Below are 72,089 nucleotides of genomic sequence, written 5' to 3' on the forward strand. Positions count from 1 at the left end.
ACTTGCTCCAAATCCGCGGCGGACTCGGGGATATTGACGGTTTCAGTTTCTTGTTGTTCGTGTGTGTGGTACAGGCTTAGTCCCCCCCTAACATACACGCAATCGGAACAGATGGCTTTGGTCGGGTGGCAAGAATGGGTGTTTTAAACCGAAGAACCATCGAACCTCGTGGCGAAATGCGGGACCGAATGTGACTGACAGACACACGACTTCGAGCTATAAATTGGATTAAGGGCAGCAAACGTACGTGGTTGTTTTGGTTTCGTTGTTTACTGTCCTCAGCTGTCACACTGAGGGAGGACACCCCATTGGTACATTCTATCGTTGCAGGGGGGACTAGCTTAAAATCGAAGTCGTTACTTTCGGCATGCAAAAACGATTCATTTGGTACAATGATCTCATACTTGGCCACGGGATTGATAAGAACCAATCTTAAGCTGGATGGAAATGTTAAGATGTCAGAGTAAAATGGCCCCAACTTTCATACAATTTTATGTTGAATTAACTTAAATATTCACCGTGGTCATCAGGAAATCAAGAACTTCATCTACATTGGCCAACTTCTTGTGCCGCTTATAACAAGGTCAGCAAGGCACTTCTGACATCGGACATGTTTTCTTAAACGCATTTCCATTGAACTCCAATAAAAATCCTATAACTGTCATTACGTGGAATTTGCGGATTATGTTGAAAAATGGTAGAAAGAATATCTTTTTCCTTATATTCAAGAAGAACTGCTAATCTGAAATATAATTCCCTTTGATTTGAAGACATTTCCTTCTCTAAACAGTAAAAGGACACCTTAATCCGGGGGCACTCAGAATATCTTCTTTATAGTGCTGAGTAAAGTTTGAAGAGATCAAGTGATTAGGGCGACAATACAGGCCTTGTGGCCTTCTGAGTTTGTAACATTAAAACGAAGAAGTCTTGATAACATCTTGTCCTTGCATCCGAGATTGATTCACAATGCTCCGTTGAAAACATTAATCATCATCTCTACTTTACACTTTACATAGTGTTTTGTAAAAGTGCCTCTTGTTCAAAAGATTATTTGCGCGTACTTCTTGCGTATCTGGGTACTTTACTGTATAACAAACAAATAGCTCTTGTCCCTTGAAGTATCTTCCGGTAGGCAGACAAGATACATCCAGGGGTCCAATTGGGCCAGATAGATAAGGAATGGTGCGATAACACAGTCTCAAGTCCACTTTATTATTGGCAGAGCACATTAGTTGGCGCTATCTCCACCACCGGTAACAATATTGGTCTTTAAGTCCCAAGCAAAAAACCGGATCATATCGTGCTGTGGTTGGAATGTCGTCGCGCACCGGAAGTGGTACTCCAGTACCGTTTACCTGCAGCCCAGGGCAGCTCAAATGGAATGAAAGCCCGAGAGGTTGGAAACAAGATATGCGTTTGCACCTGACGATGATGGAAAGTTGGCGTATGCTCGCGCGATGAAAGAGATACGGCGCGGCAAAGGATATCCGTTCGTTCGGTTGGTTTTGTGGGGTGTGCTGGAAGGCAATTGAGTCTTCCGTTTCCAAACAGGGAAGCGTGCGATGCATTTGCGGACGGGTGTCTCAACGGTCCCGCATGCCTCTCGTGTATGCAACACAGAGAAGAAAAAATACTACTGCACCCCAGATAATACCGTTTGCTACAGTTTCCGGTGCGTTCTGTTGCACAAGCCAAGCCAAGCCACCTTTGCGGCTCCAGGAACATGCCTGAATGCGCACGTGGATGTGCAATGTCATGCGATAATGCGTGAACTGGTTAGTTGGTCACAAGATGACAGAAACACACAACTACCACCATCAGACAATCCCCTCCTAAGTTCACCGGTGCGTGTCCAAAAAATGCAGCGTCAAACAAGATTAAGCGCAGTACATCAAGCAAAAGCTGAAGCAAGTTGGCGCGCTTCGACACCTTCGAATGATGGATGATGTTTCGAATTGGAAATAATTATTCCCTTTTTCGTCGTTTTGATTGAACGCGTTGTTTTGAGAATTGTGGCTAAAAATGTTGCAACCTTTGGGTAAATATTGCAATATTGGTATATTCGTAATGTTAGCGTTTTTTTGAGGCAAGAACCTTAACAAAGATGAGTTGCAAAATTGTGGACCTGTTTCGCCTGTGTCGGTCGGGGCATGGTGGCGTTGTCGCTTCAAATTATCATAACAGATGTGTGTGTGTGTCTGACTGACCTCACAAGCCCTCACCGTCTTGGGGCCAACGAATTATGCAACGGACGAATAGCGATCGCTTTCATTTTATGTACACACAAGCAAACGTGTGGTCCCCTTCCTTTTCGGCGCTGGTGAAAGATGATCGCGTGAGAAAAACGATGAAGAAACCGACGTTTTGATGCGCCAACGGTGTGGTGTAGGTAGAGAGCACACTCACACAGTCCACATTACCCTTGAAGTGCGGACGGCAACATAGCAGGGCGGTAGCAGCAACGGTTCCATATGCACCAGCATTCGGTGGATGATAAACGAGCCATTAATTTGATGAGGTAATTATAATATTACCGATCGGGCGTATGCGATACTGCGTCACTGCGGATAATGAGCGACCATCGAGCAGCGATGCGGTAGAAGTTCGGTTTGCAAGATATGTTTTCTACGCAAAACTCCACTTGCGGAATTTGTCCCGCAGCTGTCGATCATGGTACAGCTTATTACGCGCCCAGGGTAAGGTCAGGTGTTCGGCCCGTGCGACCAGACACCCGCAGTCAGAACCCGGTTGACGTGAGTGACAGTGACGGAAGTGAAAGCTTACTACCATGGTCATTAACCTAGGGTCTATGTCCGAGCTGTTCGGCACGTGGAGATTTAAATGAAATGATTTAATTCCTGCTTCTGGACACTCATGTCCGTAGCCACTTTGAAACTATTAGATCTTCGCTTCGAAATCACTTTCACTTTCACGCTCAAATTGCAACTGTCACCTTGTGACAGTAATTAATTAAATTGTGTGTTTGAATGCTACAAATTCATGCCAAATACATATGGGAAGTATTTCACGGGGAGACATGGACATGGAGTACACCAAATTTGTTTATTATCGAGGGAATTAAAGTTCCAAAGTTTGGCGCCAATTTTTCGATTGCGTCCCTTGCCATAGGGCTGTAAATGAGTCGGTCACAGACAGAAGCTTTGGAGATCGGGGAGAATTGAAATATTGGAATGAATTCCAGTTGAACTTCAAGTTCCTACATCTCTATCCCGACACAATTTCCAGCTCAACTTGAAAATGGTCCAGAAATGACGTCAATTGTGGCTGTTTAAATCCAAAATCCAGTAATGCTTGCTTTTTTCACATTAGGAAAGACAAACTCTTCCTATTTGTTGAATAGTGATTAAATTTGAAATATGTCCACCAATGGCAGGCATATGTATGTTCGGAAATAAATGAACCTGCTGTTAGGAATTGGCAAGCTACTACACTACTGCCCTGGGGTCATGACAAGATGAGACAACAAAAAGAACGATTCGTCATTTGAAATTGATCTTGCTATGGTCCGCCCCGACCCGGTCCCGTGCGTCGTGCGTCGCCCGAGAAGCGGCGGAATGGTATTATTTAAGGATTCCAGAATAACGAACTACGCAGAAAAAGCTACATTCAATTTGTTTGCCTGGAATTGATTTTTGGTAACAGCACAAAAAAAAAGGTCAAATGTCGACATCAAAATGATTGATTTTCATGTCAGCTACATGGTTCCATGGTGTCCATTGACATTTTGTCCGCATCATATTCCGTCTCATGTCCGGTGTCCGCTAGTTCACCTGTAATTTGGTGGTGTTGGCGATGGTCATTCGAAAGCGAAGAAAGCGAACTCCTCGTATTCGGGTGGCGTAATATTCACCATTTGCTTTACTTTCCCTTTTGCTCAGCAAAAAGACCTCCAGACCTCACTGGTGATCCCACCAGCTTTAAGGCGAACCACTGTAAAGGGGGGAAATGCTCTCCATTACACCATTGCCAAACCGTCTGCTGATCTAAGCCTTTTCTATGGTTTTTTGTTGTTGGTTCGTTGCGTTAGCGGAACAGGTTGTACGTTTGATGGTTCATTGCGTAGACATTTATGACTCCAGCGAGGGAAGGATGTCAATTGATGTCGTTGAAGAAACGAAACGCAGAAAAAAAACGAAACCATACACCGGGCATAGTATCGAATTGCTTCAAGAGTTTCGAGTGAAGATGTCGCGGTGATATTCGCAGAAATAACTTTCCCGGGGTGTTTGACACGCGGTGTACACACATCCGTCGAAGGGGAGCAGGAAGATAAGATGATTATCGAGAAGAAAAAAACCGATTTTGAGGGTTTGAATTGGAGGTTCTTTCAGGAATGGAATATTTAGCCCACAAATTCAAGCATTCGTATCTTAACTAAATCGGCCAATGTGGTTTGTTTGATTTTAAGTTTAAACAGGTTGTCGAGACAATCGTACCGTTCGGCCACACAAAACTATCAAAGCTCTTGGCATCGCCTGGCAGCTAGATGCCGATGTGTTGTGTTTCGGTGTGGCTATTCCATGCAAAACCTCAGGACCATGTATGTTTTCCCTTGAACAACAGTTGGAGCATTTATTTTGATGGTTAGATTATAGCGAAGAGTTAATTAAGAATTCTTTTTTGAGGTGATTTCAACATAAAATGCGCTTAGAATATATTTAAAATCACGAAAAATTATCAATTTAATACGTATTCTGTTGTGTTCCTGTACTAAAAGGATTTCTTTTCTTGAAGTTTTATTTTCATCCGAGAATTGCTGGCAGTCTATGCTTGTTTCAATCAGCTACTATAACTATAACTCCCTTTTTCATGGGAAAATTCCAGTATCCAAGAAATAGTTATTATATTGCTTCTTTTTTTAAACAATGCGGCCTCAAGTTTATCTCGATTCGTCAGCAGAACTCGCTGTCATCGGCAGAACACGTCGAGTGCATCATTCAGTTCCTCCCTCCATCTGGGGAGGTTGTGCATCATGTGACGACTGTGTGCTCGATCTGCTCGTCAGAATACACTCAGCAAAAGCTTCCATTAGCGCAATGTTTCACTACGCGCAGTACAAAAAGTATAAAACTTTTATTGCATATTGTTTGCTATTGCGAAATGTGGGTTTCTAGCTATAGGAATATATCTTTGTTTTCGTTTTTCTGCGCATTTGTTTCTCTCCTCCGACCGCCGGAGTTGTGATAAAGTCGTTATTATTCATGTCACGAGTAGATTTTACCAACCGGCCCGGGAGTAGTTCGTTGTGGACTTTATCCATTTTGTGATCGGTCAGAGTTGTCCCTTGAACATCAATAGTTTTGAAAATCTCTTGGGCATCGAGGCATCTGTTGGGTGATGAAATAGGGAATGATAGTTTAATATGTTTTGCATTTTATGTCTTTTGTATGAAGTATGTCATGCTTTGCCAGCTTCAGGCATCGACGCCTGCTACGTTTCAAACACCATGTGTAAATTGATTTTCCATAAATAACTACAACAACCAACACAGACACCGTTCTCTGCATCGTTTGCATCAATATTCAGAACGACGTTACATGATGTGTGGAATGTTTTGTGAAGCCACGAAGCGCAGTTTGAGAGCGAATCCGGTTCTGTTGGGTTTCTCACTTTCAGCCGCTTCAATATGTTTGTTTGTTGTTTTTTCATCCCCCCCCCCCCCCCCCCCTTCCGTATTCGCGTGATGTCAGCGTTTGTGCAGAGGGGCTGTGTGCGTTTTTGCATAGCGAATGCAATTCCCTGACATTGAATGGAAATCCGACGGTAGGGAATGCAGCAGTCTTAACGCTAGTTCAAGTTCGCTTCGTGTATAATTGTGTTGTTGCGACATGGTTTTGGAGAGTTTGTCAGTTGATGCCCCTTTTGGTAGAAAAACAGATCATAGAGTGACCCCTAGGCACGGACTGGACGCTTATTCCTGTCGTAAATGCTGTCAAACGGATTAACCGCAGAGAGTGCAGCAGCGCGTTGTTGGTGTGTGCCCAACCCTACGGAAAGAGTGCGGAAGTAATGTGCCGCTTCTTTTACTATTCCGATTCTTTAGCATCTTCCGCACCCAAGCAGGCTTTGTTTACCAGGCGGCCATCGCCGAACCTCGCGGCACGTCCGAATTTCTCACGTTTTCCGTCGCGCAGTTCATCTCCGGATGACTCCCGGGAAGGGAGGTTGATAGTTGACTTAGAAAAAACAAACCCAACCCAGCCAGCACATAAACCGATCCGGTGAGGAAGCGGTGACGGAAATACGGTACGATGCCAAGCCCAGCGTTTTTTAAAACGGGGGCACCACAGCACCAGAGCCAAAGGGGTTGCAAGATCGTCCGTATGGAAGGGAGGTGGGAGTTTGGGTTGGCCCGTGGGAAGAGTGGCGCGGTGAAGTTTACAAACATTTCTTAAACGGTCGGTTGTATTTTTTTTTTATTTTGTCCGAGGTTTGAACTGACGCTCGGGGGGCAAACAGGCGCATCCCAAAAAATGCACTCCCGGGCCACGGACTCGGACTCGCGTGTGTGAGCGCGCTCGAATGCGTGCCGTAATGGTAGCGTGATTTATGCGCTCCCGGTGCTCTCTCGGTGCTTCTGTTTCACTGTTGCAATGCCCAATGCTTGTGCGTGAAACTTCCCTTTCGGCCACAGCAATCTCCCCAAGATAGTTGTGTGGAATAATCGCGTTGAATCGAAAGGAAATAGAGCGATGCACGGTGGTTAGTATTTAGTAAGACACAGGGCGGGTGCAGTCTTTTAGGGTGTAGTTTAGGGCCATAAAGAAGGCACGGCAATTGGACAAATGGTTTTTGCGAATGATGGTGATGGTCGCTGCACTCACAAAAGACAATTTCCCAGTTAGGTTAGGCTTTTCGCATTCCACCCTACCGTGGATGGAACAATCGTTTGTCCACGCTGAGGGAATTGCTTGCCTGCGTGCTTGGTGGTGTGTAGCATCTGCTTCGCCATCAGTGCTGCCCGGGGATGATTTACATTGGATAATAGCGTTACCCATCTGGGTGCCGGTTTTGGTTCGAAGTGCATCCAAGTGTGCAGTAGAACTGATCTTGGCTTACACGCAAAGGTTATTCAATTGGCCTGGGTTGCTCGTTTGTCTGAGTTTGTTACAAATATGACTAGAAGGTCTGTGAGCCGCTCAATACTTTTGCTTTTACCTTGTTTTTGAATATTATACGAGCTTTAATTCTACCTCATTTAATGGGAGTGTAATAGAGAATTAACAAGTATCTAGAAATATAATTTCAAACTCCGCGTTTTTTTTTTTGGTTTGATCTTCCATGATCATAAAGAGCAAAACAAGTTTTCTTGGTCACGGTTCATGGATCCGTTGTCCGCGGTGGATTCAGTGAACCGATAAGGCGGAAATGACCCGTTGTTGAACAAAACCAAACAAGACCAAACGGCGCAAAAAATGGCTATGAGTAAGTTTTACATGAGCCCAAGAACTGTAATGTTAGGTTGATAAATGTGTTTGGCCTGAAATTGGTACGTTGCTGCACGATATCTTAATATTATTTAGCAACAAATATTTGCGCTCCAAACCACGTACCCCGGAACCACGTTTCATGGCAGCAGCACCGCACCGGTGGTCTAGACGGGTCGCGTCGCAGGCGACCAGGCGAAGATCGTGTTGCGTTCCTACCTGCAAGAGAGACGAAATTAAATTGGCACCAGGCGGATCGGACGTTCGGTCCTACAAGACGGGTAGCGCTGGCAACGACTCAAATGACTAGGTAGCATCTAATGAGATGTCTCATCATCACTGACGGAATCCATCAGACGAGACGCTTCGAAAAGGGAAAAAAACAGCTCATGAGTGTCTATGCAAACGTTCGCAGTAACAGTAACATCGATGCGTTCATTGAAGAAAAAGGATCCATTTGTAACTGGATAGGAAGCTAATTATGTCCTATAGCTTTCTTTCCCATCATCCTGGATCATATGTAGGCGGTGTTGGCAATTTGTTTGTTGCTCTCGCATAAGGTCAAGATGCAGTATGGGTGAACGAAGTCACGGCGACAAATATCCTGTTGCGCCTGTTATTGTATCTTGTACAGCAGAAGCTCAAAGGCCTGCCATGGGTTTTTGTAGTATTCCACCCCAAAATTAGCCCGCCTGGTCATTCATGCTTGGGGTTGGAAAACAAAGCATTATCATGACTGAGAAGAGGAAGTATTGTTTAACGACACACTGACCTAATTCTAAACAATAATCGCGAAATAATATCCCCCGAACACAAACGCAACAGAGAGTACCACGAAAGTATCAGATGATATCATAATTGAAGCACATAATAATGCAAACTGAACTGTAAGAAGTGTGTACTTGAATTAATTATTGTTTATTTTAAAATAAATGTCGGCGTTTACACGATTTGGTATGAAAAACATTTGCTTTACAATTCCAATTAATATTGACAGTGAAACATTTTTTACAAAATTTTGATGATATTTGGCCTCTATACAAACATGAATCAGAGAGTTGTTTGTTTGCATGGATTTGCTTGTTAATTTGTGCAGAAACCGCGCTTACTTTCCACCAGGGCATGCCATAACGATTGATGCTACATTTTGTCGCCCAGACCGCGAAACGTATTTGGAACCGACGTTATTGCATTTGATACAACTAGTTAATTAGCATAACATTGCTTCTCTCGCCACTTGTTGGAAATGCAGTGACTATTCCATTGCGCACAAGGACCCCTTGCGTGAAGCACAATCATCAATTTGATCTTTCGCCTTGACAAATCATTCTACCGTCGGACGCTGCGAATGAATCATTCGGTGGAATACATTTTGCTATCAATCTCTGCTCCTGGTGACCATGGCAATCACCGGAGTCTGACCTAACCATTGTAGCTCCGATGGTCTTGGGTGGGAGCGGGACGGATTAAACGCGAATTCCCGGCAGTCTTTCTCGAGCTAGGGCGCGCGGGCAGTAGTCGAGGTCAATTAAATTCTTCGCCCAACTAAGCCCTGATTGCAATGATTGCATTTGAGTGAACAAAAACCCTAGCGGAAGGAGTCAATCTCCTGGTGGCAAAGAAGTCTGTTTTTCTATTTACGATTGAAGGGAATGTCTAGATTACCGCTTTCAGCTGAACTACTGATACTGAGTAATAAAGCTTATCGCAGTGCTTAAAGGCGTGAGCTGTCCAGTAGTAATGGCAAACTTTTTCTGATTTGTTTTTATCGTTTTATGGTAAAAGAAAATTACAAAAGGTAAATATAAACATAATCAATTGTTGGTGAACTCGATGTACTATTTAATTAATGAATGTTCCTCCGATAATGACCTACAATGTAGAATACATCCTCTGTGCGGTGAAATATTGTTGGCCACCTACATCGCTGTTGATTTCATTCTGTTACTCCCTGCAATATGCACGAGCGTAATAAACTTTACCAGTTACGTTGGTTGTTGATCCAGCACTATTTGAGCAAAGTTGAATATGAATTTTCAGAATAAGTGTACAAGTTTGAAAACCAAATGTCAAAGTGCACGGTGCAGTGTGCATCGCTATGCAGCTTTGTTTTTGTCTGTGGGCAGCTGTGTCCACCAGGTAAATATTTTAGGAATCGCGACAATGCGCAATGTCCCTTTAGTAAATAAATCCGTAGCTCTATAAAATATAGTCCCGATGAACCCGCCGCAACTTAAAGCGGAAAATGCAGAATCTTTCACAATTAGAGTGAAGCGACCATTTTCGCACAAACCACCCTTCTTTAAAGCACCGAAAGTAACAACCGAAGCCACAAAAAAAAGAAAGAAGCAACAACCACCATGTGGAAAACCGAGTCCATAAACAACTCTGGGAAATCGCACGCCTGAATGACCGCGAACGAGTACGCCGAGTGTTGTCTGAATGAACACCACCATGCACGCTTTCCCGAAGGGTTCTTCAAATGTTTGCGAGTCCACGCCGTCGTCGTCACCCGCCCGGTTATCTTCCGCCGCCGACCGCATGTACCCATTGAATGTGTAGTCCCCCCGGGGACTCGCGAGGCGGAAATGGTGGGAAGTGGGACCATTTTTGGGCCCCCTCCGCGCTGCTGTGCCCGCGGTTTTTCAAAGCTTGACGATGGTTTTGTTCCGGGTGCAGTGAAGCCTAACATTCCCACACTTATAGCTCGCGCTCACATTCTGGGTTTAACCCCTCTGGAGCCTTTTTATTTGGAAGGTATGCACTTGAATTCGCAGGATAAGAGACTGTTTCGAATGTGTCCAAACAAACCATTTTAAATGTGGTTGCGTGGAGGGTAAAGTAACCATCAGATGAACATTCAGAACTTTGGAGTAAATCACTCGGTGACGATAGAACTGTGCTGCGTATGGTGAATGCGTATTGAGAACATATATTAATGCGTGAAACATGAGTCACGAGACAATAGCACATTAGCAGCGCGGGGACCTGCCTAGCAATTCGTAGGCTATTTACTGGTATGCTATTTCTTTTTTCCTCACACAGCCTGACAAACGAAAACTACACGTTCCCGACCGTTCCGACAGTCAATATTGCGACTTCGGGCTGGGATGTTTATTTCCCCGAGTGTACGTGCAACTATGTGGCCGAAAGGCGGCTCTGTGTGGCGGCCGTTATCGATCAAATTCTTTCTTTTCCGTGCGGGCGGTATCATCCACTGTACTGCGGCCACCAACTCCAACGCCAGCTCGGGAATGGTTGGAATTTCTGTGGTTATGTTATCCGACCCGAAACGGTTTTCCATTCGGTTCTGGCATTAATAGTGAGCAGTTGTCAGCTATATATATATTGGCTTGAAGCGAAGATAATAAATTATCGTCGGTACATGTTTATTTTGGACAAACCAAGGAAACAAACAAAAGTGGCCGCCCGAAAGAATGAACAATGAATATCGATTTAATATTCCAAATCACTTTGTTTACGGAGGGAGTGATTGTGTGATGTAGTAGGTGGATTTTGTACATGCACGGGATGATTTCGATGATGAATTAATGATACTCTGGTAAAAGTTGCTTATAAGATAATGGTAAAATACATCCTGGAATAGTTCGAAATTTTATTCATGACCGTCTTGAAGTGACAGCGAAATTGTTTACGATGCAAATCGTTAATTGGATTAATTAGGTAATGGAATTCGATCGAAGCAGCTGCTTTATTTTTATTCGCTAAGTAATCTGGCCCCCACCCTCCATTTGTGCCTTTCCTTACTACCACCGTGTCTGGATGTGAATTTTCCCTGCATGTATGTATAGGCGTTAATCTCGAAAAAGCTCGTTTTTCCTCCTAATATTTTGGATCAAGGAAATCGTGTACGCACGAATAATGCCGGGCGTGAAAGGAAGATCTCGATAATTGGATTCTACATTCCAGTATGAATCATTTAAATTCAGCGTACGGCAAAAGCCTACACAGACACACGGGTGGAGATTGGGGCCCCGGGAGGGTCCGGGTAGGGTTGGAACTGGATTGGAGCTACCACCCCGAAGCAGTATGGCCATTAGCAAAACTCGCCCCAGCTGCGTCGAGAAATTCCTCCACGTTGAGCCACGCGCTCGCCCTCCTTCGCGGCTTGTTAAGTTCGTCAATTGTTGTCATGTTGGCATGGGCAAACGATGGCGCACCTTCTGGCACACACCTGCAACCCGAGGCGCGTCCAAAGACTGTCATTGTTGCGAGCATAAACTATGCCTAGAATCGTTAAGCATTCTGTGACAGCGAACATCCATTGTTTTCCGCTTTGCTTGGAGCATGTAACTATGGCAACCGTAAATTAACGATCCTTTCCGTAAAATTTCTCCAGCCCCGGCTTAGTGAGGTAAGAGTTATTGCAGAAGCATGCAGTAATAAATGTAGGTTATACAGGGTGGCCGCATTGCTTGCTTGGTCGGCTGAGATCTGGTCCACGCACGTAATGATGCGTAGAGCTGTGCTGTTGCTCTTTGCCGTAAAGCATCGCCGACTTGGATGGGGAGCGTGCTCAGTCGGAATGATGCGTCTTAAAGTTAAATGGTGTACAGATGATAATTCGTCATGAGCGCCACTTTCAACGGGTTGCATATTAGACAGTGCAGATACCAAATGTACCGTGTTTAGTTAGGTTGAATGCCAGCGGTTTAATTGTGCATTGTAATTAAACATTAGAACGAAATGACTGATGCACACCTGAGTGACGCAATGGACAATAATTTTACGATCACTTTAAAGCACACAGGTCGCGCATGAAGCTGCAACAATGATATTTTTATGAATAAACTTCAAAAATAAATTGTTCGCATGCGATTGCACGAGTGGGTCACGACAGTAGACGACATTTTTACGTTTCGATGCCTCGTAGTAGCAACACGGTTTTTAATGGCATTCATTCATTCGACGGTACGATATGAATTACGCGCGTAATGTATTCATTAACCAAACAAACTTTTTTCTCCATTTGTCCTCCGCCGAGGCAAATATGAACCGCGAACGAGAGAAGGAAACGCAAATGCGTTGGTTTTCTTCGAAAATTCATTTCATCGTTCCGGGACGACAGCCAAGTCAATCAACAGTGGTGTTTTTTGAGGCCTGCTCGCCCCCCACACACATTTGAATGTTCCATACATCCCCAAAATTTCACTGTCAGGATTGCAAATGGAACTGCGCTCTGGTCTGTTGGCGGCTCCGCAGAAAGTTTGGTCTCGGAATTGGTTTTCAACCGCGAAAATGCCACGATTTGTTTTTCCTCCTTCCATTTACGAACGAACCCCTTGGGGGGGTGAGGTCCCTTGGGGGTAGTATGGAAAAAGTTCTGGTGGGGCTGTCGTGATGGCAAAAAAACATGAGGAAAAACATTAATACAGCATGTTTCGCAAGAGTTTCTAGCGAATGCGCCGTTTGCGGGACGATAATCGGCAGAGAAGCGTAAACATTCATCTGTTTCTTTGTCGGAGAATGGTAATTTCATCGTGCTTGAGGGTAGACGGTTTGAATGCGAAACGAAAGCTGAACTCCAACTGAACGTATTGCCTTTTGTAAAACGCACTGATATAATTGCATCAGTTGACTTTATGTGAATTTTTCATTCCTAATCGGGTAACAGTGTGGACAGAAAAAACAACCTGGAGATTGATTTTTTTATGGAGATTTATGTAGCTACAATCATCTCGTATAGATCACGCTTAGCGACATAATACAGTGCGAGCCATAACTGTATGATCTTTAGAATTTTTGAAAACAAAAAGCACAGCTTGAAAACTATCGAACATTTTAAATCTACACCGATAAAACGTGTGAAAAGTGTTATTGTTCTTAGCATATTTTAACAGCAAAATGTTAAAAAATTTTTTAGATGAAAGTACGATCTCATATGAAATATCAATTTTATTTTTCGATACAAATAATCTATTAAGAATTCAGTATCTTTACTTAGAGAATTTTTGGCCATCTCGATTAACGTAAATATCTTCTTGAAAAGTACTTTGATCAACAACCAGAGTCTACATGCAACTTTAACGTCACGTTACTTGTATTACACTTTCAAAACTCGGTATATATATTATTGACAAACACAACGTACTGAAATATAACAAATATAATGTTATATCTCCTCATATAATTCTTTTCTTCTCAAAACACTTATTGCCTTATACATACGTTACGCACTGTATTTCTACCTGTTGTCATCGTTGGTACCCGTCTGTAAATATCGTCACTGAGCTTAACACCTTTCACGTCCCTGGCCGTCTAATTGATCATAATAAAAGTAATTACCTCTGGTTGGATGTTCATAACTTGCCTTTAATCGGTATTCGTTCCCGCGCTACAGCTGTACAGTCAGAAATTTGCTCCATTTTAACACTTTGCTTTCCGCTTTCTTTCCTTCGCAGACATTCCCGGTGAAGCAACAAGGGCACGGTGCCGTGTGTGTACATCGCTAGAACGATCTCTGCGTACCATCACGAGGAAGGATCCAATTATCCGATCTTTTTGTTCCATTCCTTCCGGGGCTGACTAAGAAGGCACGCCGGTACATTTAGATCTGCCGCCCCGGAGACCTTCTGGTGGTGAATCGGGGGCAACCTGCGTCGGGGGCTAGTGTTACCACGGCTAGAGTTACCGTTGACGCGCACTGGCAACGGACGGAACCATAAGGCGCATTCATCGCGTGCGCCAAAAAGTATTCTCCCGACCGAGGGCGACGTCTAGCTACGCACCGCTTCCGAGCGCATCCACATTCGATGAAAATGTCGCTCAATGAGAAGCGGATGTTTGACCGCGAAACGCTCCGTTCCGTCATCCAGCAATGGAACACGGTTCGGTTGGATATTTTTGCGCTGTCCGAGCCAAATGAGGTAAGTTTGGAGTAGCATTGTTTTGTGGTTGCGTCAACATGATTTTTGTTGTGTTTTTAAATTAGTTGTCATTAATTTTAATAAGCAATTCAATGTAAAAACTTAAAGTGAGTTTGCCTTTTTATGTCCAAACGATGCAGTAGGTGATATATCTCTTTAAAATTACAATGTTCCAAGCCTGAATACTTTATTTGCATTTCCACAAACAACATGACAATTGTATGCATTAGGTTAAATTGATAAGAGAATTGCTCACAACAACTACCTACCAGGGCGGTGATGAAGTGTAGCCAAAAGACAGCGCAAATACGACAATGTCCGCAAGAATTAGTCATACCCTATAACCGTTGATATGTTGCGCATGAGTGACACAACATTTGGCTGGTTGGAGGTGTTCGTCTTCGTTCGTACATTGCCCGGAAAGATGAAGCTGTTTCCTGGAAATGGCATTCATTTTCGTCTACCTATCGAGTCGTTCAAAACGATAACATACATACCCACCGCAACCTCACCGGAACTCCCTACAGCTTCATTCACCCACCCCCGCTCACGTATCTTTCCGTATCTTTCGTACCTTACAGAACCTGGAATTCCACGGTGTGATGCGATTTTACTTCCAAGACGAGGGCCAAAAGGTAGCAACCAAATGTATCCGTGTCGCATCCGACGCCACCGTTTCCGACGTTATCGGTAAGTTTCGGCATTAATAGATCGCTCGGCAGGGGCTTCCGTACCGTGGGAAACCCCGGGGCGGGAGCGAACGGGCGAACGGAGAACGGAATATGGAAATAATTTGTCAATGCGTGTTGTGTGTGTCGTTTCGGTTTTGCTATTTGTTATTGCAGAAACGCTGATAGAAAAGTTCCGTCCCGATATGCGAATGCTGTCCCTGCCGAACTACGCACTGTATGTGGTCCATGCGAACGGCGAAGAGCGAAAGCTGAACCCGGACGAAAAACCTTTGCTCGTTCAGCTCAATTGGCATAACGATGATCGTGAGGGGCGATTTCTGTTGAAAAATTGTGCCCAAAAGACAAATGTGAGTAGATGGTCGTAATGTTGAGTTTTTGGTCCTCCGTCCTTTGCTTACGCTACGAAACATCCACTGACATGCACAAGCTGTGTTGTGAGGTGTTTGTAGCACGGCAAAAGGACAATGGGACAGGGATGCGAGCGTCTTTTATTAACTGTGCTAATTTTATACTTTACAGACCTTAGACAGCATCACCGATCAGCCGAGCTTCAAGCGCAAGCTGTCGAAAAGGGAAAAGAAGGAGCAGAAAAAGAAAGAAAAGTTGAACAAACTGCAATCAAGTGGTGGTGCCGGTGGACCGGATTCGGAGAATCATGTGGCCGAGAAACTGTACACCGAGCTGCCGGAAACATCGTTCACGCGATCCATCTCCAACCCGGAAGCGGTAATGCGGCGTCGCCGGCAGCAGAAGCTGGAAAAGAAATTGCAACAGTTCCGGTCGAGAGACGGCGGTCCGGACACGGGCGGGACGCTGAAGATCTACGGCGAGAGCCTCTGTCGGGACGTGCCGTACAAAACGCTACTGCTGTCCATCCGGGACTGTGCGCAGGCCGTGGTACGGGAGATGCTGTCCAAATATGGCATGGATAAAGTGGATCCGCTTCACTACTGTCTCGTGCAGGTAAAGTTCGTCGGAAAAAATTGCAGCCATATTTACCGGTACTGACTGTAGGATTGTCCGAAACGGTCGGATTGTGCCGGTATTGCCTGTATGAATCCTTTTGAAGTGGGGACCCCGTTTTGATCATATTTTTTGTGTTCGTAGGTCAACAGTGATGGATCGGAATATATCCTCGATGACGATGAATGTCCTCTCTCAATTCTAATGAATCACCCTACATCTCGAGGTAAGTGGCCAAACGTGTAATTTATTCAGTTCCCATATTTGGGCCAATTTGTCCACTTTGAAAAATAGTCTAGGGCTATTGAAGTACTACGAAATCAACTTTATAACAATCAATCTTTCTCACTGCTACGGATAAACGATAGGAGTAGCTTAAACTTGTTACAATGCTACTATATTTACACCTTTCCATTGTAAGTTCCATGCATTGTTTGAGTAATATGTAACCAGCATGGAATGTGTGTGCGGCACGATGTAATTGAAAGTGAATTTCTATTGTACTGCACTTCTATACATTAAACAACTATTTAGGGAATGGACATTGACCTAAAATCAATATTTTATTGCTGAGCATCACACAATTGAAATTAGTTTCAAATGACGCCCAATGTACACCAACCTTGCTCGATTGTTCAATGAACCGTAAATGTGCAGCTTGTTGCTTGATTGATGCTTGATGTTGCTTGAAGTATGGAGGGTATTTAAATATTTTCAATTTGTACAGCATCCGTTTAAATTCGTCCAGTGCTGGAATAGTACGATAACCACGCTTAGTATTTAATTTCCATTGCCATTTAGTTTTTTGAGATGAACAAAAACGTGCAACACATCAAAAGCTTCGAACAAACGAAGCAGCGCCATCTGTTGAGCGATAGCCCAACATGTAACGTTGGAATCAACTGTGGTAATACTGTACAGAGAGTACTTAAACTTATCTTTATATTTTATTGATTAAAAAAAATGGTACTTCACATTCTTTTATTTTTGCTAAGAATTTGATTTAAGCTTTTAATTATAATCTACCTATCCATTTTTTCGGGTCAATTTATTAGAAAAAAACTGACTTACAGCAGGTAGCTGCCTATGCCGAATTTTCTTATCTTACAAAGCTGAATTTTATTCAGTGCTGCAAAGCAGTGTTTGCTGTAAAGCGATACTGAACAACACCTGCCCAATATTCCAACGCACGTGTACAATATGCTTCCTAGACTGTTACTCAATGTTTGTTATCTCTTCTTCGCTATCAGTAGAGTGCATTCCCTGATCCAGACATCCCAACCAACCGGGGCTAGATAAGGTCGTTATTTGATGTTCGAATGTATACAACATTGCATGGCATAACTAAATGAAAATAGATCATGTCCATTAGGGTACAAAGTAGTTCATTTTGATTAGGCAACAATTATAGTGCTGGTGACCAATCAAGCCGGAGTTTTATCGCCTGTGGAGGTATTCAAGAATGCGAGGAACAAAAAAAAGCGTTATAAATCAATATTAAAGGTTAAGCCGTCAAAAAAGAAAACCGTTTTGTACCGGAAGCGCTGCAAAGTTGGAGGTCAAATTGTTCTTCTCCGTCATCATGTTTATGCGGTGTGCGCTGGAAATTTAATGCAAAAGTGTAGAACCGAGAACCCGTTGGGACCTGATGGGCTTATCTTACACATTTTGAAAGCCTTTCTTATGATTGTGCTGATTTATGGAGTAATTTGCGGTCGACCGTTTTTTTTTTTCGTTTTTTGTTGGTAACCAAACAATGTCCGGGTAATAGAAAATTGGACATTTGTTTGTCCAAAACACCGGCACCAAATTTCGATGATTGATGCGATACAACTTGACACGTGAAATGTTTATCAACCCGCGGGATGTAGCGTCTTCTCGGTGGTGGTGGTGGTGGTGGCCAAAGAACCCGGAAAGCAGGGGGATTTTTTAATGCAACGCAGCTTAGTATCGTTATCGCTACAATCATCTGTATCATTCTCTCTTGTTATAGAAATACTACTGCTCTACTATTGCTACTACAGAATTTGGGTTTCTACTCCGGCTCTTTCCATAACCAAGGGTCAACGTGGTTTGCTCCAAACAGCTTGCATTGACCTTACACTACACGGAGAGGGTCGGATACGAACCACAGCGTGTAGTAATGCTGCCGTAAAGCATACAAATGAGCATGCTATCGTAGGAGCACGGAACGTGTCATAATCCTACGGGAAATGGAGAGATTCCTCCGCCAAGAGAAGAGCAGTCGTTGCGCTCTCGTTCGGGAATGTGGGCCGCAAATATGGTTCGCTCCCGGAGCGTTACGATACGGCAATCCGATGCGATATGCAACTGTGGCTCTGTTCCACAAAACGCCGCTGTCGCCGGAGCGAAAGAGTGTCGTGACGGCCGATTTCAAACCGCACGGTTGTGCGTTCTTTCGTTCGGTGTGGTGTGTCGTCCGTCAGTCACCAACATGCTCTCACGTCGTGCGGACGAATAGGTTTCGGACTGGTAGGGCGCGCGCACACATTACTTCCATCGGTCACCGGGATGCGATGGTCGTGTACTTTACGAGCGAGAAATTATTATGGAAAACCAAAAACGAAACAAAAAAAATAAGGAAAACACTCCACCGCGGAAGTGTGAATCGTGCCTGACTAATATCTTCCTCATCTACCCCCCCTTTCATAAAAAAGAACATAAAAGAAGTGTATGCCGAATGCCGTGAGATATGCGGGTTAAGAAACGTTATATAGAGGCGAGAGAAATGCCGCTGGCTGGTCGTAGAGGTTACTACGACAAAAAGGAAGAAAATGGAAGCGAAAAGGCAAAACAAACAGTGCTCTGGCTGGTTCCTCAACTTTGTGTCCCAATTAGTTGGCCATCGTGTTGTTGTGTGTGTTTGTGTTTGTGATTATCGCGAAAGGAAAATGCGCCGCCTTTTCGGTCGGTGTTGGTCGTTCCTTCCCGAAGTGGGGCAAATTTTTGAAACGAAACGCCAAGTAGTAAATAGCTGCGGCACTGTGCAAAGGAAAAGGCAATTAAAATGGTTTATTAGATCGAATAATGGTGAGGTTCATCGAATCAATCAGCTCGCTATTTCGAGCTGCAGATGCAAGAGATGATGTAGTGCAGTGTGTTCCGTGCTCGTTGGTGTTCTGCATTATTCTCGAGTGGTTTTCCGTTCGTGCAGCCGCACACGATTCAAGTTTTTAACAGCAATTTGTCTGGCTGTGGTGTGCTCAATGTTTCTGGAAATGCCCACGTATACTAGCAAACCGTATCGGCTGGGTTCTGGGAATTGTTACAAATGCACTCTCGAGTGGATGCTGCAGACCCACTGAAGGAGATGCACCGTCTTGGTGGGGTTGCACCTACAGCACACTTTTTGTATGCCATCGTAAAGTCCGAGTGGCGTGAGATGGATGTAACCTTTGGTTCGGTTGGTACGAATCGATACACTTCGAACGTTTGAAAGCAACGAAACGGCCACGGTTTAGGCACGCATTGTTGGGCTGGTAATTTGGATATTCGTAAACATTTATGCATCAAATCTTACCCCGATTACTGTTGCTTCACTAGTTTTTGTTTTGCTATTGCTTTCCTTCCTAGGCTCCGCGATGTCGTCGGCACATCGTTCCGTAGCGTGTGAAGTGTGATGCTCGTTTTTATGATTTTTATTGTTGCGTTTGAATGAAGTCGGTGTGTGTATTGCGCGTGCCATTAAGTTAGATTTCTTGTGCGTAATTTTTGCTCCATCAACTCGGTCTTGCGAGAACTGTGTGCTCTGATTTTGCATAACAAATCAGCAACTTAATATTAACACGTGAATGATGAAGTTGCCGACAGCTGGTGGTAAAATGGGCAGCAATATGTAGAAGCAACGGTTACGATTGTTTGGTGACAGATTTTTGAATATTTAGTAGTCAATAGTGAAGTGCGCAGTGAAGTTGTGATCGTACCCGAGGCACTACAGCGGGCAGCTCTAGTGGCTTGATCGGCAAAAAATATTCACAAAAGAAGATTGAATAGTTTCGTGAGTATCAGCTACTCGTTCCCATCCATGCTTTGGAAGCTGGCTTCTGGAAACGGAGTCGGACTAATACCGGTGACACCATGATGGACTGGGGCATTCGACGTAAGTGTGATTTATTGTAGCCATTAATTTTCGCTAAACCGTCATTCCAATCACATCGCAATCATTACAAACATCTGCACACCTGATAGTTCCGACAGTCATGTCCGACAGTGTAAAGTTTACTGTTTGGACTCTCCGTTGTTATGTTTTCCCCCCGGAAGGCAAGACAAGGTCCCCACCTGACAAAGGAATGCTCGGCTTGGTTCCGAACGTGATGTAATAAACAAACACATCCCGAGCACGGTTGCGTTTCCAGCGTTTTCTTTTATTCTTCACACCCGCCCAGCATCGCGGGGCGAATGTGTAACAAGAGCCGCTCTATTTGCTGTATTATTGTCTCGAACAAATATGTCTTGAACGGCAGTGTGTTACTCGCCTGAAAGAAGAGACCCAACAAAAGCAGGGGATGAAGTGACCCAAAGCTGACCCCGCAAACACTACTGGGGAATTGGTGGATGCTTTTCCAGAACATTGCGCGAGCAGCACTGCTTCACTGCCATCCTTGATAATGTGTTTTCTTGTACACACTTCCATTAGTGCGAGTTTTGCACTTCGCCACAGCGCTCTACATACGGCCGACGGCGAAGATCGAGGGGGACGGTCGTCAAAAGCGCGCGCGACCGGATGTTGCTGAAAGTGAAAGCTTGGAGGAAGAGAGGGACGAAACTTCACAAATTCCTTTTTTCTACGCTTTTACGGGACGAAAAGAAAACTTCCATTTGTGCACTTGAGACGCTTTCGGGCGCTTAGAGCGTACGTGTTGACTCTTCTCATTTACGGTGCTGTCTGTGATTTTGGAAACTCAACTCGCTTTTTTTTGTGCTTGTTGGTTCATTTGTGATGAATGCAATTAATCATTTAAATTACTGTTGTGTACTCGTTCGTGGCATTTATTCAACTGCCCGTACGCACATTGCGGATGACCGTATGATGCGTGTGCTGCGTTACCAATACTTACATACTAATTACAATCTTAACCTAGTTTATACTTATGAACTAATTTCTTAACTCTACATTCTCCCCGTTAAACTATTGTTCTTTTGTTGAAATATTTTTTCCTAGGTTGTCCCTTTAGTCGCTCAGATCTTCGAATGGGCGGTGAGGAAGATTCGCTTCTGGCTCGCTTTCTACTCGGTTTTGGTTCTATTTTTACTTTATCTGATATTTCCTTTTCTTCTTCATATTTTGTTGTTTGCGGTTGGGCCAAGATTATTGGGTCGTAATTAGAATTCTTTTTCAATTGGTTGATGTGTACCATTCTAATATTTCCATTAATGTTTACCAAATATCGTAAAATACTAAGTTTTTTGTAAATAGTAACCGGAATCCATCTAAATAATTCCTTAAAATGATTTCTATATAGGGCTTTTTCTCCTTCTTTAAATTCTACCGTCTTTGTCATATACGACGTATTAAATACGTTAGGTTTACTAAATTGCCTTTTCATTGGTGGTTTTTTAAGAGATGTCGCTCCCGTTTTAGGTTTCATTGAATTCATTATAGTGATGGGTACATAACTAAATATTCGTGAGGCTGGCGTGACTTTTGTTACAGTACACGGTGTGTTCCTATAATTTGTTAAAAATCTATTGATTTTCCTAGTTAGGGATAGATGTTTTACTTTATCATCAATCATAAATTTTTTGATAACTTCCTTTACTGTTCTAACAGCTCTTTCAGCTAACCCATTTGATTGTGGATGGTATGGGGGTGATTTCGATACCTTTATACCTCTCACGTTTAGAAAATTTTCAAAAGCAACCGAATTAAAGGGTGGACCATTATCGGTCACGATTTCCTGAGGCAATCCAAAACATGCAAAAAAGTTTTCTAGGTTTTCGATGATATCGGACGCCCGCGAAAGATTTAATAGTTTTACGTCTATATATTTTGAAAAAGCATCTACTATTATGAGTAAGGTACGGCTTTCTATATAAAAGAGATCCAAATGTACCCTTTGGAAAGGCTCTTTTACGCTTGGCCATTTAGTTACTACCACTTCTTTTGGCACTATTTGACGTAACTGGCATACTTTGCACGATTTTACAAATTCTGTTAAATCCTTGTCCATGGTTTTCCACCACACGTGCTGCCGTGCGTTCATTTTCATTTTTACTATACCCTCATGATTTTGGTGTAAGTTTGTTAGCGTCAGACTTTTTAGGCTTTCCGGTACTACTATCCTATCGTTAAAACATAAAATGCCGTCTTCTATTCCAAAATGCGTTTTGAGTTTAAAGAATGGTTTTAAACTATAGTCCGGTTCATGCGTCCAGCCGCCTTTTACTCTTTCATATAATGTTTTAATCAAAGGGTCTTCCTGCTGATTGAAACGTATTCTAACATCATTTAATAGCCCATTTTCTTGAACCGCCTTTATTCCTAACTGAATATTTTCAACACTTGGTGCTTCCACTAACGGAAGCCTTGACATAGCATCTGCGTTGCTCATCATTGTACCTGGTCTTTGTTCAATAATATAATCGTAATTTGAAAGGGTCAAGGCCCATCTTTGTAAACGAGCCATTGCGATCGAAGAAGTTCCTCTGGTTGGGTTGAAAATTTCTTTAACTCCGCTATTATCGGTTACTAACTTAAACTTGAACCCAAATATATATTTATGAAATTTGTTTACCCCGAACATTACGGCTAACGCTTCCTTATGTACGTGAGCATAGTTTTTTTGCGCTTCGGTAAGTGTAGCTGAGGCAAATGCGATAGGCTTTTCTATTTTGTTTATGACGTGAGACAACACCGCTCCCACTCCATATGGACTAGCGTCCACAGCTAAAACTATTGGTTTACTGGGGTCATAAGGTTCTAAGACTTTATGATTTATTAACATTTGTTTTGTTTCTTGAAAAACTTCCTCACATTTATTATCCCAATTAAATTTTGTATTCTTTTTTAGTAACGCATGTAACGGATAAAGTTGAGCTGACAAGTTGGGTAGGAATCTACGGTAGAAATTTAATAATCCCAAAAATGCTTGTAGTTCATTTACGTTTCTCGGGCTTGCCACTTCCGCGATCGCCTTAACCTTATCTTGATTTGGTTTTATGCCGCTTGCCGAGATATTGTATCCGAGGTAATCAATACTAGATTTAAAAAATTCCGATTTTTCTAAATTCAACTTTACTCTGTGCTTGTTTAGCCTATCTAGCACCAGAAAAAGATTCCGTTTACATTCTTTTGTCGTCGCTCCTCCTACTACTATGTCGTCTATGTAGGCCATTCCTGGTGACCCCAACAGTATTTGATCTATTATTCCTTGAAAGATAGCTGGAGCCGAACTGATGCCAAATGGCATGCGTGTGTAACGATATAATCCCTTGTGGGTATTGATTGTACATATTTCTTGTGAGGCTTTTGATAATGGTACTTGCAAATACGCGGCAGTCAAATCTAATTTGCAAAAATATTTCCACTTGGAAATTTTGGATAGTATGTCATCTACATGTGGTAAAGGGTAGTGTGTTGTGGATAACATTCTATTCACGGTAACCTTGCCATCGAGGCAAACTCGAACTTTACCATTTTTCTTTTTAACTATAACAGCTGGACTTGCCCATTGTGACGTTTTGGTAGGAACTAATATTCCGTCTTTAACTAACTGATTCAAATCATTTTCAACTTCATCGATTAAGGAATACGGTACGGTGTAAGCCTTATGGAAAATTGGTGTTGCATCTGGTTTAAGAATCAAATTGGCTACAAAACCGGTTATCATGCTATTTTCATTATTATTCACCGTATTCGGGAATTGTTTTCTTATTTCGTTTAGTATATTGTACTCTTGATTTGATTCTAGCGCATTGATTTGAAATACTCTTCGCCAGGTGGGAAACATCCAATCCAAGGCGTCCCTTCCTAACAAACAATTTACTTTTCTTTGTGCTGGAATTACTGTAATTTGCAATACGCCTATTTTTCCGTCTTTCGTTCGTACTTTTACATTAAACTTCCCTAGTGGTCGTATTATTTGTCCGGTCGCAGATACATACGTAACGTACGTTTCTTCTAAAACGTGTTTTTGAAATTTTTTACGAAAAATTTCTTCTGGTATCACACTGGTACAGGCCCCACAATCGATCTCAAATTCTAGTCGTACATCTCTACACAATAAGGATACTTTAATTGGTAAATTTTCCATTCCAATTGCATTTACGTTTTGTAATGCCACTACTGTACCCATATGTTCTACGCCTTCTTCCTCTTCTTCCCCTTGTTCCTTCTCGAAGGCTCTCATGCCTTTTCGATTGCTCCTGCAGCACGATGCGACGTGTCCCGTTTTACCACACGCATAACAATTCCACGCTTTAACTGGACACTGATTTGGATCATGCTGTCTACCGCACCGATAACACAATACACTTCTGGTATTTCTGCTTACTCGATTTCGCTCACCACGTGCGGCAGGCGAATAATTATTCCATTTTGTACGTCGTAACGCCGCCATCTCCGCTTGCCTACATTCGTCCTGCTCTTCCGACGCTGATCTAGCTGGTATGCTGGTCGCCTTGGTTCGCACTGTTGCTATCTATTTTTGTGCTTCATTTGGGTTCATCTCATCATTCTGTCGCTTTGCTGCTTCCCAGGACAATGCCACATTGCACGCACTTTCGTATGTGAGCATGCTTTTTGAGAGAAGTCTCTTTCTCAGCTCCTGGTCGGTGACCCCGGCTACTAGTTGGTCACGTAGCGCCTTTTCAAGGAATGACTCAAAATTGCACAACTGTGCGGCCGCCTTCAATTCGATAATGTATTCGTTTATCGATAGCTCCTTTTGAAACACCAAGCGGAATTTGTAACGTTCCGCCACTTCATTTGTGCTGCGCTTTAGGTGCGATGTTAATGTTTTTGTAAGCACATCGTACTTTATCTCCTTAGGGTTTTTTGGCGAGCACACTTTCCTTGCCACATCGAACAATTCGGCGCCACCAATCGTTAGTAAGAACCCCGTTTTCTTGTCGTCTTCAACGTCGTTCACTTCCAGAAAAAGATCCACTCTTTCCAGGTAATTTTCTATTTCCTCTCCAAACACATACGGCTGCACTGTTCCGATCACTTGTTTCGCCATTTGACTTTTGTACTCTTTGACTTTATCCTCGTCGCCAATCTGTTGTGTACTCGTTCGTGGCATTTATTCAACTGCCCGTACGCACATTGCGGATGACCGTATGATGCGTGTGCTGCGTTACCAATACTTACATACTAATTACAATCTTAACCTAGTTTATACTTATGAACTAATTTCTTAACTCTACAATTACGTATACGTGCCGTTAGGCGCATAAATTGAGCAGCTTGCCCGCGGAAGGAAGTGCAGCTGTCCGTTCCTCTTACCGTTGACCTTAATGTGTGCAATGTGCTTTGCAATGATGATTATTGCAATGTTGCTCTATTATCATTGTTTTGCAGTGGAAGCTTACAGAGTGAAATGATTTCGCTAGAATGTAAAATGCGGTGAAGCTCTCCTCGTAGCTGGCATTTTCTTTTGATTAAGTTAATTGTTGCCTAGCGTGAGACGCTCAGCATAAGTTCAGCATAATTGCTCGCGTTGTTCCTTGCGTGCAATGGAGACGCCCGGTCGTTGATGAAGCAATCTTCCCAGTTGCGAAATAAACGAAAGCTCCATTATTAGCTTCTCCGGCGTGTTGTTTGAAGTATTGGTGTGTGTGCCCGTCTCCCTTGCGGCGCCCCCGAGATGCGTGGAAGCGAGAGTTGAGTTTGAAAATTAAATTTTCATGGCTCTTTACCGCGCGAAAAGGCGCACGGGCGCTCGGGAAGGCAAAAGGGCCCCATTTATTTCTATCTTGCTATTCACTTCAGGCCGGCTGTGCCGCCTATACGGTGGTTGCTGTCGGTTTTATATGTTTTATACATGTCGGGCGAAGAATATTACCTATTAAACAGGCCGAAGTGTGCTCGGCTTGAATGATAAACGTTTGATAGATGTTTGATTCGAAGCGGGACGGTGGGGGGTTTATTGTTGGTTGGTCCGACGCTTAAAACAATATCAAAGTTTACTCTCAAAACCATGAAATGATTAGTTTGTGCTTGACCGAAAGGCGCACAATAAATACAAACCACAATTGAGAGAGAAAAGTGGTTGAGTTTACTTTTGCTTTTCGGCAGCAACGTTGATTACTTAAAAGAAAAAGGTAAACTATCGTGCTGTTCGGCAGAACCACTCAATTAATATTTAATTTCTTCCTTAGCTTACAGCAACATTTCCCGAACATTCAAGCACTTTCCTTCCAGATTTTCCAAACCACCCACAATCATTAATGGCGCTAATTATCCTCGCGTGCAAGAGTGCTTAAAAAATGCGGGCTACCAAACGAAGAAGGGACGGCTTGAATTGATGTTGCCTCAGCTTCTGTACGCCGATCCTGAAACACGATCAGGCAGGGCTGTGTTTGCGCTTACGGCGAAAGTTTTCCCGCGGTAATTGAAACAGGAGCAAACATTCAACAGTGTTGTTAATGAAGAATTTTCTTTTTTGGATTCGTTGTAGTTGTAATATCTTCCGGCGGGATCCTCTGTTCTTGGCCGTGCAGCCGTGAGGTTCGTTCACCCAGGAAGGGATAAAGCTTGAATTCGTTTTTTATTATCCACAACCGACCCCAGCGCTCGTGTGTGTGTGTTTGATGAACGTTTCTGGTCCGACCGTAGCCAGCTACACAACTGGATTACACATGCGGTTGGCGTTACAGTACGTGTGCTAAGTCAACTCGGGCGTGCAAACAATTCCTTTGCGTCTGGCTGTCTTCTTTCGCCCAAGACGGACATTTTCGGTAGCCGTGCGAAACAACCGGTGACGTTGTATCCGGTCATGAAGCGGCAGCAGCATCCTGTCGAGTGTTGACTATTCGCCTGGGGGGCCTCACTGTCCATTATTTATAAACCACCGGGCCTAACCAGGCGCCTCCATCGTGGCAGTGGAAAAAAATGTGGCAGTTGTTGTAATTTTTCACAATGGCCATGGCAAAAAGTTCTCAAGCATGTGCCTACGGTACATTCTAGCGCTTGCTGCCTAATGTCTTGCCATTCATCTCTTTTGCTGCGGTTGTACCTGTTCATGAAATAAAACAACAACAACTGCAAGGCTGCCCTTCCTCAGGTGTACTTATGAGACGCCGCGTTGGGACACGCTATTTACTTGCCGGAGATTAGTGAAAAGGGTTCTGTCGCACTCTGTTGCCCGAACTCTGATACGGTGCGGTCGCCTGTTGATGTCTCGCTCGCTTGAAGAAAGTGTACGCCAGCTTGCGCCAACCGTCCGACGCAAAATTTGCTGAGTTTGCCAGAGTTGTTATGAGTTGTTGTTTTTTATTCTCCTCCTCCACCTCGCTAGATGGTGGTTTTCTTTGTCTGGTTCACTAACAAACCGATTCGTATGCATGTCAAACGAGAGGAAAATAAAATATACATATGTATATTCATATTGCACGGCGCGTGTATACTGACGTATCATAGATGGCTTACCCTTTGCGGTTCCCGTCCTTCCGTCCCTGTCTTAAGGACGACTCTGTATCGTACCGCTGTCGGGAGACCTTTCCCCCGATGCTGTCTTCGGCCCTGACAGACCTTTGTGGACAAAATACGTTTCCTTGTCGATGGAGCAGGAAGTTGAAAAGTCCTGCCCACCGAAGTTATATCGGGGTTGGTGTTGGTGTGTCGTTGTGCTATCGATTTATGTGTGTGTGTGTGTGTGTGTACTGAATATACCCCACAGGGTTCATTTGTGTGATCCAACGTGAAAGAAACGAAGCTGACACGAAAAAAAAAAAATAAAACGACCCACCTTTGCTATAAATGATCGATAACACCGATAGCATATTTGGTTCTGTCGGTGTGGTGTGAAGTTGTTTGCAGTGTGCAGTGTTTACTGAGGAATGTATATAAATCAATGCAAACAATGTTAGCGGTAGAACAAGCACTCCCAGGTATAACAAGCACAAAGTACAAAACGCCCTAGGCGCGCGAGGTCCCGAGGGGAAGATTTACATCTTGTAAACTCCGTGGCTGTCTCACCCTCGCATTACCATTAATCAGCGTAAAAGCTTCATTTTTAATGCATTAAACGTTAATATTTTTGACAACCGTTTGTGCTGGTTTTCCCGATTGTGCTGACGGCATGTTTTAATTCGCTTTACTTGACGCGATTCAATTATTTTAACATATTTTATTTACTCATCAAATCTGTTGAAATTGTTTTAATTTTTGATGAAAGTTGTGATAATTTTGTCTATTTTTGCGAACAAATAGATTTATCAAGATCAAAGTTATTTAAAGATTGGAGCGATTCTAGGAATAGAAACATGCTTTGTGTTTTATTTTTCTATTTCATTTCGTGCTCGATCCGTTCGAGGTGGTAGTAAAGCTCCTGAAAGTAAACGTAAAAGTGCACATGACCTTCGATAACTTTTTCTTTGTAAGTCTGCCAGTAATACCCAACGCAGAGCGAGACTCGTGCTATATAAACCCCTACTTGAGCGGAATAGATCTTTGGAAAAGGTTTAAGGAAACGATACGAGAACTCCTGTGGAGGGTTCTTGAAACTTACTCTTTTACTTTGCAAAGTTTTCTTTCTGATATCACCCCAGGCAGGACCAATCGATGGAATTATTTCGATTTCCCCGGAGATTTCCTTCGCTTCGACAATGGCAAACTTATACAATCAGCTGTTTAGCTACAGCTCAGGGTCAGGGTTGGCCACCGGTGATTGTCCTTTGTTGGCAGAATATCTCGGTCTCGGTGGACAAAAGCTTGCTTGGATCGTCATTGTCATCTTTAGCCCATTACCTTTTCCCATGCCACTACTGTCGGTGCCGTGTGATTGTTGGTTTCCCAGAGGGGGAGGGAGGGGGGCGGTGGGGGGTCACGCAATGATGGCAACTAGGGGTATGGCTATTAACTCCAACATCAAAGAGTATCGGAGAGCGATGTTGATTGGGTTCGGTAAGCGAATCCACGCGGCCCCAACCATGACGTCTGACATCGTCCACTTTTGAAATCTCCCGTGCAAGCGTCGCAAGCGGCCATGAGATTCAAAACCCTCATCGCGCCCAACGCCACAATGGGAACGGTTCTATTAAAAATTGGTCCTCCCATCCTCCCATTCTCCCCCCATCGTCGATTTTCGCTTCGTCGCTTTTGCGAACCTTCCAGCGTTTCGGTCCTCCATGGGGGTGGTGTTGTAATGGGTCCCAAATGGGTTACTAAAATTACTTATCCGAATTTAATTCCCCGAATATCGTAATCATTCTTGCCCGGTTGACGGTGGACGTTTTGACAGGGGGAGGGGGGGAGGTGAGATGGTTAAAGTTTGTTGTGCCGCCGTCAGGCTCGGGTCGAGCGACGTCGTTGCTGTTGCTGTCCTCGACACCGTCCTCACTGGACGAAGGTCGGTGTTGGAGAGTGGAGTGGAGAGCGGTGTAAACTCTGATGCCTTCGCACTCGAGTCAAACGTTCTTTTGTTGTCGATTACTATTCTCGTCCGCGTGTAACACTGTGTGGTGTGTAGGTCGTTGGTGCTGAAGGGACGCGCTCACACCACGACGATGGATGTGTGCGAATCCGGCCCTTCTATACTGCCGCGATAAGAACCACTGGGTCGGGTCGGGTAGTGTCGTGTATAGTGCACGAGACTGAAGAACACTCAGCCCAGCGGGAGGAAGCAGGAGAGAAAGAGTATGTGTGTGTGTGTGTGTGAAAATGGGGGGAATTTTTGGTTTAGGAGCAGCGAAGTACATATGTTCTGTTCTGGGAGTCATTTGCTCACAAACAAACAGACGACAGTGTCGGAGTTCATCGGCGGGCGGTAAAGGATAATAAAACCCGGAAGGAGCCGGGATGTGGGCGGCCAGATGGTGGAGCGTCCTCACCACCACTGCGGCGGCCACGGAGTGGTGGGTGCTCTTCTGCATGATATGTACTGCGGGCGCGCGTTTCATTACATGTACTCTAACCCGCTCTGGAGCGCGGACCCACTATTCGTCTCCAGCAGCGTTCGGTTCGGCAGCTCCGATCGGGCAGTGCCGGGCTTGTGGTGCTTTCGAGTCGCGTGTGCAGTCGGTGTCGGGTTACAGAATCGGCTGGTGGTTTTTTCCCGGTGCGTTAGTCAGGGTTTTTCGGTGCGGATTAAGAGGATGCGCTAAGCGCCTTTTGCTGGAAATTAGTTCCGCGAGTGTAAGTCAAACTTGCTGTCTTGCTGGTTGTGCTAAATCCAGTCAGATCTTCCTCCGATCAGTCCGATCACAGGTGTGTGTGTGTGCTTCAAGTGTCAATCACATGATTAACCGACGTTTCCGGCTGTCTGTGGCGAATATTTCGATGAATTTCGATGACCAAACTAACAATCTGCCCGCATGGATCATTAATATTGGAGTGAAGTGGCCTTTTTTTCTCTCTCTCTTTATTGCACTTAACGACACAACTGCGCGGAGTGATGTACGAGACGGACATTGTGATTGTGACGGCATTTATCCATGACCGGCGCGCTCTCCATGCTCTATTGTTGGCGATTGTCCAGTCGAACGGGCTGGGCCGCAGTGGTAACCGGTAATAAACCGAGCACAAAACCAACTACTGGCGACCAACTACGAAATCGACCACACTCGTTCGCACACTGGAAGGATGGATAAAGGTTTTATCGATCGGCCAAACCATTAATGTGGGCCCGATACGTGGAAAACCCGGTGGACAGTGTGTGGAAAGGATTACGCTTCAAATTGTGCCCGTCTCCCGGTACAAACGGATGGCGGGGCGCATAGCCACCATTAGCATAGCCAGAAGAACCGGCTCTGGTCATTTTGGTGGGACTGGATCGGTTGGCCACTATCGGCCACGGGGTGGAGATGGAGGAAATCATTTCGATGTGATAAGCGCACCACCCCTTTTTCCTGGAAAGGTTGCCCAATGTGCAGTGCCATGTGCGGTGTAGTGTGTCACGGAAATAATCCCACTGATAGCGTGGTGAAATAATAGGGCGTTACTGCTGCATCCGCGTACTGTGGAATTTTGGTTCGTTGTGGCCGTTGTTCGTTCGGCGCAGTATTGCAAATAATGTGGAGGCTTCTGCATAAGCTGTAATCATGATTTTCATTCCCATATCCGCCTTTAATCATGCGCGAAACAAATGGAAAAGACTATGGCAAAAGTAATATTACTTACAGAAATGACGCAAATTTCATCTAATTTATGAATGCTTTTACTTAATTCGAAGTAATATCAATCAAACTGTTGGCGTGTGTTACCCTACGTTGTGTTCTTTGTTCTTGTATCAAATCCAAAACTCCTTCCGTTGATTTCTAATGTTGCCTTTATTTTTAACTAATAACTTGAACTTCGATCTATTATAGGTCTGATCCTCTCTAGATGAGGTTGGCCCTATGGCTACTTGATTAAAATCTCATTTGTCCTAAAACTTTCCCTTTCTCGTTTTCATGCATGGATCGAATTCTTCATCTCTGCTTTAAAATAAAACTATTGTATTTCCAACACAAACAATATTTTGACGATAATTTGGTTCAATTTGTTGTAAATTCCATCAGCCATTATTCCTGACATTGCTACCGTTTTTTACGTAAATAGTTTGACGTGAAATGTTCCGAATTAAATGACGAAACATCTGCAATGCGAACTGTTATTAATTTTCCAACCCCCTAGTAGAACTCGCTTCCTCGAGGCTCGCTGTCTTTGTTGTGTCCCGCTACGCTTCCCTACGGTTGACTTTTCAACATAAATTCCTTATTTGACACCGTCTGTCACATTTCCCAAGCAGTTGCCAGGGCATGGCAGCGTGTTCGTTTTCGTTGTGCTGCTGCTACTGCTTGAAAGGTTCTCGACCATCTTCAGCATGTTCGCTCACTATTTTATCTTATCTGGCCACAGGTCGCGCCGTGAAGCAGAAATTTTAAAGTGATCTTTCATTGTTGTTCACTTGCCGGTGCGGAAAGGCACACCGTTGCGGAAAGTACGGCAGCTGGAAAAGAACGGATTTATCCCGACGATCGGCTGCTTGAGACACGGAGCGTGATTTTGTCGAAAGACGAATTCTTCCGACGATAGAGATCGACGGTAGCGCAGCACGGAGGTTTTGAAGTACGCTTTTGTGTGTCTGTGTGTCTGTATGTGTGGGCCAGGCTGAAAAGCGAAAATAAAAACAACAGGATGAAAAATTGCTTCCAGTCAGCATAAGTGAACTTGATTAATTGATGAAGATAAGCAGGGAAGAAAGCAAAATACAGCTAAGTGGTAGCAGCGGCATCAGCAGAAACCCACCAACTTCCCTTTGGAACTGGAGGAAGGGGGAGAGAACTCGGAGTGAAAGGAGACGGCCGAAAAATTACGAACGAATGTCTTCCCAACGTGTAATATCTTGTTATGGGGATTTCGCATAAGATGGAAAGTTTTTGCCTTCCTGAGGAACACCGGGCGGCACTCCGGCACACTTCGGTGTAGCCCGGAGTTCCGGCAGAGCAGCAGGTGCTGCTGCTGCATCCAATACTGTGCGAGATCTGATCTTGTGTTGCTCACACGCAGAATGACGTCATGCGATTGCGGGTGCACACACGAGACGCGTATGTGGTCCATTTCCGAGATACGGCACGCGCTGACGTACGTACCCGGGGTTTAGAACCGTTGACGCCCCGCCGCACGCCGCAATGTGCCAATTCTAATGAATCTCGTAATGCTTACTGTAAACAACCGGCAGGCAGAGCAGGCTAGCGGGGGCAGGAAATGGGAAGAGTGGCCACCAATAATGCATTCTTCGTTCGTGCAGCTTTTCCTTTCCTTCTTGTCTGCATGTGTTTGAAGTTCGGGGTTTTTGGGGTTAAAGAAAAACCAAGCGATGGAGACGCCTGGTGCCGCAGATGGAGACGCCTGGTACCGATCACATAAACAAACATTTCCCTTTAACGAACGTGTGTGTGGTGTGAACGGTGGCAAAAATGGCTTGATTCACTGCAGAGTTTCATTCCAGGGCGCATCATCTTGTCGGTTGCGATCGAACCTAATTATGAATCTCCATCCGACGTCGGTGTCAGAGTTTTCGGGTGAAGTAAACTATTTTGTTGCAGTGCTGCTTCATTGATTACATTTCAATTCCAGAACCACATTTCGGAATATTATCAGGCATTGTTCGGCTGCGTGTCTGCGGCAATCGTCGTTAGCCAATGCGCCATTGTGATGCAGTTGCTGTAGCGTCCTTCTAATAGAGCGGTAACTTTAATGTGTTTTACGAAGGACAATGAAATGCTGCACAGACAAAAAGGCGAACGGACGCAACTTAACTGTCCCTTGCTGACCTTTTGAAAATACAACTCGCTAGAGAATCTCGAGCAAAGGTCCCCACGTCCTTTTTACGTGCATCCCAACAAACGTCGTAAAGTAAAGTAGCTTCTAACTGTCCGCATGCATGCGTGTATGTGTGCCCGGTTGGACGAACTCACCCAAGAAGATAATGTCTAAGGGTCATTCGTGATGGCGCCATACTATCGACCAATCTTGAAGACTCTTTTTCTTTCATTATTCTTTTTCCTTCTAAACACACACACACGTCCGTACGATAAAATTAAGGCACACAAAATAAACTCAATCATTCCTGGCCGGGGTTAGGGACAACCTGTGGTGTAGTAATGTGTTTTCCTGTTCAGGCTGCTGCTGCTGCTGCTTCTGATGCCGTAGTAGACGTATCTCGTAGCCAAACGCTCTCAATAACGTTAAGGAGGGCTTGATCTTTTTGCGTGACGTCTGCCGTCCTTGGACTCGACCGGATTACCATTATCGGTCATGCCGATGTTCGTGCGAAAAGCTTTTAATAAATGTTGGATTTAACGAAGACGAAGACCGTAGGAACTTCCGTGCACGTCGTTCCCCCGCATACGTGCGTCGGAAGATGTGTCATGTTTTCTTTTTTTTTGCTGTCGTGAGGGAAGGATCAGTGTGAAAGAATGGCCGTATAGGTGGCAAAAGGATTACTACTAGGCGGGATACCAATTTTTTTTTTCGCCCGCTGTGACATACTACGGCAAACTTCATGTGCAGCGTATCGTATTTGTAACATGTGCGTGTGTGTTTTTTTAGACTGGGGCTTAGAGCGTTCAAGAAAATACATATTCAACCGTGAAACATTCCCTTCACGAACTCTTAAACATTCATTCGATGCGTAAAATGTGTATCCAGATTTAAGTCCCCTTATATGGTATGAATGTGGACCCAATTTTTAGGCAAATCGGGTGGTTGGGTAATCTGATTTTCGTATTGTCATTTTTACAACATTAAAACATTTAATTGTTACAATAATTTGATTCAGGAATATTCGTCAAATCTTTGAATGACTGCACTTCATAAATCTCTGAGGATCACAAAAGGCTGAAGGTTCTTGAATTTCTGATAATTCTGAGATTTATTATTCTTATTAAGAGTTGATCAAGTTGATCCTCCCATCAATGGAGATCCATATGCATGAATTTCGGTGGTATATTCAAAAATTATATACAATTTCACGTAGTTAATATCGCTATTATCAGAAACAAAGTCCATACACTTTTCCATTTTTCGAGTGCTACCCTGTGAAGTGGGGTTTCAGCTAAAACGTACCATCAACACACTCTCCGAACCACTCAAAGTTGTTGTTATGACGCATTTCATTTCAGTTTACGTTCGGATGTACGAGTCGATAGATAAAAAGCAGCATCCGCAGTAGCTGGTGTGGCCACCATGTGTGTACTTATCCGTTCCATTATCTACCACGAGGAAAGAGTCTAACTTTGATTTGGAGGTCACGATCAGTGTTCAGCAGCACTGGCGAAACGATAGAGAGAATGAGAGAGAGCGTGTGTGTGTATTTAATTATGAACATATGTAGTAATTAGCATACGCAAGAGGTGAAACCAGTTGCCCTTTCGAAGGGGCACAGGAAACTGGCCCGAATAAGGGAAACGACGGCTTTGTTTATCGTTTTTGCGTGTATGTACTTTATTCAAGGCAGTTTACTCTTGTGAATGATTAGGTTCGGTTGCTTGGATTGTTGACTAAACAGGCACGATCTCATTTTCGAGCCAACTGGTAAAATGCCTTCGTTGGGAAATTATGTTTGTGAAGTTTATTTTCGCATTGTACTCACTGTACGCATTTGTGCAAGGAGATCACAGTAGGCACAGTGTGTTTGTACAATCGTCTTGCATTAAGGAAGAGTAAAGGAAATATAGTAAAGGGCAGGATGTGTTTGCTTGATAATATTAATACAAGAACTTTTCTTATTGTAATATATTAATAAGTCATCGTAATGTTTACATTAAACATTTAGGCAAACGATTAACTCCGATCTCCTATCGTTCTGTTTTTCCAGGTTCTATCATGTTCCATGTGCGTCGCCGACCCGCGGATTCGCAGCCGCGAAGACGGAAAAAGAAACCGCTGGGCGTGTCGAACGGTGGCAACAACATTGGCGGTGACCGCGAAGGTCCCATGCTGATCGAGATCACGCACAGCGGAGATGGTGGACGGCGCGTTAAGCTGGGCAGCGAACCGATCGAGGTCGGTTCGGCCAACACTAATGCGCTGCAGCTGTTCGGTCCCTCCATCCAGGCACGCCACTGTTTAATATCGATGCATGACGGAGTCTGCACCGTGACGCCCCTGCACGCAGATGGTACGACATTTGTCAACGGTCATCACATCCAGCAGCCGACGATACTGCACGTGAGTATATGCGGGGAAAATAACGAAACATGGAGGATGAACCATACAAGGAAAGGTGGAATGTCCATCAACAGTTGAATTTCCAAGCTTCACGTGAACACATCAATGCATCCATCATTAGATGAGTGATAGCGATGTGAGGAGCTGTTAACTGCTGATTTTTCTCATTCCAATCAACTAACCAATAATTCCGATGGTAGTAATCATTTGCTCGTTTTAGAATATAAAATGCAACACTTTCCCCAACGGCCAACGGGTGGTTCGCCGTGTTAGTGATGGATGATGAGCACGGCTGAGATGATAATTTCGCTCAAACTGATACCGAACGTCTTGAATACACATCAGCGATTTTATTTACATTAAACATCATCAACCAAAATCCAAGCTCAGTTGCCCCGTCCGGACGTCCTTTCTTGGTGTTCCACAAGTGCTCGAGCTGATCCCCCGAACCAGGACGAGAATAAATCATTGATGAAATTGATGGTTCAACGGCGCAAACGATGCGTGACGGGGCACGAGGGTGCACGACGCAGTTCCGTTTTGCTAATCCTACCGTTACGTTAGTGAACAACCAAACCGTAAACGACGGGCTGTGCTGTGATCGAATGCTCTAAACCCCTTACCGTTTTCTCCATTTGCTGGAAATTGTGCGATTGGATGGAAGATTATCTATCGCTTAAGCGTTTTACTTCGCATTCGTGAGACCATTGAAACGGGTTTCGCTGACGGGCGCACAAGCAAACGTGTATTGTGTGTCTACAGCTATCCGTTGTTCTACCGTCAGTTTGGGCATGGGATTAGTTTATACTTTTTCTGTCTTCTGTGACGCCGTGGCGGAGGAGTTGGAGTGGCATAGGTATCACTGATTGAATATTCCATTCGCAATGCCACACTGTTCTCGCGAGCACATCTGCTAGACGATGTGCGAACGCGATTGTGAAACGGCCGGTAGAACCGACGGTGTATCTTCTCACGGGTGGGAGAATCTGCATGCCACTCCACTGGTTGACGGGAAGGTCTACGAGCAGGTTAAATAATTTATTTCGATGATTACGGTACAGCGAAGCGATGGAGCGAAAAATTCTGTGAATATGGTTTACCTTTTACTCCGATTCCTGCGAGGAAGTCTCGATTTCGAATTAAACCTGCATTGGGTTCTGCTCCAATTTCGCCACAGTTCTGGGTGACGGTGCGAGATCAAAGTTTGAGCATCAGCAATGAAATACGGCAATTTTTTTGTTTCGAAGTGTTATCACACATTTGTGGAGAGTGGTAGAGAAAAAAGAACGTTCCATTACAAGCTTTAAGTGAGTTATATTTTATCCTTGTTTATTGCACAAATAAACTCAATCTCGCTGGAAATGTTCTCGAGTGGCTTAATGCAACCCCTGCATGCAGGCAGTGCATTGGGTTAGGAGCGTGACAGAAACAGAGGGAGTATAAACATTGACCTATATTCCGTGTGTATATGTTGCCGGCACAAACCAAAAGTGCAGCACCATCAGCAGCGCGGGCTGGTAAGGTTGTAGATTTCGATGCACTATTTTTAAAAACCGAACCGAACGGAAAGATGCGACAGCACCTAACGCGGGATGAAGCGCAAAAAAAACCCCTGAAGTTTATCACACGATTCTCTTCTCTGTGCCCGTCACCACACTGGGTAACCTGTGGGAAAAATGTTCGTTCTAGCGCTGTTGGTGTGTTTCCAGCATTATACTAAAAATAAATCATTCAACGAAGTGTATGGGCTTGGCCTCGTGACGTTCGAACCCTCTTACGGTGCAACTTCGTTATCCGTTAGACCATTGTGTTTTAAACTATATTAATAGTTTCTCAATGCATATCTTTTGTTTTTGGAAGGGCAATCTCAACTAAGAAAGTTTTTCCATCGAAACTGCGAATCCGAAGATGTCAGACGACTCGGACGACCACAATGAGATTGAACCGCAAAGCGGGAAAGATGGTGTCAGTCATGCCATCAGAATAAAAAATGAAGAACCAATAAAAATGGGGTCCGAAAGGGTTGCTTGCATATTGTACGAAGCCTTGTGGTTATACTAAATTACCAAAAGAGAGATTGTCCTTTTTCCGTTTTCCGTTCTTCAGTTTTCACGCTATGAAAATCCCAGGATAAATGGCGAAATGTTTCAAGTGTCTTCTCATCTCCGGCAAAAAAGGGATCACTGTGCTTTTTGCTGTTGTTCAACCTCGGTAGTATCGTGCGGTAGTGCAAAAAATCTTAAAAAGTGAAACGAAGGTTAAATGTCGCCGACATCCTTCGGTGATGGTAGTAGTAGTAGTAGCAGTAGTAGAGAGTAGCAGCAAAACGCTCCGTATTCAGCCGAGCGGAATAAACCAATTTGAGGATACTACCGTCTAGATCGACCTTTATGTTTTTTCATGTTGTTGTTGCTTCAACGTCTTTTCGATTAGTCGCGCAACGAAGCGTGGTCAGAAGTACTCGGACAATCATTTGATGGCGTTTTCTTTACTCCTCAGTCTCTTGCATTGGTTGGACGGCGGGCACTGATTCGGTTTCCAGTTTGGTGCAGAAAACTTGCAGAACTCTGACAGGAACCGTCGACTGTGTCAAATTAGAAGCTCGTTCTGAAGCTCGCAACATGACCGAGCGCGTGCGGTCGATGCCTTCGGATGCCCATCCTGGGCTGATGATGATTAATAGTTTGCAATTTGCCATTGCAGCTTTTCCGGTTGTCTACACGGCAGGGAAATCAGAGAGTTCCCCGGGAAAGGTAAACTGACGCATCCGCCACCATCCCGCCCCAACCTGACTGACGATGCTACGTTACGCAGGTTACGAAGCCTAAAAGCGAACACGGAAAATGAAGCAACGCGGGAAAAGGGATTAAAATTAAGCTGGCGGAGTGTTCCTTTAGTTGCATTACGGTATCTCGGTTGTGTTGCGTGTTGGGCGGCGTGTTGGGGCGAAGTTTTCATTCGCGGTGGAAGCACCGGTCGTTGAGCGCCACCAGGGACTTTAATTAAAAATCCTTGCTCCCTCTCGCTCTGCTCGCCCTGTAGTTGTGGCGTAGTTCTCGAAAGCGAATGGATTACTACGCGTTTGCCTGGGACTTGCCCACAGCGCGCAACCAATATTAAAACACCAATCGGATTACGCGTCGTGCTGCAGCAATTAGATTTGGAAGCGATATTGCAAAACGATGCAGCACAAAAGGTTGGTTTTTATAATACAACACATTACGAAGTTTATCAAACATTTCCATTTTAAGCCGGTAATCATCAAAGTGAACCTGATTGCCTTTTTTTCATAATGGAAAGGAATTGTTTTATAATGAAATTGATGGTCATATTTCCACGATGATTGTTCTTTCTTCCTGCCCTGGCTGTAACGAGCAAAATCATTACGGTTGTAAAACAAAATCGCTTTTAATTTTGACCCTCAGTTTGCTGACAGGGCGAGCGTACGATTGTATATTTTTCGCTCCTCTTTTCTGCTCGCAGTCGGTAGCAATATTGGGGCACACTTTTCGGTGGTTTTTATAGCTCTTAACACATTCTTCCGTTGGGGTCGGGCATACCTAAAATATTTAATCTTATTGCATTTACCGGGGCGGGGGGGGGATGGCCATCAAACGGAAGGTAGAATCCCAAAACCATTTTTGGGGCCAGTTTATTGTGAGGAAAGTATTCGTTTGTTAGATGCTTATGTTGTTGTTTTGTTTTCTGCTTTTCCTTCTAGAACGGTTCCGTGGTCATGTTTGGCAGGGTTGCATCGTATCGTTTCGTCGATTCACCGTCAGACGGGCGATACAATCTGGCGCTGTCTCAATCCCAGCTGGATTCGGCCTGTTTGTACGAAAGGTAAGTTCCGTCGTAAAGTTGGACGATTTCAAATTAGCTGCCCGGCCGAGAGTGCACGTCAATATTTGTCACCGGTCGTTAATTTGTCCAATTTAACGTACACTGCTAGCTGTGTTTTGTTTTGTAGTATGTGCTGCTACAGCTTCCTCGTTAGCTTCCTAAATATGTGTATATATGTATGCTGTTGAGTGTGTTTTAATTAAATGCTGTAAAATATTCGATTACATTGCACACACGCCGAAATGAAATGAAATGCACAATTATCCTTTTAATCATGCCGGCTTTTAATCACACACCAGCTAGTGACGACATCATTCGATAACACTCTTTTAGTATTTTATCATAAAAAGCTTTCATTGTTGTTATACATTATTCATATTAATGATTTTTGTTTTTTTTAATTTTGTTTCATTTTTCGTTTTATGTGTTCCGTTGTGTGTTAATTCGTATGCTAAACGAATGCGACTGTGTGGTGTTATGTTGTGAATATGTTCTCATTATGTTGCAAACATCTTGCCATCTTGTTTGTTACATCATATACGCTTCGCTCCCAAAAAAAAACAATATAAATTGCTTTTGACACGCACACCACAACACTCCGGTATTCGCGCGGATCACCCACACCCACATTTCGACAATGCGCCCCTCCCCTTTTGCACACCTCACCATGCGAATGTTGCAATCTCATCCCATCGGCTCCAACCCCATTTCGACGATGATCGTACCCCAGTCGATCACCGACCTCGCCAACGTCCTGGAACGACGAAGAGAGCCGTCCGATCAGCCCAATAGGTGGTAAGATGCCGGCCGGAAGCAATGCCGGTGCCGGTGGTAGCTTTCTCGATGGTCCCGTCGCTTCGACCAGTGCCGAAAGTGCCTCGTCACAGCAGCAATCGAACTCGTTCGCGAAAACACCATCGTTCGACATGCAATCGACGGCCGGTGCTCAACAGACGCATTCGCACATGCATCACCATCATCACCATCATCCGAGCGGGTTGCTCGTGACCGCCTTAGACGGACCGGATGTGATGGGTCCGGACGATACGGCCAGCTATAAAGGGGGGCACGCTGGCAATAGCAACGATCACAATGAGGGCGAGCCGCACCTTCCCGGTGGTGGCGGTGGACCTTTCGGCGCAGGCAACGGAGGTGAAACGGAAACGAAATCTATTTCCAGCTTCAAATCCATCGGATCAACTACCGACAGGTACTGTACATCTCCACGCACACTCTCCCGCTCTGACGAATATTTTCGATGCAACAAGAACGCGCAAACAACGCATCTGGAGCTCATTTTTCCATCCTTCATGCTTTCGCTTCTACATCTCACACGCATGTTTGTGAATGTTTCTTTGTCTTAACGCGGAATGGCCAATGCTATTGGAGATGTGGTTTTTCCCGCTGTGTTATGGCGCTAATGAGCAGAAATGTATACCCTGCAGGGGTTTATTCTAACTTCCATCTAACATCTAATATCTGTACGCTTACTTTCAGCAGAACGAGCACGTTTCCAAAGCTGCAACCGTCGCATGCCGCAACATCAATTGCGGGCGAACCCGGCGGTCAGGAACCCATACTTCCCGCCGTGCTGGAGTTCCCGGAACAAAACCAGGAACCATTTCTGCAATCCGTCATCAGCGAGCTGGACGTAAATTCGCCCAACTTCAAACTGGCACCGGTCTACACGCTCTACCTGTGCGCCCGGTACCGCGCCTCGACGCATTACCGTCCCGACCTGCAGCCAACGGAGCGGGCCCATAAGCTGACGGTATTTCTGCACCATGTTGCCAATCTGATCCAGAACGTTGTCCAGGAACAGTACACCGATGCCAAAATACTGTCGTTCTGGATGGCGAACAGTTCCGAGTTTCTGCACTTTCTCAAATCGGATCGTCACATTTCGGCGTTCAGCGTCCAGGCCCAGGAAGTGCTGGCGGAAAGCGTACAAACAGCGTTCCGCAATCTCGTATCGATATTTCACGTTGAGCTGTCGCAGACGCTGAACCAGTTCCTGTCGGAAAACATCGATCACGACTCGGCAGCCGGGCTGGTGCTGTCCGTGCTTGGTTCGGCGATGGCTTTGCTACGCCGATGCCGCGTCAATGCTGCACTCACTATTCAGCTGTTTTCGCAGCTATTCCACTACATCAACGTTGTGTGTTTCAACAAGGTAATAACCTCTGACGTACAATTGTCGAATGTGATGAGCTGTATTTGGCAGTGGATCTTTGTGAAACGAATGATTAACCTTTGCACTTTCATGCACAATGATCGATGCCCAATGCCACTTAAAGTTACTATGAATACTCAGTAATAATAAGCGTGTGTTATTTTCGTTTGTTTTGTTATTTTAGTTTGTCACTACTTCACACATGTGCACCAGTGCATGGGGAAAAGCCTTAAGTGAGCGACTGTCGCTTCTGGAACTGTGGGCGGAAAAGCAAGGTCTAGAGCTGGCGGCCGATTGTCATCTGGCGAAAATCAATCAATGTGCGCAATTCCTGCAAGCTCCCAAAACGTCCGTTTCCGACGTGCAACAGTTGGCGTGCTCGTGCTTTCGACTGAACTCGCTCCAGATGGCGGCGCTGCTGTCACAGGAAACCATTCCACGCAACCTCATCGACACGGCGGTCCGGATGGCCGAATCGGTCGCAGATGAGCTTAGCCGTGCGGATGGACGTGAAATACGGCTCGAAGAATCGCCGGAACTGCCGCTAGCGCTGCTACTGCCGGACGATGGTTTCAGCTGTGACGTCGTTCGGGGCATTCCCGCCGGTTTGGTAGACTTCCTGAATCCGTTCCAAATGGCGGGCTGGTGCCGGCTAGCATCGCAACCGACGAGCATAGGCCTGTGGACAGTGTACATGCACCAGTTCAATCACGGCCGTTCGCCGAGCGTTATGTCGAGCAAGTTACCACAGCCGGAGGTGCAGATTATAAAGCTGCACAAAAATGCCAACGGAATGGGGCTTTCGATTGTGGCGGCCAAAGGTGCCGGGCAGGAACGGCTCGGCATCTACATCAAGTCGGTGGTGGGCGGTGGTGCGGCCGATCTCGATGGACGTCTTCAGGCAGGTGATCAGCTGCTGGAAGTCGACGGTCAGAGCTTGATCGGTATCACGCAAGAACGTGCGGCAGACCATTTGGTGCGTACCGGACCAATTGTGACACTGAAAGTAGCCAAGCAAGGTGCCATCTATCACGGATTAGCAACACTTCTCCAGCAGCCAAGTCCCGTAATTCAGCGAGGTAAGTTTGATTGTACTTATTAACGACCTAGTATCACGTTAAAGTTGCCATATACAAATCCTTACGCCGCGGGTTTTGTAAACATAATCGTAATAACATTGGATTAAGTTAGTATTTAATATAAATGGTTGCATTTATCTAAAACTTTGCGGCGCAATGATGAGTATCGAAGAGAACTACAAAAGCTAAAATTAAACCGATATCTATCGTACGTAAGCTAAGCTCTCTTATCGCTTGATAAATGTTCTCCCCTTTTCCTACTTTTTATCTTGCTGCTCTACTGGACGGTCGGTATACTGTGGGTTTCACACGGGAACGCGTAAATATGTAACGTTCTGTTGCATTCATTACAATTCGGTTATATGTTTGATTAATGTTAAAACGACAAAGAAATGGAAAACGAATTCAACTGTAATGTGTACGACAACGATGGCAATCATCGCTATCATTTTGGCCGTTCGAACGAAAGTCTCAATTTCTACGGTTCCGGTGGCGGCAGTCGTCAGTCGCGGCGTAGCTCGCTGCGCTGTCCCTATTCCACTGCGATGATGAACCACACCTACTCCACGCCGTATTTAACGCAAAACGATGCGGCGTACCGACGTATGTCCAATCCGGACATTAGCCAGCGCCGTTACAGTTTATCACTGTCGCACGAAGACATTTTGTCAAACGATCAGCTACAGCAGATCCATTTCGATCCGCGCTATCGGGACTGCAGATCGAGCAACAGTCTGAATAGCATCTACTACAATCAGCAACGCACCAGAAGCAATAGCCTAAACAGTATCGGGCGTATCGGCGGGACCATTATGAAGCCAGTACGATTCGACACGCCGCCGTCGATCTATGTCGAAGATTACGATTCACGAAGTAATAGCCACAGTAGCCGAGAGATGATAAAGATTGAAGAGACGGCCGAGCCGGAAACGCCTGTCGTCGAGGAGCGAAGACCATCGTGCGTATTTGAGATTCGAATTGAAGCACCTTCGACGGAATCGAACCTCTCCTTTGTGGCGGATGTGAATCTAGACGACATACCGTTCATCGACGAGGACGACGCGGATGAGGAGGAAGCGCCGGGATCCAGGAGTCGCGGTGCGAGCGGTTGTGGCACAAATGTTGCCACTCAAACCACCACTCCTTCCGTTGTAGTTAACTCACCGACAATGGTTACCATTAGCGATGCAGCGGGAGCGCCCAGCCACAGTTTCAACAGCAATAACAGTACGACCGGTGGAAATCTGCCCAGCATTATGATCAACACGGCAAGTAGGCGAGGTAGCAATTCATCGTGTCGTAAAACGGTTAGTTTCGACATAATTAACGATCATCATCCTTACGATGATAGTGACGAGGAAGAGGGAGGAGCGAAAGGAAAACAGTACAGTAGTGGAAAGGCCAATGTCGAGCATGTTGCGTCGGACGTGAATAGTGATAAATTTTCTACTGCTGCGGCATTGGCTTCAAGAGTATCGAATCGGTTGAATAACAACCAAATTCTTGTAGACAATAGTGGAACGTCTAGCACCGCGGTCCGTTGCGAAACTTCCGCAATGATGGAGTCCTCGCATCCAGCCATTCATGCTATAAACAGTGGAATCTTCGCTACGAAAGGATCGAACGGGATTGCCGGTGACGTGGAGAGTAACAATAATGGACAGCGCGATGAAGACGCGCAAAAATCAATAGCAATGGCCAACGCCGGAGAACCTAGAACCCAGGAACGACCAATTGACACAATTAGGGATTACGTCGTTCGCCACTTCAGTGGAACGGCGAATGTCAATGTCAATAATAACTACTATTGCAGCAATACCGTCGACAGGCGACAACGAAACATTCAATTAGGTAGTGACGAAACTAGCATCCTGCTGTGTCCGCCGGATGCTTTGTATCAGGCGTCGCGGAAAGGAGAGATGATAGTAGATAACGACAGCATGGAAACGCATTTTGTAACCGATAGCAATAACGCACCTAGTGCCACATTGGATAACGATCACTGTAATCTATTGAGAAACATTCAATTGCTCAAAGCCGACGGAGCGTTCGTGGGAGGAGCGGCCGAGCGCAACGACGGCAACAGCGGCACCGGCACCAACGACCCTCATCATCAGCGCCATCATCATCATCATCATCATCTTCATCCGGGGCAAGGTGGTGCGAAAGGTACGGCGAGACAGCTTGTTCATTTCTTTCGAAACATGCTACGTTAGACGAGATGATCCAATTTTTCGTAGGCTCCAATGCGGGGCCGTATAACTCAAATATGTTGCTTCAGTTATTGGGACGTGTCCGTATCACCTACGGCTATCGTTTGCCGATGTGTTCCTCTTGTTTCTCTGCATAGTTTTCTTCGGTTAACGTAACTCTGTCTAGATTGAACCATTCGTCCGTGATAGAACACAGGAGATAGATTGCAAAGCGGATTCTTCTGTTCTGCCTTCACCGAAGTAAGTGAGTCACCAAATGGTGCGTCATACGTTTGGTGACTGTTTGACACGATACTGTTTGTTTTGAACCTTTCTTGCACTCATTCAATATTCTCAGTTTTTGCATCAACTTTCTTTATTCCTTATCGAATTACTTGTTTCCGTGTATTGTCGTCACTACTACTTTACTTCTCTTGGATACTGTTGTTTCTTCTCTTTTAATCGATATCTAATCACTTCCATTCCGTTTGTATTGCGTTGTGTATCATGAGCTAAACTAAATACTCCATTCATGTTGTCATACTGTCGGGCCATGGTGCATAACGTGGCAAAGTTATCACACGTTCTTGCATACATCTGCATTTTGTTTTTCCAAACAGTGTCGTCACGCCTTTGCTACACTTGAATTTGTTTCTGTTTTGCATGCTGTGTTTTACATATTTCAAATGATCAGAGCAAACGAACGATATGACATGACGTGCATCTACCTAAGCATTGGCATTGCAAAATCAATCCCCATGATTAAGCGTGGTATGTGTTAATGGCTCCCATGGACATGTATGATGAGGACACATCTCTAAACCACCAGGACTATCCCCCTTTCTGCCGTGGCCTCTATCACGACGGCAGGTTGTATAATTATATTGCGTTCTGTAATCCATTACCCCAGGGGAACCAATCAAATTGCCGTACACTGCATTAATGTCTATTAAGCCTCGAATGTGTATCCCTTTTCCGTATGTTACCGCCACACGTTGACGCCCCGCTCGTGTGAATGCGAGAATATGTATGAAATTGTATTATGTATTATGTATGTTGCCCCCCTCCTGACCTTCCTCCATCCACACACACGAGCGTTACTCTTGTCGTTGCCCTTTTTCGATAAAAATTTGCATCATACACCTGTGTTCCCATTCCCAACATAATTCACTCAAAAATCATAACTTTTTCAGTAAGCATTCCATCCCCAATGTCACGATCGGCGTATGATTCGTCTTCGTGCAGTGACAGCTCACCCACCGCAGCAGCGGACGCTTCTCATTGCGACGAAACGGTAACATTCGGCCATGGAAAGGTGAAGGCGCTGGCAAAGTTTTACAATTCCTTGAAGGACACGAATAACAATGCCATAAAGTATTCAAAACCTCGTGGCCAAACCAGTCACCCACCGGGAGAATGGTTGTTACAAAAGGAAACATGTGTGAAGCTAGCAACGCACACAACACCACCAAGCTCGACCACGAACCGTTTATCAAACGACGAAGAGCAACGGATTGTAAATCAATTAAAACTGTGGAGCGAATTCGGTTCCGATGGCGGTGAATTAAATCAAACGGATGTGTCACTAAGGCGCTCCCAATCGTACGACACATCCTTGAGTGATCCCGAATGTGATGGAAGTGAGGTTGCCATTTGCGGAAATTCGTACGAACGATTAGACAGTGGAAAAATGCCACCCGACTTGGGACGTACCGAACATGGCTCACCGAATGTAAACCACCTACATGCGGCTCACCATGGGCTTCATCCGCATACGCTTCCCACCGGATTTCTGCTGCGAAAGGTTAAAATGTGTAGCCCAGACTGTAGGAATATCGAAAATCAAAAGGTGACGTTAAACTTCCTGTACGGACGGAGCTCGCCGGCGTATGGGCATCGTACGAGCTGCCCGGACCTGAGCAATGTTCGTCAAACGCCACGTCTGCTGAAGAAACAACACAACATTCTGCGACTGCTGAAACAAATCAACAATAAACTGAGCGACGCGTCCGACAACGAAGACGATACACCGGCGAACGATGAAGAGAGTTGACCGGAATGTAAATTAAAGCACATTTTCCAACCTTTTCTTCCACCTCTTGCTGGCTTGGACAACAAGATCATCACCAATTTTCAATTGAGCAAATACACCAGCCGCTTCACTTATCGTACAACCTATTTCGTACATACTCAGAACGCATAGCATCGTAGTTACATACATTGGCCGTTAAATATATTACAACATCCTATCCGCGTAAACGGGACTAGGTTTGCGCACAACCGTTATCAATCAGTACAGTTGGTTGTGTTGTGTGTTTTCGGTTACAATTACAGCAAGTTTCTTATTTCGATCGTTAGTATTTGCTTTTCTGTTTTCTAATCCTTTCATTCGTCATTCGAATGAAACGCTAAGACTTTGATATCCATTCGTAATTGCATTGCGTTCGTAGATTTTGCGCGTTTGGTTGTTGAAGTAAGCATACATTATCAACTGTTATTGTTTATATTTTATAATTGTAATTGCCCTTTATTATTCGATTTACTTTTAAGTATATTGTTATATTTCCAAGATGTACCGTTGCATGCCTTATGTTGAAGCTTGAAAATCGTCCAAACAGTTTGATATATTTATCGAAATAATATTGTCAAACAGGTGTACACTGCACATCACGTTTATTGCATAGTTTATTTTTATTTAAGTATAATTTTAAAATAGCTTTACTTGCGAGGATTGTTTTTTAATGTGGACTTTTGCGTTATTCATTCATTTAGGCGGACGAAGAATGTCCGAACGGGACATGACTCGCGTCGGCACAAGCAGTGGTGATATCAGCAAGCCACCAGTACCCTCAACATCCGCCGGACAGCAGTTATTAAATAGTAAATCTGTTCCAGCATTGCACCATGTAGGCAGTATTGGTAAGTATCCGCAATAAAACCCCGTATCTTGTTGTGATATCTTTCTAATTTTGTTTTCTCTTTCTTCATCTCGCCCAGGTGCTTCAGCTAATAAATCCCGTAGCATACATAACCTTGCCGGTGGTGGTGTAGGGGGAGGAAGCGCAGGAGCGATCGGTACTGCAGGAACCAGTCAAGATCAAGGATTCTATCAAAACCTCAGCGTGTACAGAGCCCAGAATCAGAGTCATCCAAATCTTGGTGAACGGTGCGTGATCGATCGATCGTCGTGCTGCGCGTATAGTGAGAAACGTTGATTAATGTTCTCTTTTTCTCCTTCATTTGTAGACCACCTATGCCTCTTCAGACATCCCTGAATTCCCCCGGAGCTTCTGGGACGGTTCTCCAGCAACAGCAGCAAATGTTGCAACACCAACACCAACAGCAGCTCCAGCAGCACCAACAACACCCGATTCTAAACCGTCCAGCGTCTGCCTATTTTAATAGCAATAATAGCGGTAACAATACCAATCCTAGCAACTTGTTACTGACTACACAGAACACCATGTCTTACACAATGCCTAATCAGCAGCAGCCTAATAATAGTAATAACGGTAATCTAGCAAACATGTCGCAGCAGGGTAACATGAACACGATGAACAACCGGCTAGCGTCGACGATGGGTGGCAAACAGCAAGCCGTACCTCCGGGCGGCATCGGAAACAGTGGTAACGTGAACGGGTTTATGCGCGATGCCCAGGCACAGCAGAGTCTGCGCATGAATCAGATGATGGCACCGTCGATGCCAAACATTGCCCACACGGTGGCGGGCAGTGGCTATCCGGCACCTGGCGGTATCTCGGCAAGCCAGAGCATGCAAAATGTCAACGTAATTCCCGGTGGACCAGGCAGTCCGGCAGGAAGTTATAACTATCACGGCAGTGCTAACGGTAGCCCAATGCTGTCGCCACAAATGTATCCGCACGATGGGCAACAGCAGCTAGGCGCGCAACACCATTCATCTCTGCTGCGCGGTCAAGCGAAGTTGGCCGAAATGAACGAACTCATCAAACGTCGCCAGCAACAGCAGCAGCAACCGGTTTCGTACAACACTGCTACGACAAACAAACCTCCCCAGCTGCAACAACAACCGCAACAAGGACCAAACGCGACAATGCCCCCAACCACGGCCCCTAAACCATTGCGTGCCTCTCAAGATGATCAACCGCCTCTTCCGCCCGCATCAACACATCCGATGTTCAAACCGGGCAGTGGAGGACCGGCGCAACTCAACAACAACGCGTACAGTAGTGCCGATCCGCCCAAGGTAGGATTCTACCCAACAATGCCGTCGCAAAGCAAAAACCTACCCCAGGTTGGCAGCAGTCCCTGGGAGCGGGAGGAGAAGGAGAAGGAAAGTGAATTGCGTCGCGAGCATGTGCGTGCATGGCGGGATCAGCAGATTGTAGAATTGCAATCGCTGCCACAGCGTACCCCGAAGCAGGAAGAACAGCTGCGGACGCTCATGCTGGAGCGTGACTTCGAGCGGCGTGCGATGGAGGAGGATCAAGATTACGATAATGATATGGCTCCTTACGGCGCAAAAGAACACGGCAATGTGCAGGAGGTAGTACGTCTAGCACAACCCAACGCTGGACCTCTCACTGCGCCGCTGACGAAGTTGAAGCAGGTTGACATCAAAACACCAGCGGCCGACACTCTTTCTATCACCTCAAGCGAACTTTCATCGAATGTGCCGTCCGTTTCGACAGCAATTGCAAACTTCCAGCAGCAGCAGCAGCAGCAACAGCAGGCGTCGGGCAGCGGTGCGCCACCATTAATTCAACCCAAAAGCATTCTTAAGCACAACAACAATAGTAGCACGCCTTCGTCCCCGTCTAAAGGAGCCGCAAAGACGGCCAGCTTTGCCCACGACGGAAACAATCCGGCGGCTCGTGCGCAGCTGAACCTGAGCGAAATAACGGCCAATAATACGAATGCAAACCAGATGATGTCTCAGATGGTGCATGACATGAACCAGCTGAATCTATCCTCCAACATGGCAGGAGTGCAGTCGGCAGCCGGCATGATGGGTGAAGATCGTGAAAACAGCGAGTACGGTCATCCAATGGCTCACGAGCAACAAACACTGATCAACGGTGGCGCAGTGAACCCGTATATGCTGGGAGGTGATGCAAATAACGGCAATGGAGGTGTTCCACCGCCTCCACCACCGGAACGGAACAGCTCGTATGTGATCATGTCACAGCAGCAGCAAAAGCTGCGAACAAGCACCGCTCCTACGAAGCTACCCTTTAGCGGCCCAAACACCAGCAGTCCTGCGTTGGACCTACAACAGCAGCAACAGAATGCTATGAACAATAACAACGTCAATACGATGGGCGGACGATACAGTAACAATAATCTGCTGATGACGGCACCAAACAACGGCCAGCTAAACAACAATCCTTCTACGCCAATGGGTGGTGCCAACAATGTAAGCGCACCCGGAAATGCTTCGCTACTAACCAACAGCTTCAAGGACAATAAACGGGTGTCGTTCCACGATGAGGATGCCGGAAACAACAACAATCCCTCGACGCCAATGATGGCTGCTGGGCCCGCCGGGTACACGCAGGCAGGCCATTTGATAGGTGGTAGTATTGGCAACGAAACGACCGGAGGAAGCGGAGAGCTAGGAACCATCCTGGAACGACCCGATCCAGACGTAAGTAAACAAACTGCTGGTTAGGGGCGCCACCACACGATGGCGCCACAATCGATTTTCCGTGTAACGGAAGCTCTTCAACAAAAGCTTAACCATCGATGCTTTTCCACATTTTCCACAGCGTTTCATCGATGAAACTATGCCGGCAATGCTGCACACACCGACCACACCGGACGGTGAGAACTGGAACATGCAAATTCAAGCTACGCCAGGAGTAATTGGCGCACAGGAAGTTTATCGGTAAGAAACAAAAAAATGCAAACGTTTGTGGGAGCTTGAGCAAAAATAATTAATTGCAAATTCTGTATTCATTCAGTGACCCTCGTACGCGCCGATTGGCAGAACAGCAGCAAAAACAGAAATCGGAAGCCGTGCCAGAGAAACTGTCGTTCAAGGAGAAGATGAAAATGTTTGCGCTGGAATCGGGCGAGAATAATACACCGAAGGATAAGCTAAAAATATCCCGAGCCCAAAGGGACATTGATGCCGTACATTAGAACCATTAAGAGCTGATAGTTTCAGCTAGCATTTGTTTTAGTATTGCGTGAGCGTCTGCATTTCCCCCAAGAATGCGAAACATACGCGACATGTTGACATCCGCTTCCAAACGGCTGTACGTCGAAATAGATCGTACATTCGAGGACAAGTCGTGCAAGTCTAGGAAAGGTTTGGAAAGCACGGTTGCGCTTGTGAGTGTGTTTTGTCACGATGGTTCTGTTTTTACTTCGATTTGTTTATCCCGTGCATACCATATAGTCGACATGATATCGATATCGATTTTAATCGTAGATAGATCAAATCTTCTAGATCGCGTTAAAGATGTAAAAAGAAGATATCATACAGGAGGATGCAACTGTAGCAGATAGAGAGCTTGTACGCTAACGTTTCGCTATCGAAACCCCTGCAAGCGGCGAGCTGATAGATGAAGAAGATAACAATAAGGATCAAAACACAGATGATCGTTACGATTGATACTTGTACCCAATGGACCAAGATGATACTAACACAAAAGTTTTAAGAATTCAGCTTAGAAAATTGTTTCTGTTTTATATACATACATATCTATATGTATACCGAATGAAGACAACCATAGTCAGCTAGCGAGAGAAGTTATATTTATCGAAAAAGAGAATAACAGAAATAGGACGTAGAAGAAGCAGAAGCAAAAGTCAATGAAATCGGAACTGTTAAAAGTTGAATATATCGTGTAAGTAAAGCGTAACAGTAGATATGGCAGTAGTAAGGTGGGGTCCAACTCTCCAATCGAAGAAGGTTTTAATAACATTATCCCTTCCGGTGGGAAGTGTATTCTCTTTAATAGTATCCCCGTAAGTTTCTAAATAGCAAAACACAACCTCTAGAATGGAATGCGTCGGCTCTGCGTGTCCTCCGTACACAGGCCCACAGCAAAAAGGTCAATTTAATTAGTTCATCTAAACGCGCACCCATTCGTAGCCTTTCCCCCTACGTGATAATGTGTGCAACAGTAGTATAGGGTTTTTGTCGAGGAACTCTAGAATACGGAAACAAAAACAACAACTAACACATGATAAAGAAGGAACAAAACGGTGGTGCACACTATTGTTAACATTTACGACAGAGTTTTTGCAATTTCCTTGCACTTACAAGATGAATGTATCCCAACAGTTTCCGAAATCAGCAAAAAGAAACACAACAAGATACCTATTAGTATTAATCCTCTGTTTTGCGTACACGTACACCAACTAAACAAACGGGTCCACGATTTTTTACGAATGCACGTGTGAGTGAATTAATTTCGTTTGCGAAAGTGTTTGCGCAAACGAGCGGCTCCTAGATTCGATTGGTGGATTGCAATTAGTGAGTCAATACCCGAATTTGCCGATCAATAGGGCATCAAGGGAGCAAATAGGGAAGCCAAGCATGTGGGAAGGGAGCGATTTGTAGATCTGTAGTGGAAATCACCGATAACGATAGGAAAGTGATTTTATTTGTTAAACATATTTTTATATCGCAATCGAGAGACTATTGAAGAATTTCCAACATTTTTCGATACATTTAAGAAGTATTTACCTCTTTATCGACACCGGATTGACACCGATTTCTAGCACATATTTTTAACCTGCCTAATTCCCAGAAGCGAACGCCTATGGAAGCGAGCCGCACTTAGATCATTTGTAAAGATTGATAGCAGAACGTAACGAACGGCTCTACAATACTGGTAAACTAACTAACCGGAGTTAAACACACGGGAGAACATTTCAACCACGACCTCAGTGGAGCAAATGATCTGATGCCGTCAAAGTGGGGGGATGTACAATGTAACCACGTACCTTCCTCCCATCACGTACGGAATTGTAAAGGAGTAATGGTTAATTAGCTCTAGCAGTAGTATTATAAATGAGCAATGCCCTTTTTAAACCGATAGCGCTAGCGTTGCAGCAGAGTGGTGTGTATTTGGGTAGGGTATCCGTAGGGAAAGCGCGTGGAAAGCAGCTATGCGCATACACTGCAAAACAAACAAAGCAGACAGGTGGTGTAGAAACGTTAGAAATATACTCGATAATTACTATTTTCAAAACTCTTAAGAAAATATAAAAGCAGCTATGTAAATGTTAGTAAACAGTTGAGATAAAGCAACCAATGAAACATTATATAAGCGTCTCCGTCGTCGTCGCTTGACATTTTGCCATTCTGTTGGATGACATGTACTGTAAGCTTTTTGGTGTACCGCATAAGTTATCACATCGATGATATATGGCTCATTAAGATCACCATAAATTGGATTTGTTTCAAGGTTTATAATTGACCCACTTAGTTTTCTATTTGCAACCTTTTTAAAGCCCATTTTGCACGCCTCTCTCTCTCTCTCTCTCATCTGTTTGCACAACCTCCATCGTAGTCCTCCGACTTTTGTAGCCATTTTTTGTTCAATCGTATGGAGAACCCAGTGAGAACCGGCAACCTATCATTAGCTCTAGCCCCCGGAGAGTGCGAACCAACTCCGCGATACTCATCTATCGAACACGGCGGTAATGTGCGTTTGCTTCCGTTTAAATATGGCATTCGATACACTTCACGGCTTGCGTAATGTGTGTGTGTGTGTCGCGCACAACGCCGTTTCACGCCTGTGCCGTGCCGGTCTTTCATCACCTCATCATCACGGTACGCGACACGAAATGAGTCGGATCAAAATGACCGACAAACGATGGACGGACGGACCGACCGACAGGCTGTGGTGTATTGTCCCAGCTTTTCCTCCAACGTGTACCGACCCTGGCCATCAAACGCGCAGACACACACAAAGAGATTACTGGAGCGAATGTGTGCAGCTGAACGTGAGTAATTCGTTTAGCAAATTATTTTACATTTCATGCTCCATTTACGCAGTACGATCGCTGCTGTGTCTGGTGACGGTTATGAAGTGGCGGTATTTAAAGTCACCAACCCTAGCCCGTCGTATCTCGCCGTCGTTTGCCAACCGAACCGAAACCGTTGCTTCATGCGGCAATGCGTTCAATAGATAACTTTATCTGGCGGCATATCTGGCGCAGAGAGCGTCAAGTAGCTCGAAAGATGTCCTTACAATAGATGTTACGGTACAATAGATGGTAATATCACATATCACAAAATATCACATATATCAGCAGATTGACTCGCGGTACTGTTTGCCTCCCACATTCCCACTTGTTTATTCTTCTTCTTGATGACAATATTTGTTGGGGGACAACAGAGAGCAAAATGGAAAGAATTAATCACCGTAAGTATTTAATGTCCACCTCACAAAAGCTAGAAGACCACACGATCATCTCAGTCGCCATTGCATATTATTTTGAAGCGCTTTTCCTTTCGTCGAAGTCTCCGCGCATGCGCGATCGGAGCCACCAAAAAGCGACCGGTTTTGTGATTTCTGACACCAAGAGAGCATCCACGAAAGGAGATAACATCAATCTGATCCGCACAAGGATCCGCCATGCTTGTACATGACGCTTGCTCACGTTTTCAGTCACTGTGATGCTATTGATCAATTAAAGATCTTCTACGATTGGCTATTAGTTACACATACTATCAAACAAGGGAGAGCGATCGGCAGAGTAAATAGCTCAGGTACTGAGAGGAGAATCCTCCGTCTCCTTTCATCCATCCAGTGCCTACAGTGCGTCTCATAACTGTACAGCACTTCAGTTTTTTAATTATTAGGAGTAGGAAACATGGAGTGCCACTATTTCCGAAGACAATATGTATTGTTTATTGTTCGGTTATTTCGCAATAATTATATCTCATGTCGTCTTGGAGTTTCCGGGGGTTTAGAAGGATTCCATACATAAATATACGATTTCAATACTCTTTATTGTTATTTCCATAAAAATGAACTTGGATGGAGTCATTTTAAGGTGCTAGCACATTTGGACGAACGGAAAGAGAGGAAAGATCAGTCGACGGATCAAGCGCTATGATCACTAGAGGGAAGGGTACAGCATATGAAATGCTCCACGTGGTACGGAAATTTGTGCTAGCTCTTCGTTGATCATGCTCTCTTGGTGTCAGAAACCAAAAATTTCTCCGTTTCTGAGCGTTTTCGACGAACGGATCGGCGCAAAATACGAAAGAGATGCAGGATCCGTTTTGCCTTTTCCCCCTTCACTCTAATGCGTTCGATAGGAATGTGAGAGGAATGTTCTTTTATAAACCTTAATTCTCACATTCCGGTCACCAAAGTTATTGAATTTATGGGTTGAATTATTGAATTATTGAATGATTTATATATGGGTATGTGCCTTGCCTTGTTATCACTGATAACTATGAAAGTAAATGAACATAAACATGGTTTGTTGCTGCGTGCTATTCAGTGCCAGTGCCAATCTTCTTATCCAAATTGCTGAGCACATTTCAAGCACAGCACACGAACGAGATGCGATCAGATGATCATTTGTAAACAATAGATAACAAATTTAGGTGGAAAACACAGAGATCTTCTTAAAATAGACATTCATTAATGCAAATGTAGAAAAGACAATTCAATTTATCCCACAACATCCAGACGCACATCACACTCCTTCACAAGTGCGGCAAGGTTTTAAATTGCATTATGAGAAATAAATTCAATTTAAACACATCTAGAGGAACTAGAGGACCCCTTTTCTTGCGTAAATTTAGCGTCAGACATAATCGAACAGGATAAAAACGTTCGTGCCAACACACTCCACTATAAGCGATTGTTTTCCAGCGCTTCGTGCGTGGGGATGCGCTCCAATGTACCGTGTGACGTGTTAAATTTGGAAAAGCCATCAATGCAAATAGACAACCAGAGGCAGCAGAGGGACACCATTTACGCCACACAGGGACATTGAACCAGACGGACGGAATTGTGCACATCGCACATAGGGACGACACATGATGAAATGAGCTTAATGCTGCATGATTCGTATTGTCCACAGGCCTCCCATTATGGCCAGAAGGAAGTGTGAAACCGGCAGCGAAACTGGCCATGTGGTGGGCAGTAATTTATTCACAACCGACCGTGTACGTGTCAATGGCAATTTAATTCCCATAACCAAACCCGGTGGCGGTGCATTTTCAAAAAGATTGCTGGTTCGACTGTGCTTTTGACGCGTTGACGGTTGATGCTTTGGTCGGTGGAAATCGCGACAATAAAACCACGGTCTCTTTTCACATTGACCTACATGTGAGTGTGTGCTGTTTCCGCTCCGGTCGAACGATAGCATTCGCGGTATAATTCCTTCCGCACGTTGAGGGGCTTACACGGCTGATGGTGACTGCGCCGGTGGCCTGGCTTGGGTATGCAAACGACCATAAATAAATCCATCCATCGATGCATTTATCATCGAGCGCACTGAAGCGATATGTTGTAATATATTTATTTGATGTTTCTTTCATACATTCTTCCACGGCCATCGCCGTCCGGAGGAAAGCACCATTGAATCGGTTGACGTTGTCATGCCCTTTGGCGCGTTCGTGCATGCAGTCAATCAATTATCCCAGCTAGAGATGGAGAGTGGACCTTTGCATTGTCGCCGCTAGGACCATCTCAACTATGGTCATCAGTGACGTACATCAGATGTGTTAGCCTTACAATTTCACTAAAAGCTTTATTTTGCCGTTGCTGTTTGAATTGATTTTACAGTTTAATCCACGCCCAGAGCAGTGCTGCTCATGGTGTGCCAATGTTTTTGGTTCCGTTTAACATAATTTAAATTTTAAAAAAGCCATTTCTGCTGCATAAAAATTAAAGCGCCACCCCACAAATGTGAGGCAACAAACGTCATTCGGATGATAATTATTTGAACCACAGCGCACGGTCCCCAAATTTGAATTGTGATCTGTTCGTTCGCCTCGCTAATGAATGAAAACCTAGCCGCGATGACTATTCAAATAGGGGCGGGCCACCGGACTGTTCTGTCTGGCCGCCACCGGTGGAAAACAGCTCGAAGGCCACCACCGGCAATCGAATCGCGCTTGCCGTGGGCACCGGATATACCGGCTTGAATTCATTATTTATTAGATGGAAATGAACGATCGTATCATGAAGTTGTTTGGGAATGTTAAACTTTACCCCGTTGTATATCAACTACCGGTTTTGCTTAACAAACAAACAAAGCAAGCAATGAAAAACGCACACTCACACACATGAAAAGCTACGTCATTTGCAAATGTTTTTGGGGTAAGGGATTGTGAAAAATGGTAGACAACAGGAACTCAAAAACACATTATCATAAGGTCATTGCCAAATTACTGAGTGGGGGATATACAATTAGACGAGTGCGCCATATATTAACGATACGCTCGCAGATACAAGTCGCGTACCTGCGAGATGTCGTTTGAAACATCATAAAAATTACCATTATTCTGTAGTCCATTAAAGCGGACACTCCCACCAAGAAGGAATTTTTAATAATTCCACCAGCATAATTCTGACTGTCCGCACCACAATTGGTGGTGGATATTTCGAAAGAAAAACGTTCGAAAATAGACATTACGGAACATGGACGGAAGTCGATGGGAGTGAATATCCTTGATGGCATTATCATATATTTGCCATATTTCAACAAGCACTAGTCAGAATCAGACTGCATGACTGAAGGGATATTTGGCCGTACCTTCTTAAAAGGATCTTGCGACCCACAACTACACGTAATTAGTTATCTCGCAACCGAAAATGCGATATCTTAAAGCGAGAAAATTCCTTTTTTTGCGAAACAACAGTGCTGCTCAAAACTATTCACTCCAAGAAAGGGCGCTATTATCCAGGGGAGAAAAGAAAGGAAACATCTGCTACCGACATTTCATTTATAATCTTTTGCATAATCTCCTTCGAGCGAACGCTGCCATTGTTCCGAGACGGGTTTTCTTTTTTCGTTGCTGGTCTACTTTTTATCATCGCTGCAGAGAGCGGATCATCATCAAAACACGGTGAACGCCACTGATCGGATTTCGATGATGAATGGTGTATGATCTTCATTCAACATTACATCACACAAAATGGGGTTCCACAGGACAGGGCGGAAATGAATGTGGTGCTTCCCTGGCTTTCCTTGCCCTTAGAGTGTTTTTTTTTCGGTGGTGCACTGTTGGGAGAACCCTTTTTTTCCCCCAGGGACCGAGGACCGAGGAACCGAGCGCAGACACACGCGATATGATGCAGCGTGCGTGAATTTATTGAGCCATAAAATGGCAACCCCTCCCGGGTTTCCCCGCGGCAAGCGAACTGTCGCTTCCACTCGGAATGGAAATGGAAAAGTGTCCGAAACGAAAGGGAGTTTTGTGTGTGTATTTTTGGCTGGTGTTATTTGTACAAGAGGGGGGTAAGAATTTTTGCACAAACTCCCATTTTTTGTTTGTCCCTATCGATCGATTTTTCCTCCTTTCCGCAGATGAAACCATCCAGGCTTATCAATTTCTATTCACCGTTGGGCACCTGGCACCTTATCACTAGCTGTAGAGCCAGTTCGAAGTTCAGTTATCGGTTGTGTTCTTGGCGGCAAAAGGAGAAGAAACTCCCAAACAATAGCTTCCGTTTTTTCTATGATCACCGATCAGAAGGTTACACCGTGCAGAGTCGCGAAGTCTCCATCCTGCCGTCCACAGTACAATACCAAAGTGGAAATTTATGCACATTTATTACGCTTCGTAACTATTATGCTGCAGCTTTGTGTGTGCTTTTTTGATACAACTGACGTAAAACTAACCCCTACCCCTTGGGCCAGACAGAGCCCAGTCCTTTTTGCCAGCATATCGGGGAAAACCAGCCACACTGAATCACTTACTTGTTACGTATTTTAAATAAAGTTCTATTCTGCTTGCCATCGTTTTCGTTGCCATTCCCTCCCAGGCATGGACAATTGCTTCGGAATGTGGTCTTCTTCGTGAATGTTGCCGGTTGGCGTGCGTGGCTGCCGGCCGGAATTTCGGCATGGAACTGAAGACCATCATAAATTATAGGGACAGTTTCTTCCGGCCTTCCAGGAAGCGGAGTTTTATTAGCATGCCACAAAGCGAATTTGTGCGAATTGTACAAAAAAAAAACAGAAACGGGGAGTCACAGGAATCGATTTGCGTGTGCATAGTGTTCCCTGAAGTAGAGGTTTCGAATCCCTTAAATACATTAGTGATTTTAGGTACGTTGGCTTATAACATGGACGGCTATAAATTTTCTTACTTTTAATGTAGGAAAGCACCCAGTGTTATAAATCGTTCTGGATTGGAATTGATTTGTGTGAGACTTACATAAGCTAAGTTAAGTTAATTTAAGTTTTTTTTGAAAATATTGCTCCTTGGAGATCTTTATGCTTGTTTTCCTTAATTGGGTTATTAATATCCTTTTTTCTATGCCTGCCTTTAATCCATCGTGAGAATTGTTTTGCGATGAAACTCACAACGTAGTGTAACGAAATCCTCATTTCTGGGAACTACTTATCGCTTTCGAAACTCTAAATTGATGGGCCACACATTCAACAAACATATTTTGAAGGATCGTTTGATAAGCAACTCACGCAGTCGAGAAGGCTTATGCTTACAGTTCACAAGAATGCTTAAGTTTAGCCAGGGATAATTGATTTTATATGTGCAAGTTCCTAGCAATCCTTCGTGCCATTAAGTAATAAGATGCTCGTGGTGCTAACAATTTCAAGAATTCCTTTTATAACACATGGGAACCCATTAAACGGTGTGAGTTACAGGGTTCGTTAACGCTCCACAAAATAATTCGTCAAAGATTTTTAAAACATTTCCACTCAAAGTAAAACAGTGTTATCGATTTGTTCTTGAAACATTCGTTTTCTTTACAAAATCTTGAACAAAACAGCTTTGCTTTAATGCAAAGAAAAACAGTTCAGATATTCTCGAACGTGTCGAGGTAGAAATTGGTGGCGTAGATCTCAACCTCCGCCCTTCCTTCGGCGTGCAAAATCCAGTTCGATGCCATTATTGGGATTATTGGGATAAATGGTTTGCGAAATGCTGCCTCGCTGGCCTGGATGCCTTCGCCGCCATCACCACCGAAGACGCTGCATAAATAAATTCCTTCCCAAAGTGGTCGGAGCGATTAGAATGTTTACCAACTTCACCGTTGAAAACCGTACCGCGGCCTGAAACGGTACAGCGCTTCTCGCACTTCTCCTGCGTACGATTTGTCACGGGGAGTAGAATTTTGCAACGGCAAGATAAATTATTCGCAAGTACAAACATTTTACACGCACACGCTCGGATAATCAGCCGACCGACGGAGCGGTTGTGGCTGAGGATTGGGAATAATGGCGCCGCCGGGTTGTGTGGAAAATAATGCGAAAATAATGTATGCTCATTTGGCTCTTTTCCCTGTGCGCGTCCGGGGACGATGGGTAGATAATGGCGGGCTGGGTCGGGATGCGATGTTCTTTCCTCCCAGGGCTAGGAACGGTTAATGTCTAACTCGTTGCTCGTAACTCGTAAAATTGGTCCAAGATTTTGATGATTCATGTGGCTCGTTGTAAATCAGCGCAGATTTACTAACGATTACAAAGGATGACGCAACTCCAACTGACTTTTTTGGCAACGCAGCCATTTTGCCTACTTTGTTATCTTTTTATGTTTCGCTCAAAGTAACAATGTTGTAATTTTCATATCCCTTTTTGGTGATTATGTTTTTATAACAAATGTTTTGAAGCACTTTTCTTTCCTCAGCGTTCAGGATATTTCGTTATTAATTCTCAATAACTCCTCTCTCTTTTGGTAGGACATTAAGCTCCAGCGAACCGTGATGTGTGTCGCATGCGGTCTGACAGAATTCCCAGCCCAGATTTATATTAAAAAAAAAATCCCACAACCACGATCTCGTTCCTACGTTCGGAATGGTTTTATTCCGAATCCCCCATCAACATCCCTGCAGAGGTAGTGTGATGCGGGATTCGATTTAACATTTTATTTATTTACACCATTCACCGTGACACACCGGAAGTCGTGGGAGATGGGAAATTTGTGAATAGCGAAAGTGGCCAGCCAACACTTAAGCACGAGAGCGCGTTGAATCGAACGAACCACTCACGCAGCAGCGGCAGCGTGTATTTAGTTTGCTTATTCCCCCTTATTTTCGGCCGAATGTCAAGAAGCATCGCGCTGGCATTGACCTGACCGGGGTGGCGGTGCGCACGGTGACGAGCTTCCGGGTCCGCTGACTGGTGCAGATTATTTCTGACTGCATCATCGTCCCATCGAAGGGTTTTTTTTTTGTTGTTCTGCATCAGAAAATGGAAAGCGTAAACGGATGACGGCTAATTGAATTAGCCGACGTTGGACGAATCTGCTGTGAGTGGCAGTGGCAGTGGTTGCCATGGAAAAGTTTTAAAGATGTATTTACCATCAATCAACGCGCAAAGCGTGCTTGGATGGTTCGGGAATGGCACGCATCTGTTCACATAAACCTGGTGCGATAAGGAAGCGGCGTTGTGGCAACATGGGACGCGATAAAACGTTCGGTTTGTATCATTTATTACCATTCGCTTACCGAGGCTGAGTTAAAAATTAATTGTAATATTGATTTATCCAGCTATGTAAGTTGCGTTTTGGGAAGACGTTCTAACACGCTGTGCCGTAAACGCGTAAATTATCACAATACTTGAGGAAGGAATGCTCTTTTACCACACCAACAAATTAGATGTTTCATCAAGACAATAACGTATAGCGTGCCCTGTATTCGTGCCCGAGCTCGGAAATCGAGCTTAGAACCGATAATCAACCTTAGGCATCGTGACCAGCGTAATCTAAAGACCTCGAATCCATTAAGAATCTATCGTAATGCGCCGTAACCCTAGGCATGAGATGAATTAATGGGGCAGCAGTTTGAAAATCAAGGGCAATGAAATTTGATTCACGATGCTGCTATCCACTAATTGGTTCAATACCGGTTGGATGTGCAGCTATTAAGGAAAGCGAGTTGGTGAAGCTACAATGCTATCTTCATTGGGAAGTGTTTATAATCACAAAAAGATAAATATAATATTTCCAGTAACTATTTACACAAACAAAAAGCGAAATTGTTTAGCATTTCAGCAACTTTAATATGTTATTTATTATTTATCTTCTTATAATACACGAAAGCTATCGTTCAAAAAATGTATCCAGACCTAATGGATTATGCGAAACATCCAGAAAACAATTCCGGAAAAAAGAGCTCCCAGGATAAACGTTTCCACGAATATGAATTTCCTGACTAAACATCTTTCTGACATATTGGGAAGATATGTTGGTGGCAATGTACTTCTTCGCAAAAATTCTCATGTTTTCAACACGAAATTGATAAATTGCCTATAAAATATGCCTGAGATTTTTCAGCTTTTTCAGCTTTAATTGGAGGTTAAAGTTTTACACATTTTACACTTAGATAATTTTACGCTTATTTTTCTAAAGTGTTTTTAGATTACTTTTTAGACATTTTTACTATACAGTATTGCTATTTTTCATTCATTTCATACACCATTTATTGCAAAGTTATTTATTTTAATATTGGAATCAGAGAAGAGCTGTTAATGATTGCCGATTAAAGCGAATTGAGATACCGTTCTCATCTTAATGCAGTTTTAAAATCTTCAACAAATTGAATATGTGTCAAAGAAAATACACAAACAAAATGTAAATCGAACCGATGCAGACAGTGTTGTACGGCGTGCGAAGATGCTTTCCAGACGCAGAGGCAGAACCACATTTCCGAATACGAATAGCGTATTCGTTATCGTGTCAAGCAAACAAGAACTTTCAAATAGCTGTCGTTATGAATATTGTATTTCAAACAACGCACAATACACGCGTTTGTGCCATTTCTCTCTTCCCTCGAGCCATTTGGCTATCGTCAAGTGGGTGTTCTATCGGGGAGGAGTTTTTTTTCCCTTTAATGCTGTTTCCTCAGTCTGTTCGTTACGTTGCTCCGTTCTCCGTTCTGTCCTCGGCCCGGCCCTTTCCACCCGGGTTTTGTTTTGTGCGAGCATTCCAAACAGCATCCCCCGGGCGGGCCCGCCCGTTCGCGTGTAACATGAAACCGTTTTCCGTTCCGGTTACCCAGAACCCGGGGTTGCTCATTCTGCACATTTATTTATCGCGGTGATGATTAGAGCCAGTACATTAACGAATGTCTTCCGCAGGGGACAGGCGGCAACGACAGCAGCAACAGCAGCACCATGTTTGTACAAACGAGGAAGCGGTGGGATGGGTGGCAGAAAGGATTAATTTATGAGTTACGACAGCAGCACGATCACAGACGACAAGGCGGAGGCGATTATATCCATGCCAGCAACAACAGCTGACGCCCATCAATATGCATCATCATCTTGCCAACCGTCGTGTACCGTGTAGGTATCCCTCGGTTGCTTCCAATTTTCCACCCCCTTTCCAGAACTCTCCTCGAGCAAATCCGAGAGAAAAGTTGTGCCACGGTAGATTATCGACAGGGAATTTGGTGAAGGTGCCTGCCTTCATTATTGTTTGTTAATATCGCATCGAACGAATTGCCACATTTTGCTGCTTCATCCTGATGCGAAGAACCGTATCTCGGGATGGAGACCCCAAAAAGAGACCTGGCGCAACCAAAACAAAAAAGGGTTCTTCAAACTCTCGTGCAGCTGGATGCAGCCTTCGTGATACAACACAAAACACAACACGAAAACGACGTCCCGGGAAGACAAAAGCGAAAGTCTGATACAGATACGGATGCTTAATCGTTGGCTGAAACTGTGAAAAATTTAGCAAACCAAGCATATCGTTGCTGCTGCTGTTTCGAACATTCGTCCGCCCGGTGCGTGAACATTGTAGAGCAACAACATAATATTAGTGGGAAATAACAACGATGGCGATGCGACTAGCTGCGGAGGGGACGTTCAAATGCGGTGAGGAGACCACTGTTTTTTTTTCTGTTCTGTAAAAAAAACCATATGGAAATGATAATTAAATAGGCCATGACAAGCACAAGCGCGCGCGGTCGGTCCACCCTCAATCTCGGTTGGCAACACCCAGCGGGACGAGATAAAAATGCGAACCGTAAAGAACTCGACAACTGCCATTCGTTCGCCAGCCGGAGCCGGGCGAGAATAGCAACGCATACCCTCATTACGGCATATCGATTAAACCGGAATGTGTCTGGCTCAATTCTCAAGTGGAGAAGTTTGAGTTTTTTGAAGGCTCAACTCGAAAGATTTGTACGCCAGATAAATTAGGGGATTTCGAGCTCGTTTTCTTTCGGCTTTCGCATTCCCGCTTTTCCAAAACCCATATGCATATGCATGCGGTCGGGCGAAGAAGAGCCGTTCCCCGCTCTCAAGTGCCGTACGCAAGGGAGAGACTGCGGTGCACAGAATTCTTCCATTGTTGGACTTTTGGGCACCGAGTACGCCCGAGTTCCTTTGGCTTTTCTGGAACAAAAGAGCTCAACAAAGGCATGGCGACCCGGGCTGGAAGGAGGCAGAACAAACAAAAGGACAAAGATTTCCAAAGGACACACACCATCTCCTAAAAACACCGGGCGCACTTTACCGATGAGTCGACAGAAAACCGAGCAGGTCGACGGTGTTGGAATTTCCCTTCGCCCGGTGCGGGAAGAGTTTGCGAAGTTTTCGGAACTTCGGAACTCGCCCACAGGGTTTTCGGCGAGATGGATGGAAATGTGGATTGTGAGCCATTGGGGCCCTTTTGTTTTCTTTCCTTTTATACGTGGCAAAGACATCTTTCTGCATAAGAGATAATCGTTTACGGGGACAAACGAACCATGCGAACACACACACACCCAGCACAAGTCGGCGGACCGATCCGATCCGGGGGGGTTTTTGTGCTGGAAATGCATTCGATTTTCCTGCGCCCTTTTTTCCAGTCTGTGGTGGCCATGGTGCTGCGTTTGATTATGTTCGGTGATGTGTTGCATCGACCGATGACGCCTGTGGGTGAAACGACTTGGAATTAGTTCTGTTCCGTTCTGATATCCGTTCTCAGAGCTCAAAGGCCGGAAGAAAGATAATTTTCAAGATTGCAGTATGCATAAATGATGAGGCAGGAATACTTTGAGTTAGTGGACAATTATATGTTTTTTAATAGGTAGAGACATATAATTATATAAAAAGGAAGTCTTCATGATGTCACTGCAGCAAAAATATCTTATCTTTTAGTGATAAATCAAATGTTATTTCTCATCAAAAAATTGTGTTTGATCTCCTAATTTGTAAGATGTTTAATAGTTGATAGAAATCTAATAAGTTTCATTGTTCCGAAAGGGCCTATGAAAGAATATATAATACTTTTGAGGCAAAGTTTTCCTCATCCAAGCATGCTGAAACAGTGCGCAGCATTCGTTATCTTTCCATTTGCCGTTTTGCTGTTTCAAATTAACTATTTTTATAGCCTTTCCAGCGCAACCTCGGCTTCCTCGGCACCACCAAAACTCAACAAGAATGAAATAATAAAGGCTTTGTTTTGGGCATCGGCCCTTTCCACATCCGCTTTATCCCTTATTCGGCATGTTTTTAACGTTGCCGCTTTCAAATCAATGTTTTACGGTGGCTGGTGGACCCTTTTTTTACACCCGGACGGTTCTGTTATTGTTATCAAATTTGTGTTATGATAGCCCCCGCTCGATCTCGATGGTAGAAGATGGAGAAACAATAAAAAATACACACACACTCGCATTGGCAAACTCGAGTCCAGAGTTCCCCGACTCCTGCAGTGGTCCTGTTTGCGTGAATATTTTCCGCGCACATGGAACAACCTTATTGACATTACAGCTCAAACATTGGGGTAGAGAATTACCAAAAGCCCTAATTTCTAGTTTATGGAAGTTGCCGATGCTTGTTGTAGACAAAAGTTGTTTAATTTCTCGCAATATCACTTGTCATAGAATGTGTAGAACTTTTAGAACACTTTCAACTTACAATACCCCCGGAAAATCATTCCAAAGCGAAGTTCTCTAACAAACAACCCTAAATAAACACATCGTTCGTCACTGGAGGTACTGGCCGTTTCGCTTCCTATATCTGTCTTCCATCCCGAAAAAAAGGCACAATAACGCTTAGAATCGAGGCAGTGCATCGAATCGAGCGCTGGATTGTGCTTGGCACAAAACAGCAACAAATACACCATCATTTGCTACGCTCTCGATCGAGCTGGAAATTGGTTGGCTTCTGCAATGAGCAGCACCGGCACCATCGTTGCAATGTGGGGTGATGTGCAATGCATCCATCCGCAATCCGTCGTCGGGCGGCCACGGTCTAAGCTAGGCAAGGGAAAAAAAACATTTAAAAATAACGACTCTTGCTTTTCCGAGCGCAGCAGCAGCACGCAGCACAAAAACCGATCGAGAGCGCGCACAATTGCGACAGTTGGTCTATAGAATGACCGATTTTCGTCGTGTCATTGCCATTGAATAAATTATATAATGGGACAGTAATTACGATTTGCTTCAATTTCATGCAACATAATGGCCTCTCAATGGAGCATGCTTCCCGAGCGCAAAACCCCCGATTGCTACAGCTTTCTAGGGGCCCTGCCTGGGTTCGTTCTGCCGTTGTATAGACCTCTCCGCCTCCCTCCGGTGGCCCCGTTCCGTGCCGTGGGGTGGGTTTTCCCAGCGATGCCGGCACACCATCGTCACATCACATCATCGTTTGTGACCATTCGAGGTTTTATGTTGATTCGATGCCGTTCCGTCAACCCCGGGCGCCCGGGCCCCGGAAGGACGAAATGAAGGTTTTCCTCTGGTCTTCTCCTTCTTGTTGTTTTTGTGTGTGTGTCGGGTTTTTTTTTTCGGAGGACACACTTAAATGGGCATTATCGGATTTGCTCATCTTTATTCGTTTGATGAAATAAAGCCTCGAGTCGAAAAATAGAAAACGACAAACGATGCGCTATTGTTCCACGCTGCTGCAGACAGGGCAAATGGAAAGGACCGCTTTTTCTCCATGTTGCCACGCTAGACGGTTGCCGCTCGGTGCGATGGAAGAATGCAAAACTTTGGCGAAGGCGAACGATAAAAGTCGACCCACCAAAAGGATAAATTGCCCTGTGCCGGGTTGTTAGAATTGCTGCGAGTGACAGCTGTCAATTGTTGTCGTTTTTCCGCGAAACGTGAGGCCAAGCCATCGTGTTGTTATTTTTTATGTTTTACTGCTGTACATAATGTGCGGCAAAAGGACCGCACTTCGGAAGAATCACTTAAGATAACGCTACACAGAAATTTGAAATGCTAAGTATGTTGAATCTTATCATGGATTGTTTATTGTACAAATTGCTACTAAATATTAAATACTATCCATGAACATTTTACTGTGGAAAATGGCGATTGAAATTAATAATTTTATGATTATTCATTTTGAGAACAAAGAATGCAATTTAAAAACATCATCAATGTCTATTCACGCAAGGTGATATCTCGTCGTCTTTGGAGAAAGATACTAAACGTTGCGGAACGAATGGCTACTGAGATCCACTTTAGCAAAATATTCGACTTTCTGATAAACATTGGATGAATAAAGTTTTGGGAAAAACCATTAGTTTTGCATGATATTGATGACTTCAATGTGCCTTGGATTGTGTAATTTAGTCACAAAATGTACACTTTATTGCCATTTTAAAGATTGCTTTATAATTACTTTTTCTTAGAAATCTTGTTCCTTATTGACGAGAAAGTTTAGAATTCAATTGTCACAATCTTCCTCATACAAATTTCTCACCACTCACGAATGATCCGCATTCTCATCTCATCTCAAAATAAGTTTAGTATGTCAGATTTGGCAGGCATGACCTAGCAGATCGTTACGCCAATCAAGAAAAATTGCTTGTTGTCACTGAGTTTCTTCAGATTAGTCACTCTAGGGATTTGTGACTTGGCGTTGTCCTGAGGGAACATAACTCCTCTTCTGATGGACAATACCAACCGTTTCAGGTCACTCGGTACAGATGCACTCACAATAAAAGATTTATTTCCAGTCCCACCGAATGCTTGGTACTACCTTGATGATCGTTAGCCCTGATCATCTTCGAGCTTCTTTTAAAAAACTATTTTATGATCAATCTTTACTTCCTGGACAATCTTAAGACTACTAACTTAACTTCGTCTATTTGTGTAATTTTTATCAACATTGCAGTAAAAAGCATTTCTTTTTCACCAACCCCAACCCATCCTTGTCACTTTCGAGCAACCATCTTCCTTCGTCTTAACTCTAACCATCCTGTCTTGCTCATATTTCAGCTACATACTCTATGTTCATGCATCCCGGCACGTCCTTCAGGGGCAACTACCCAACCGAGCAGACGAATTTGATTATGCACCTCGCTTGTCGGAACAGTGGATCGAAACCCCGTAGGATACCGATCCCGAACAGACCCGAAACATTGCTCAAAACGATCCACTCAACCGATTAGCCCGTGATTTATGTGCTCATCCCACCGTTCTGCTACGGGGACGCTTCCTTTTGCCTGCAATCCTGCCCGAGATACATCCCTCACCGGGGTCCGTTTTCATTCATCGCAAGAAAAGAACGCACGGAAAGTCCTTCCAGCAATTCGGGCCGTATCGAACCACCGACGGATCCGGTAGGGTGTTCACGATTTACGCTACACGAGCCGAACGCAAGCGGACAAGTCGATCCGTTTTTCCAGCACCGGCCATACTCGGCCACCATCCGCACAGCGCCCGGCATGTGCGAGATTTTGTTTTTGTTGGTGGGTTCTACTGTATTCTTCTATTGTGCATCTTTTTTTTCTGGTTGCCATCCGTGCAATTTTTCTCCTTCTCGTTCAATGTCGTCCCGATCATGTGTTTGAACTGCTTGTTTGGGCTTTGTTTTTTGTTTTCGGGTCCCTCCGTTCTGGCCCGGTCGCACGTTTGGTTGGCTCGTGTTGGAGTTTACCGTCTATCGTTCGTTCGCTACCGATCCGCTTTCTCCGGTCCGGTGATGTTGGTGGCAAGCGAGCAGGTGAGACGAGATTCGGGTTTTTGCGCGTGGGAAAATGTTGAAAAATCACCAGCTGCACCATGCTCTACCGCGTGTGCATGTGTTCGGATGGGGCAAGGTGCTGGAAAACTATCGAAAACATTCTCGAAAACAATTCCCGAAACCAACGCCAGAAAAGCCCCGGTGTGTGGTGGCTGTCACTGCCAGGGGGTGAATGTACGGCATTCGTGCCGGAGATGAACGGTTGCTTTTTTCCACCGGCATGTGCAGGGTTGTACGACATGCCGGTTCGTATTATGGGTGGCCCCCTACATATGTGTCGACCTTTGGGCGAGTCGTTCTTGCGCTCCGTGCAGTTACGTGTTGCCAGATGTAAAGTCAATTCTGCCCTCTCACACGCGGAATGGTGATACTCTATGGAAATCCTTAATGCTGCAAGGACATGCTTGTCGGTGGTAAGGATGGTTCCAGAAACTCCACAGTAAAGTGGCCTTACCCACAATGAGACTGTGTAGATTCTTTCATCTCGTTCATGAATTCGTGAACCCACTGGTAGTTGTTGTGCTTTTCCATCGATTTAAGGTATTAAATTAACTTTCGTTTAGCTTCAACCGGGAACCGGGATTTGCATTTCAAACTCCATTTGGCATCGTTATTATTTACACACGTTCGATCGATACAAGTGCAAATTTATGTTTGTTTATTTAAAATGGATGTTTATCAAGCGTCAGTTAGTGGAATGCTGGATTTTTATAGTGTACTGCCAGCGTGTGCGTCGAACTCAACACAACACTATTGCGCTGCTGAGCAAACAGTTCCAGAAACACTTTGAAACAAACTAAACATTTGCAGTAGAATATTTACTGTTCCATGCTCGATGTATGCAGCTGAATTTTGTTCTTGGAACTCCGTTTCATCTGAATCTGTTTGAAATTAAATTCCAGCAAGATGTTGAGAGTTTGGAAAATACATCAATGCCCATTCTACTACTGGGTTTTTTTTATCAATTGAAAACTGCTCCTGTGTGCAGTTTCCATGAAACCCCAACTAGTTTTTACTGATTTTTCCGTTTCCTTTCATCCTACACTTGATAATTGTTTGCTGTTCATGTTGCCTTCTGCCATAGCAAACTTTCTCGAATGAGTTGGATCAGAATGCGACGCTGGCCTGTCAGGAACACTTGATCCATTGTTTTCCGCCTAATTTTTTTCATTGCGGGTAATAGCAACACAAAATGTCCTGCTGGAAAATAAGTTTTCCCTTTAAGTTTTGCCTGCTTATGGATCACTCACGTGTTGAAGTAAAAATCATACTGGAGAGCAGTGGATTTTCATTCATTATCCTCAAAATTAGAGTTACGAAATAAAGATTCAATTTTGCATGAGGAGCTGGATAACGAGCCGGCTTGTAAAACAATGTATAGATTTGACAGTCTCAGATGGCAATAAATTGTCTTGAAATGAGATGTGGGTTTTTTTTTGCAAGATTGAGCTACTTTGCGGAATTTACAAGGTGCTACCTCTTCCGTGGATGCTCTACTGGCATTATACATTCGTACTATTATTAAGTATTTGGACAGTTTCTCGTGGATTTGAACGTAATTCACCCCAGTTTTCCGAAGATGTTAGGTCCATAATCTGGACCTACAATCCAGCTTCGAAAAAGTAATAATCAAGAAAGACAGAAATGGTATTCCAAGAACCATGAGATATGAAATATCAAACGGAAAAGAGAGTTCTAATGATTGCAATATTATTTTATTCATTTTCTATGAAAATACTAGCTATGTCGTAGTACATTGACAGATTGTGTCGGTTATAACATCATTACCGGCTTGCAAACTTGCAAAAATTGTGACGATCGAAATATTAAACACAATACTCCACCACAATACTGTCCGAAACACGCAAGCAGGACATTTTTTCGGTTCAATCGGTGAAAGCAAACAATACCACACCATGAGTGTCGCAATGGCAATAGCTGGTGAATATTACGGACAACAAACATGGTTTCTATTCTAGTATCTAACGGTAAGATCATTTACGAACAGATGCAAATCTTGAGGTCGAAAATTCCAAGTTCAAGAAATAGATTTCATGAATAGGTTGAAGCAAAAGGGAATATAATAGCAGCCAGACCGGCAAAAGACAGGACCACGGAAAAATTTCATCTGGACCACCAAACCTCCGTACGCAGCACTGACTATCCTACGGGTAAATAAAAAAAAAAGCAAGAAATGGAAGGCTTAAACATCCTGAGGTTGTCGTGCCGATAAAGAAGAAGGAGTTTGAGTACACTGCATACTTCTCTTGCGTAGCCGTGTAACCGGGCCGATATAGCTAGTTTAAAAACAATATTTCCAGTTCGCTAGACACGCTGAACGAGAGCATCCAGTTGAATTAGAGTTATTACAGCAGATCAATTCTAAAACTTACAAATCAGTAATCCTATTCCTATATGTTCTGGTACGCAGATTAAAATCAAAGTGGCTCGTGAAACATTCTGTGTTGTCGACAGCGGCGGATCAAACGGTAGGCGGAGTAGGCGGTCGCCTAGGGCCTCGCCGTGTTGGGGGCCTCAAACAATTTGTGCCGATTGTGCGATTTTTGGAAATATAACAGCAGATTTAATGTATAGCACAAATTCTAATTTAAAACGTTAAAAATTGATCGAAAATATCCTTGGATTTTATATATCCTTGGTTATATAAAACATTTGTTTCTATTTGATTAGCTATATCGGCCCGGTTACACGGCTACGCAAGAGAAGTATGCAGTGTTGTAAGCCTACCATTTCTAGTTTTTTTTACTTTACTTACCCGTAGTATAGTCAGTGCTGCGTACGAAGATTTGGTGGTCCAAATTTTTTTTTTCCCGTGGTCCTGTCTTGTGCCGACCGGCTGCGCTACCAATACACCATCTGGCCGCCCCGTAAACCCTTTTTACTTCAAC

The 72,089-nt window shown here is 44.4% G+C and overlaps 1 protein-coding gene across 4 annotated transcripts; it reads left to right on the forward strand.

Moving 5' to 3' along the window:
- Positions 1 to 13,892: 13,892 nt before the first annotated feature.
- On the forward strand, positions 13,893 to 52,420 carry LOC128299384 (afadin). 4 transcript variants are annotated; one of them, XM_053035333.1, is made up of 14 exons: positions 13,893 to 14,335; positions 14,917 to 15,025; positions 15,181 to 15,374; positions 15,547 to 15,990; positions 16,135 to 16,216; positions 35,475 to 35,827; positions 39,549 to 39,670; positions 41,168 to 41,843; positions 42,028 to 42,922; positions 47,887 to 48,033; positions 48,112 to 48,280; positions 48,361 to 50,740; positions 50,862 to 50,980; positions 51,057 to 52,420. In XM_053035333.1, exons 1-14 carry the CDS (start codon positions 14,222 to 14,224, stop codon positions 51,235 to 51,237), a joined length of 5,985 nt encoding a protein of 1,994 aa, XP_052891293.1. In that variant the 5' UTR covers positions 13,893 to 14,221; the 3' UTR covers positions 51,238 to 52,420. The 4 variants fall into 4 exon arrangements, with proteins under 4 accessions (XP_052891293.1, XP_052891294.1, XP_052891295.1 ...); XM_053035334.1 differs by having other exon boundaries at positions 41,171 to 41,843; XM_053035335.1 differs by lacking the exons at positions 13,893 to 14,335; positions 14,917 to 15,025; positions 15,181 to 15,374; positions 15,547 to 15,990; positions 16,135 to 16,216 and adding an exon at positions 19,640 to 20,110.
- The last annotated feature ends 19,669 nt before the right edge of the window (positions 52,421 to 72,089 follow it).

Source organism: Anopheles moucheti, chromosome 2 (genome assembly GCF_943734755.1).
Source record: "Anopheles moucheti chromosome 2, idAnoMoucSN_F20_07, whole genome shotgun sequence".
Lineage (NCBI taxonomy): Eukaryota > Metazoa > Arthropoda > Insecta > Diptera > Culicidae > Anopheles > Anopheles moucheti.

Bases quoted from the DNA above. Each gene is read 5' to 3' on its own strand.
- LOC128299384 (XM_053035333.1), top strand. From the start codon at position 14,222: ATGAAAATGTCGCTCAATGAGAAGCGGATGTTTGACCGCGAAACGCTC. The intron at 35,828-39,548 runs GTGAGTATATGC...TTTTCCTTCTAG, and splicing joins AGCAGCCGACGATACTGCAC to AACGGTTCCGTGGTCATGTT. The intron at 39,671-41,167 runs GTAAGTTCCGTC...GCTTACTTTCAG, and splicing joins TCGGCCTGTTTGTACGAAAG to CAGAACGAGCACGTTTCCAA.